Source organism: Pararge aegeria, chromosome 4 (assembly GCF_905163445.1).
Source record: "Pararge aegeria chromosome 4, ilParAegt1.1, whole genome shotgun sequence".
In the NCBI taxonomy this organism is placed as follows: domain Eukaryota; kingdom Metazoa; phylum Arthropoda; class Insecta; order Lepidoptera; family Nymphalidae; genus Pararge; species Pararge aegeria.
In genome coordinates this window covers 8,602,310-8,674,398 of record NC_053183.1, presented here as the reverse complement: position 1 = coordinate 8,674,398, position 72,089 = coordinate 8,602,310, and the positions used below count along the sequence as shown (strand labels likewise).

The window sequence follows — 72,089 nt, the reverse complement described above, 5'->3', positions numbered from 1 at the left end:
TATTTCTTAAAGAGCTTAGGCAATAGATATTCGCAGAAAAAGAATTTTACAATAAAATATCGATACTTAAAGACGGTAAATAGCGACCGCCTTTTATACACCGCCAGGGTTGATACTCGTAAGGTGCAGTCTAGGAATGAATGCTTAGTTTCAGATTTTTTTCTGGTTTAGTCTGATGGGTTGCTTCGGCCGTGGCTAGTTACCACCCTACCGACAAGGCAAGCCACTAACCATTTAGCGATCCGGTACGATACGGTATAGAAAACCGATTTTCAGGTCTGCCACCAGGTGACATTACTTGTAGAAAAATAATATATATATATATATATATATATATATTTTTTATGTGTATTATGCCATGCTGTCAGATATTCAATTTATTAATAACAACAAATTACATAATTTAAATAATGCTGTACATAAATATTACCTAAACTAACTATTTACTAACTAAATTAGTAAAACTAAATAAAATCTAAAACGTCTTCAAAACCACCGCAGCGAGGCACAGTTCCTAAGGTGCTGGCAGCATTGCCCCTTTGGATGGCCAAACGAATTCGTTGGCCAAGGTAACGGCCCGCTCAAGGATCACCGGTAGACTGGATAACTCTTTTTGATGATTCTTTAAAAAGAGCTCGTGCGTCCGGTCCCCACGGTCCCAAAATCTCTACTCCAAAAGGCACAAAAATAAAACTGCTATCCACGTTAATTTAATTAAGTGAATTTAGTGTTTTAATTTTTATACTTTTTTTTCTATATTTTATATTTTCATATATGAGAAGTATGTGGAAAAAGTCGCGGCGCACCGCGTTTTTGTATATAAAACTTTAAAAATCCATTTATAGTATTAAGAATCTATAAAGAGATTAAAATCTTTATCTGTAAACATGTTTTCGTACGTGTAAAATAACGCCCGCGTTCTTACATGCTAGTATCTAACGAGGAAGTGCGAAAGAATCTCCATTGTCAAGCTATTTGGTCCAATCACGCTGGTCTGCACTACAATGGAGCTGGATAAAAGATTATAATGGGAAAATGCAATTGGTTCAAGTTTTCTTTTGTCCAGACTAATCTACAAGGCATCATCTTTTTTTATTCGTTTAGGATCCACAAAAGTTCAATTGCACAGTCGTTTGCGTCTCGAGTGCCTATATTTACATCTATCTTCTGATAGAAATAAGTAGACCTTCATATATTTAAACTATAAGTTGCCGTGCGTGTTTCAATCAAAAACAAGAAAGGTTGAAATATTGGATAGAAGCATAAGTAACTATGCGGAATTCCATGATATATTATAAATAAATAAATAATAAATAAACATTCTACGATAATACACACATCGCTATCTAGCCCCAAAGTAAGCGAAGCTTGTGTTATGGGTGCTAAGATAGCTGATAAATATTTTTATAAATATAATACACATAAATACTTAAAATAGACAGATAAACATCCAGACACTGAAAAACACCCATGTTCATCACACAAACACTTTTCAGTAGTGGAAATCGAACCCACGGCCTTGGACTCCGAAAGCAGGGCCAGGCTGTGTTATGAAAATTAAGTTTAATTTGCTATACTCTGCGATAAGCACCAGGATCAGTATGGTCAAATTTATAATTTCTTGAATCATTATACAATACTATCATAATAATTGTTACTTAACAACTATTCATTGTAAAATCATAAACGCATCATCGTTCGCATCATTATCAACCTTTCATCGATTCTGGTCTCCTCCCAGAGCTATTAGGGTTTATGGCGTAGTCCACCACGCTGACCAAATGTCTTCCAAGCCAGGTAGACTTCACACACCTTGAGAACATTACGGAGAACTCTTAGGCATACAGGTTTCCTCAGTCTGTGTAGTAGTAGTAGGTTATTGCTTAAAACGCACCTCCTCTATAAAAGTAACAGGGGCGTGTCGGGGCTTGAACTTGCTTCCTACGAAGGTGAACCAAATTCCTAACCACTAGGCCGTTACTTCTTAACAACTACCACATAACTAAATGTATTTAAAATGTCAAACAATAAAGGCCTCGGTAATGCAAATCGCAAATGATAAAGCTGTGTGACAGAACGTATAAAAAAAGATTTCGCCATCCAATTTTCCTCATACAGATTACACGTAAAAAGCGAATGCATCAACTTTTAACGTTGCTTATAATAAAACAAAACAAATCTCATTCCCGATGACAAAACAAAAGCAAGAGTCAGGTTACGATCAGGGGGCCTACAGGCTACATTTGTTTTTGATTAAACAAATTGTCCGCGCAGTTTATTGCCCCCCAGCGTACGGTCCTGCATTCGCCTCATCTGTGACTTCTATTATTCACTTTGATAAGAATACATCAAATATTGAGAAGATTTGATAAGAATACATCAAATGTTGATTATGAATTTCTTTAGTCCGCGAATAAAATTCATACTTCATAACAATTTAACGTAGTAGTAACGCAGTGGTGAGCGCTGTGGTTTTATAAGTAGGAGTCCAGGTTCGATGGGACTGGGGACGATTTAGGAATTTATGATCTCTATATTTTTTCTTTTATGGTGGCAGGCGTTACCCGTGGCTAGTAACCACTCTTTACCGGCAAACCGTGCCGCGTCGCCGAGTATAATAGTAGCTAATATGGCATTAGCAAGAAAACTGCCTAAGTGCGATTTGCGCTCACACACAAAGGGTTCTATACTATCATGCAATGGGGTGCGCAACGGATTATTTTTATTAATTAGGATGGAGCAAAAAAAGGAAAAACACGTGTCTTTAATTTTTTATTTGGTGTTACAGCGGCATAAAAATCCCCGTAGCGGCAATAGAAATACACACTCTGTTAATATTTCAATTCTTTACCTATTACGGCTCATACAAGAGTTAGACGGACAGACAAATGGATAAATGGACGGCGGAGGCTTAGTAATAGTGTCCCGTTGGCGCCCTTCGGGTACGGAACAATTAAAAATGATTTTGCTGTTTTGGCACCTTGACCGAAGTCAGTTAGGTACAACATGGGTGACTGACTTAAGAGAATTTTGCAATTACCTCACGTCTATACCTCGGGGAGTATGTGAACCCAAATGCCATCCATTATCACGTAACGTTAAAAATGACGTCTAAAATTTTCTCATCCCAAACTACGAGAAGGGACAAAAAAATGTGTAGACATAATTATCTCGTGGCGCGCTTCCACAGGTGGCATATCTACAAGTAATATAAGTAATGATTAATTATATTATCTGTAGAGGCTAATTAATCGTTGTTGTGTTTTGTACCTAGGCCTGTGATCTAGTTTGCATACTTAGACTTAGCTCAGCCAAAGTTAGCGTTAAAGCAAGACACTTGTAACGGATACATATGTTTATCTCGTTTTAACTGAGGCAAGGCTAAGCATGCTTGCATAAGAGGCTTGTGCCCAACAGTGGGAGTGGACTTTGAGTGGACTATTAATAATTAAAAACTTATAATTTAGTGCATTATCGTCATCAGGTTTATCTTACTCTAGAGTTACAAAGTTGCTAGTTCTGATTGTGCGTTAGTTTCGTAAATTATAACATGCATAGTACTTATGGTTCGTTAACGTTAGTTAAGCTTACAATTTTACATACCGTTGACGATTTTTACCACCGTTGAAATCTAGCTCAGCATGGCCTTAATGGTCGTACTAAAACTGGTCTCTTTGTGAAACTTGTTCGTGGCAAAATAAATGCGTTGTATCCGCGAATAGCTTGTTTTGCACGCTTTTGAGTTTTCCTCTATGCTGCGGCTCTAAAAGGTTTTAAAACCTTCTGTATTTCAGGAGAACAAATAGTTATGCATTTGACATTTGTGCTTGTAACATGTGCATTTATTTCCATAATATCAAACGATAATAGATAAATTTTTATTTCATTATATTTTAGTTACATTTAATTAAGACTAAAATAAAAATATAGTACCAGAGATAAACATATTTAACTAAAACATATTAGCGGAGCCATCTCTACAGAAACTTGTATTTCAGATAGTGCTAAGATATTCATAATTTTTTTGTGATATTATTAATTTTTCGCTTGTTATGTTTGCTACATGTTTTCTTTTTGTTTATAATAATCTTACGTGTTAGCGTTCCTAATTAACCGTAAATCATTCTTCTTCTAAAATACCTGTACTCATTTAATTGATAAAACAACAACAATTAAAGTTAATTTGATAAGAGTTTGAACGTAGGTAGATTATCAGGTCGGATATATTAAATTTAAACCAATGAAATTGGTAATTGCCAAATAAAATTTGGACGTGCCTACCCTTTTCGTTAAAGCATTGTTCTAACAGACAATAAAAGTAAAGGTATAGGTTAAACGATCCCGTACAAGGACAGTCCGCTAAGTATATTTCGAAATGGTTCCCGGATCCATAAAAATAAAACGACGAAATTATTCTCAACTGTTATTACTAGTTTCTTAAAAGTTTTAGTTATTGAAAATGACCAGCCGAAAAAGATATCAATAAAAATAACTCTCAGGTGGGCACAATTACAAAAGAGTCATATACATAGTAACAAAAATAACAAAATAGGCTAAAGGTAATGGGTAAGGAACGTCAGCATCCAGGCATTTTAGCAGCGTGGTTGGTGTGTTCCCCTCGATGAAGGGTTTCAAAGCCAGTGCACGCCACTGGCTTTGAAACCCTTCATCGAGGGGAAGCCCAGCAGCTGGACACTATAACTAGTCCTACTTGTAGTAGTATTAGAGCTCTTTGTGGCAGCTCTTCCTCGAAAGTACTACTACCATGCTTATTTCTGTCGCTAAGCACTATTGTTGCATTGTTGTGGCAAATATGTTCCGTACTGAAGGGCGTAGGTGCTGGTGTAATTAAAGGCACATGAGGCTCAACAGCGACTTAGCTCAGCGAGTCGCAAAGCTGAAGTGGCAATTGATGGGGCACATAGCTCTAAGAACCGACGGACGTTGGGGTCTTAAGGTTCTGGAATGGCAACCCTGCACCGGTAAACCCGTAAACCGTTTCATTTGTTTTAGAGTTATTACTCCGCTATTATCGGCGTCACTTAACATTTTACAAATTCCCTAGCGTAGTTTTTAACCCATGATCCTAATAGCCATTTTTTTAAAGTCAGTATTTAATTTAAATAATAAAGTTTCAAGAGATAAGTTTTGGAGGGAAATTTAAACATCCTTTACTCGATGATCTGAATTTCACAGGGTCTGGTAAGTGACAGAGAGACGTCATTATTGTTACCTGAATTTACTTCAGATACAAAATGTTTCTATCACGTTATAATCCATAGGGATAATGAACTGATATGGAATTTGATTTCATTGCGTTTTACGTTTAGATAACAGTTCAAAAAACATAGTTATATACTTATATAGTTATACGTATATAAATATATAGTGTATAGTTATGCGTTTGCCTTCATTAGAACGGTGGCCTAGTTTAGTAAAGTAGCGTTTATTTATAAAAATAATATTGATGGAAGGTCCTTTAATATCTGTGATGACACCTCAAGTTAAGAAAGCACTTGAAGCTATCCAATATCGGCAAAGTCGCTATATTGGCATCGATCTAATGCGGACACGTGCCAACAGTGGCGTAAAGTGATATCTTGTTGACGTAAATGTTGCTTGAAAACTTTTAATATATGAAATTCTGTCTTTAAAACTCTTCTCAACCTATGCTTATAAGTTTTTTACATTCATTTGGAATGTTCTAGTGACTTTGGATAATAATTGGATTTAATTTTAATTTTTTTGAAAAGATTACACTATGGAATAGACAATAAAAACAATTCGACCTACTTGGGTTCATTCTAACTTTAATAAGAAATTCATAGAAACTGAAATAAATAAACATCTATGTTTCGACGCAATTGACAGTCGTAGAAATGTTGGCTTGGAACCGAGGCGACAGAAATAGTCCTTATATATTTTCAGTTTGTTTCGAAAACATGTGGGACCCGCTAAATTAAAGTGCTTAATTAACTAAGTAACAATTAGGGACGATTTACAGAGGCACTACAAAAACAACTACCCCTTTCCGAAGTTTTTGTGAACTCAGCTAGGCTTGAATGGAGGGGTGCAATAAAGTTTTCAATACAATTTATTACTCTTTCACTGTAGTAGTTCCGAGTTAAGGGATGGAAATCGTAAATGTAAATTGACATGCTACGCTTAAAAAGAGTGTTAAACATGAACAATATTCCATATTAATATATTTTTGCATTTTATGAGCTGGTCGATACCATGACCAAAATACAAGACTTTTAAATCTTCTGTCTACCGGTTTGTTGGTCGGTGCTCATCTTCAAATTAATCGTCATCATCATCACATCACCCATTACTGGCCCACTACAGAGCACGGGTCTCCTCCCACAGTGAGAAGAGGTTAAGGCCGTAGTACACAACGCTTACCCAGTGCGGATTTGATGGTATTTTCACAGGAAGTAGAATAGTTTTCATTTAAAAAACAATGTGGTAAAGTGAGGGGCAAAGTTCGCAGGTAATTTATGAAATGAAATATAAAAACAGATTAGGCTATGATTCTGATAGGAATTTCATACGATTTCGGAAATGAATATGATAAAGTTTTATAGAGATAGCGTCAAATCATCATTACTATTATCACAAGAAGCAGTATTATTTTGAAATGAAAGTTTTATATGACACCAAATAAGGAATATACTCGTAATTTGGTAACAAGACGGTCACCAACATTAAAATAATACATCTCTAAGCGCATTGGGTAGGAGCTCGACTTAACTTTCTGGGGGCCGCGTTCGAATCCCAGCACGCATCTCTAACTTTTCTAAGTTATGTGCGTTTTAAGTAATTAAAATATCACTTGCTGAAGCAATCGTGAAGCTATCACGGTGAAGGAAAACATTGTGAGGAAAATTGCATGCCTGAGAGTTCTAGATAATGTTCTCAAATGTGTGAGGAGTCCACCAATCCGCACTGGGCCAGCGTGGTGGACTACGGCCTTAACTCCTTCTCAGCCTTAACCTCTTCTTGTGGGAGGAGACCTGTCCTCTATAGTGGGCCGGTAATTGGTTGAACTCATGATGATCATGAAGCGATGGCAGTAAGTTATTGTTTTATGCTCTGTATTAATCAGTAATTTTTAAGCACTAACAGGCAATATTACTCACGTAGTTAAACTACTGCGGCATTTAACGACTCAGTGCCTTATATTTCTATAAAGAAACCCTAAAGCAAAACAACCTAAAGCCCTATTTCACAGGTCCCCAGTATTATGACATAAAACGTAATCTAAAGTTCCAAAAGTATTATAGCTATGTTACACGAGCGTTGCGAAATGCCTTCAGTCGCGTGAGGGGGTCGCATTAAGAGTCAGCCGAACGTCGGCGTCGTGCAAGGCAACCCTTTGGTGTTATTTATTGAGAGCACCCGGCCGACGTTTAGGCTACATACGAAAGCTACATGTACAGCTTTTAGCTTCAAGACGTTTGACACAAATATTGTTTCTGAACATATGGGGCATGATATATTGATATTGCTTATACTTTTCTTGTATAGCCTTACAATTTTAAAAGGTATTACGACAGTGATGGTAAACGACAAATCCGATAAAACTTATCTTGATTTATTAATAATTCTTTAGAATAAAAAACTTTTTAATCCTCTTCTGTCTAAAGGGATACCTATACTTACTCTTCATTGGGATATGAATAATGCTGGTGATAATGATGTTGATGGTAATGGTTCTAATATTAAAAATCTTTAAAAACACTTTTAAGGTTCAACAGTATTTGCATTCAACATGTTCTGTCGCTTCTCTTTTGCCTTATGTTCGTTTTAAACGTAATTACAATTTATAGCCTTAATTAATAACGGAGGGAAAGATGCTGTTATTTTTTGCAGTGCTATTTTGAGTAAGGCAATCATTTTTATTCTTCTTCCGGTACGCTTTTATTAAATCAGATTTTCCTATTTGCGTGAGTTTTTTTTTTATTCGGTACTTTATGTCTATTTAACTCGCTATAACTAACTCTTAATAGATGTGCATTCAACTATCGTAACTTTGGTAAAATAGGAAGATTTTGTAAAAAAACCTTATAGACGTCATCACTATTATAAAGTAACAAGACAAAGATGTGGTACTAAGAAGCCATTTTGGTGTTCTTTAAATAGGATAATGGCGCTGTCCACTTTCGTGCCTCGGAGAGCAAGTTTAACAGTCAGTCCCGGGTATATTACTAACGTATCATCAACACCATCAACCACTGCTGAACTAAAGACGGGCCACACTGGGCAGCCGGCGTGTAATCGCAGTAGATGGTAGAATTAGTGCAGGAGACGCTGTTGCCCTTCTCCGTTATATTGCCTTAGTCGCCTCGCACGACAATCACCGCAGAGGGGAGTGGTGATAACTTTATTCTAAGCTGCCGTCACCACGAGCAACTTACATGTCATAATAACTCCATTGGGGCATGGTAGTTTGTAATCCATTTCTCTGATGAAGTGAGTATTTACTGAGAACTTTCGCTTCTTTCGTCTCGCGTTGAAATTTTGGTATAAGGTATACCGTAACTGTTTTAATACACATTATACTAATATTAATCGCTTTAATAGCTGTCACCGGTGATAGCTTAAGGTAAAGACTGCGTGCGTAATGGTAATTAAGGTGGTGTAATTATATAGCCGATATATTTACGATGCTCAAAACGAAGGGTGACTTGTTGAGTTCTGATTTACGAGCGTCCTTGATATAACCCCGTTTTGGTTAGGATCGGTATTTTTGTAATGAATTTTCAACTAAGATTTCTGAATTTGAAACTATATAATCGCTCGATATTTCATTTATAGTCTATTTTGGCAGGTTTTAACAAAAACCCGTAACTTATATTTAGAAACAAAAAACAAAATTTACCATACCATCTCAGAAATATCCATTTAACAAAACCAGCTCGGAGCGAGGTCTTCTTTGTCTTATAGTACCTCTTCTAAGGAAGGTCTGCAATAATTTTGTTTATCTGCACATTGGGCAGTAGCTCTAAATAGTGTTCAATCAGTTTCTTCTTTTTAAACACTGGTACAGGTTAAATCACCACTTTTTTTCTTTTAGCATCGCGGTGGCTTGAGGTATTACTTCTCCTGCGAGTCAATTTACCTTTGTAATTGACTCGCAGGAGAAGTAATACGTTCTTTATTTATGTATGACTGAAAATTATATATCTGCTAAGGAGACATATCATTTCCTTTAGGTCCTGTATGAAACTTTGGTTAAATTATTAATTAAGCTAAATGGGTAAACTTCAGGTAGCACCGTAATAAATAGATCAAATTGTTAAGATAATACTGGGTTCTGATAAACTTGCATAGTTTCTTCCTAGTACCGGAACTAAATGTGTGCAAAATTTAATTATGACTTGATTGTTTGGTTCTATACCTATATTTATATTTTATACAATATATGACACTGCAAAATTTTAATTCCCCCTGGTGTTTCTCCGGCATGGAAAATCCTATTCATAGCCTACTGATTTCAAGCTATACATGTACCTACTAAATGGCATCAAGATCAATGCCGGGGTTGAGCCGAAAATAGGTAACAAATAAAAAAAAACAAATAGCATACGCACTTAATATTTTAATATGCATTACATAACCCAATCATACGTTTAAATATATAGAAGTAAAGTAATAAATGTATATTATTCCATATTAAGGGGGTTTTGGAAAAAAAAGTAATGCGCCATTTTGTGTTGGCGGTTGATTTGAAATGAATCATAAAGTGTATTCCACTTGTCAAACCCTTTCATTTAGTATCCATATTGAGGGAGTTAGGAAAAAATATGTCCCTCATCCGCCATTTTGTGGCGGCGACCATCTTACAATGATTTTCGTCTAACATAGTTAAGAAAACTCTCGACTAATTTTCCCCTTTTATACGAAAAAAAAACAAAATCAAAATCGGTTCATCCGGTCGGGAAATAAAATGCCACACACGCACACACAAACAGATATGTCAAAGTAATAACACCCCAACGTTTTTGCGTCGGTTCAACTGATTTTTACAATACTTTCACAGACAGGAATAACCTACGCTCCTGTTTACCACAGCAAAGACTGAAATGATCAATCAGGAAATGAGAATGAGATCATCAGGAAATCAAATTTTACGAATAAAATTTTGAGTATCCACTGGTATAAATAAAATTAAAGATAGCTAATGTTATAAAGATTAATTAAGTTCAAGAATCAGATTATTTGAATAGAAAAGATTTCAGGAAAGGGAAGCGATGGAATTCTTAAAGCCTCTTTAATTAGCTAGGGAGTAATACAATTTTAATGAGAGTATAGTTTTATTGGCTACAGTTTTGCTTCACGTGAACTAATGAAATAGGCCACTTTTGGTGGCTTTTGGCTTATAATGTAAATAATGACTGAGCGAAGCGTGTTTTTAAAGTTTATTGGGATGAATTTGTGCACAATTTTTATGTTTTGTTTATTTTTAAGGAACAGTCGATAAAAAAAGAAAATATTTAAAATATGTCGTAGCTATGAAAGCTTCAAAAACGTTTGTGCACCAGCAGCACCAACTAGTCAAAACTACGACGCAAAGAGCGACGTTAAAAATATATCTATTGGATTCGCTGTTCACTTAAAGATTGGGATAGTAATTGAGATCGGAAATCGTTTCAAGCAGCAGTCCTTAAATTGAGCTGGGCGGTCTACGTCTGTTTTAGAGACTTGATATGAAAAAGTTAATTGACACCAATATTTTAGGTTATATTTATTTGTTATTGTTATTGTTTTATTACTGACACATTTCATGCAGCGCACCAGCAACAAATCTTTATTTTCGGGCTGTATGTATAGTTTGATCCTTATTAGTGACAACCTACCTGAAGTAGTATTATAAGTGGGAGGTACCGAACTAAATCCCCAGAACGATCAAGTTGAATTTTCTCTGGTCTGGTTTGCTGGGTGGCTGCTTCTGTGGCTATTTACCGAGTGGTACAAAACACTTCGGCTGAGGTAACGCAGGAATGAAGGGAAATCGGACGTTCGATTAGTCTGTATTTCTCGGGACCGAGCAGAAGATAAAGGATGTTTTTATGAAGTTACCTTAGTCCAGAAGTAAACACAAGTATAGGCATTGTTTCCTTATTCGTTTTCCCAATACAATACACATCGAAAAATACCAAGATAAACAAGGCTTAATAGATTCGAGTACATAAGATGTTACGGTAATATGTTGGTACGTCTTGTACAAATAAGGTACTCAGACGTACACTCAGTTTCGGTATAATAAACACGTCTGGAACCAACCGTGATATTGATTTACCATCAAGGAGAGACCCGTTAATTTTTAACGACAGCCCAGCTCCCTAATTCCCGGCGATTATATTAACATTATCCACAAAAAGATAAATATTGTCATCGATGTGTTTTTGGAGTTATTGAATAATGTATTAATGTTTCTTTTGAAAACCTTTTGTTTTTCTTTTGTGTTTTAGTGAAATTAATTTTAATAGAGTCAACAAACCAACCCATTTCTTGAACTATTTAATATTTAATATAGTAATAAAACTGTTGTGACTGAAAGCAAAATCATTAGGTAATAGTAATATTTGTACTTTTGATCGAAATATAAATAAAATAACGAACTCTCAAAAATAACAGTGTGTGTTCTACCATTTTTATTTTTAAAAACAAATTATTGTTTAACTACAAGATTATAAAGTGGTATATAGTGCAAACTTTATTTTAACATTCATCAATCGCGCCAAATATAACGCTCTCCGAGTCCGAATAAAATGGCTGGGACAGACGTGCAGGTCGAAAATTTAAGGATTCCGTATACAAAACAAAACTCGAAATAGTTTCATCTCGTGTATTTTTACTTCAACCTGTGCTATCCATTAGGGAAATCGTTTTATCCGGTGCCGGTTAAAAGCAGTTTTCCGTAGTTCCGGTCCGGCTCGAGCGCTGCGATAATTTATGACCTGACGGACACCGGTCACTTCGGATCAGGGTTAATACCTGTTGAGTTACAACCGGGATTATAGCTACCGGCCTGAGTAATTAACTAGTTAGTCATGTTCAGTAATCTTTTGAGGATTCCAATCTTAGTAATATATCGTTATATTGCCGTAATTACTCATCCAGTAATAAGACTTTAGAAACCTGATAAGATGCCTCTAAATGTAGCATCTAATGAGTATTCATAAATCTTGTTATTTATCTACATGTTTACCTTATTGATATTAACTGATGAGTTATTATGGTTATATACACAAATAGTACCACATTTAGTAGATATTCTTACACTATCTGTGTGGCCTTTGATCAGTTGGTAAATACTGACGTCGTATAAACAGCTTTGTGACATTGTACCGGGTTGAGGAAGCACCCATACTGGTGCCAGTAGTATGGTTCTCTCGATTGCTTTTTCTCTGATAGATGCAACAGACCTTTGTATGATAACTCATACTCATTGGTATTACTAAGATTGGAATCCTCCAAAAGTTACTGTGCTAGAAATATTAATATTTTTTTTAACTATTGCACTGATTGGTTGTTTTTTGTCCGTGGAAGAGTTCTGTCATCCATCTCCAAAGATCCGTTTCAAAGTTCTCAGAGTCGCTGACACGTTTACAGTGTAGTGTATTTAACACTACACTGTAAATGTGTCAGCGATTTGCAGATGTTATGCAAAAAAATGCATTAAATAAGCCCTTTCGTTATTTTAAGAAAATATAGAAAATAAAAAGGCGTCTATAATGCTTTCGTGTGGTATTTAGTCGTAAAATATGTAAAGGAAGTTGTCCAAAAATGCTAGATGTCCAGAATGCTAGAGCCAGTTCAATAAGCTTAATAAGGCTTTGGCTGTGTGTGATATTCTTGGTTTTGGCAACGTTAACTCGTTAGGTCGTGCGTGAAATTTTTGCGTGCGTTTGTATGACAGAATGTGCAACACCCGGTTGCGTAAATTTGCCATACGCATAAATATTTCACGCAGACGTCAACGAGTAAACGTTTTGTGAAACGACGTGCAATTTCAGTTTTTCCGCGACACTAAAATATTTACCCAGCACAAAAAATATTACAGGGTATTAAACCAGTGCAGCAGAATTATTTCGCCTCGCGAAAGATAGACAAGAATTTACGAAGCTGACTGCAAACCTTCGCTAGTCGGAGATGCACCGCAAGAAGAAGAAGAAACCAGTACGTGGTCGTCTATAACTTTGAAATTTCGTTGAAAATCATTCAGCAACTTCATTGATTCTTGATTGACATATTATATAATTCACAAAAATTTTCATTTAAAATAAGAATATCTGCTTTAAATATAAACAGTCTAGTAGCTCTTAAGCTCTAAGGTTATCGTCTATTCGAAAATATATTTTTTTCCCACTATTTCGGTTTCACTTGGAAGGGGGGAACTTATGTTCATTTATCGGTCCTTCTTTGGCGTGTTGGGACTATTTATCTTGTGCAAGATGGACGACGCGACGGCGTGGCTAATGCATTTGCATATTGCTTGGTTTAGTTATATCCGACGAAGAAAAATAATGTTAACAAAATAGCTCTAATGCCTGCATTAAAAACATAATGTAACCAAATATTAAGACAATAAATGGTTGGATTTTCTGATTATTCCACGCGATGTCGAATCATACTCTACATTAGCTTTTAATTTGTTTGCTCCGCAAACACAGATGATTAAAATCTGACAGTTCAGATTTATTTTTCAACCGTTTCTGAATATAAACACGTAAGTACTTACTACCTATACAGTAAAGAAATAGGAGTCCGAAATCCATGTTTGGCATTCTGACTGAATGAACGAATAAATAGGTGGCTGAAATTCAGTTCAATATTGACTGTTATTGTCCTTCCAGTAGGTACTCTAATTGTCTGGTGTATGAAGTAAAAGTGAGTAAACACATGCAAATTATGAGCGGAGATTGGAGGCGAATGTTTCATTAAAATTTTCCAGTGCTGTTAAACTTTAACTTACATGAAGTTAAAACCCAAGATCTCCTTTAAAATAATTGTTAAACTAATCTTGCAACAGTAGCTTCCTTATCTCGTCAGACAATATTTTCATTATTTCCCCCGAAAGGTTTTCTCCCCGTTTATTATCGCTTAATTTAATCAAAATCTGCTTACGGTTGGCAATTTTCCAGGAAAATTTCCATGCACAATCTGTTATAATTATCCACTGTAATGGTTTTTTTTATATGTAATTAATTTAAGATTTATGTATTTTCGTTAAATTTCGATATTATATTTATCACAATTAAAAGTGTAAACTACAAAACCTCTAAAAGAAGAAGTCCAGAATGATATTTCCGGTTGAGTCACTTATACAAATATACCTGATATAACCTTATTCTCTAACTAGTATTTGAACACGTCTTAACTCACTGTGTGCTGCCTCCTTATGGTATAATTTTATTTTAAATCCTTTCTTAGTGGATCCCAGCGTTATGATATACATTTTTCTGCATTTTAACGAGACAAAATTATGTTATTTTCATCTCCAAGAGTTTTCTGTCTGTTTATCTATATATATCAAAATCAGTGGTTGTCGGCAAGTTAAATAACTACTTAGTCACATTCCCTAAAAAAGGCATCATATAATTTGTAAAATAACAAGTTACGCCTATCAACTTATTACAGTTCTGTGGTAACCCTTCATTGAACTGTATTCCTAAATTAAAATTCCGGCAGAATTTCCATATCACAACTAAGCAAACATAGCGCAAATGTCACTAATGTTATTAATCCGTCCAAAACCCTCCACGTTTTAATAATACAACGAGGCGCTATTAATTAATTCTGCACTGCTGATTCTACAACATTGACTTCGACACGGGCCCATGTTAGTACAAAAACGCCCTTCCGTAGTACTTTTTCCGCTATACCGTAGTCATTAAGGGAATGATCCGGTAGCTTGAACGGATAACTTATGGTCGGCCGTGGAATCTGCATATAAATAGGAATGAGGTTCATATCAGAGGGATTACGGTAGGTACTTTCCGGAGGGAAACGTGGCTCTGTGCCAGATACGCGGAGGGCTCGGGTAAAAAGTTTCTTTTCAACGACAATTTTAATAAGTTGTATAAGATCGCTTTGTCTAGGGTTAAATTTATCAAAAGATTTGTGAACTGTAAAAGCTTTTAAATCGAGTGCATCATAAGTTAAATTTTATATTTTTATTAGCATTGTTCCGTGAATTGTTGAGTTACTCTGAGAATATTAAATGACCTTTATTTCAATATTCGCAGAGTAGGTACCAATCTAGTACGCTATATTAATATCATGTCGTGTATAATGTGTAATGTCATCTTCCATTCATTTGTGTTTATAGTTATACATAAATAATGTAGTTCCATCTAGTTAGTATAAGTGGTACCGTACTAACAAGGAGTCACAAAAATAAATTAATTAACAGTATAAGTATTTCAACCTCATTTAGCCGCACTCAACTACCTTTAGAACTTATCAGTCTGAAAATACAAATGATGCTAGCACGTCTCAACCTCATCGGAAGCGATGAATGGATGCGGCTACTGTGATGCAATCGCCTGATCCTTGCAGCTCCGGCCTCTTTTGCTATAAACTATGATGAACATATTCTGTCTATCATCATATTTTTGTTGTATTCTTTCCTCTTGAGATGTAGTTAACCTTATAGCTAAGGATCTATGACGCGTTCAACGAATTATGTTTTTTGTATAGAGAATTGCGTGCTAAGGATGAGAGCTAAATATGTGAGCTAGGAATGAGTTAGATAACGCTACACAATTAAGAATTAGTTGAAACGGTAATATATCTTCATGGCGTGGCTTTCAGCTCGCTTATTGTTTAGCTACATCGCACAGCTCTAGTGAAAAGGCACCCTAAGCTCACAATTTATACTAGCTTCTGCCCGTGACTTCGTCTGCGTAGACAACAGAATTGGGTCTAAAGCTTCGCTCGTTAACAAGAGAGAGAGAGAGATCGGTATAGAAAGTACATGTCCTTTGGACCTTTTCCATAGCAAAGGTGACATACATACACACTTTAAAAGCTGTCCTCCCGCGACTTAGCTCGTAAACAACATTCCTTTGGAAACTAATTAAGGAATCGGTATAAAAGGTAGCCAATGTTCTTTTCAATGCAAATGCTACATGCGTGTAGAATTTCATCCTAACCCGTGCAGCCGTTTTTGTGTGATTGAGTAACAAACATCCACACTTTCACATTTACAATATTAGTAGAATTATGTTTGTGAAAATATCCATTATACTACTACTATAATTGAAATAAAAACAATATGGCGGCATTCGTGTATTATAATTTATTTAAAGATGTAGTTGTTATTTTTGCCACTTTGGTCAATTAATCTTGCCTATGCTCTGAAGAACTTTACTATTTTTTAACACTCACTACTGTATATGTTGACAGTGAGGAGTATACAGTATAAGTAAATCCAAATTTTATTGTTCAGGTCACGCCAAATGGCTTAAGCTAAGTACGAAATATTGTTAGGGGCGCAGTAAAACAACGCGACACATTATGGCGCAAACTTACAAGGCGAACCCGCTTTTACGACCACCAACAAACTGTGTATATTCAAGTAAAATACTGGGCTAGTTCGAGCTCAAATGCCGATGGGGTATTAAATTATTCACCGTAGTGAAAAACTTTTGTTGCTAAACTTTATCCTGGGATCAAAATTGTGGGAGAAATATGTGGTTTATAAAAACTAAACACTCTTTTATCACGTACTTAAATTATTTTTAATGATATTTCTTATTTATTCCATTACATGTTAGCCCTTACTTGCTATATCACATAATGGTGGTAACTGATGATGATGGTAGCGGGCTAACCTAATTCTTTTCGGCAGAATCTTCTTTCCGCATCAGTACACAGCATGGTTTGCCTGCACAATATGAATGTTATTTAAAAACATATTTATATTTCTGCGTTTCTAACCTCTAAATATTAGCCTGTTGTACACAGTAAGGCGCTAGCCTGGGGTCGGGGAGAAAAAATAATTACGAAGCGGTTTCGTGCAAATTTAATTTTGACACATTGCCCCTTTGCTTCTTTTTCACAAATTTTGGGCAGATGGTCGGTTGAAGAGATGCTTAACGATGTATTAATCAATCTCTTCAACCGATTGACATCCACTGCTGCACATACGTCTTTTTTAGATATTTCATAAATCCTCGGTCCTTGTTTCCAGCGACTCTCAACAGCAGGTATTATAACAGTTTCCCTGACGGTTTCGGTTACGGTGATCTCCAGAGCCTAATCATTTTCCGTTAGCGTCAAATCTCCAGATCCAACTAGGCAATAGATATAGTTCACAAGTGGGTGCAAAAAAAAGTTGTATTCTCTTTCCATGACTATAACTCTCATCGTCCGATGGGACGAACGACACTACTGGAAAGAGATCAGGCTAAGAGCAACAGTAAGTGCAGTGCAGTTACAGTGCCTTCTGCATGCCACCGTTTAAGTACTATTAATTATTTAAAACTTTAAAATAAATTTCGTAAAAATTGCCTTTATCTTCCTAAATTATTAACACAGTTTTTTTTACAAATCAAAATATATTCGGCGTCTACGTATGTTGTGCAGTACTAACCCTTTTATTGGAACAAAAGGGTTGGTGAGAGAAATTTATCACCGGGCGGTTTTACTTGCCTTGCTCTTTTTGCTGTTGCTTTTTGTCCATTAAGTACTTTAACTGTTAGTTATTATCAGATAAAAAAATTAAATAAAAAAAATCGTTATTAGAATTAATGTATCAGATAAGTCAGTATTTTTTGTCCAAAAATATTGTTTTTACGCTTTTTTGTTTGTAGGTTTGCAATTGTTTTTCGGGAAAAGCAATACTTTAACAAAGTATTGCTTTTCCCGAAGCCGGGACGTGAGTTGTTGAGGAGTTCTTCCGGCACTTTACCATCAGCTCCTTTATTGTGACAAGCAAAAATGGCTTACCATACACGATAATCCATAATTAAATCGCAACATCTGTAATACTTATAATGTGTAGTTCCGTTGGCCTTGCGTTGTCATCATCAGCTTCACTTGACCAAATGGTTTCGAAAGAAAATGCACAAGCTACTTCCTGAAATATCAAATCGCTATGGTGTGCCAATAATATTGGGCGAGTTCCGTCGATATCTTCAGGATATCTTCAATAGATCTTAGCCTGATCAAAATGTAACAACATGTAATTAGGAGCGCAATATTTTTTTTTATTCGGTTCTATAATGACAAAGTTTAGAGTTTAAACAAAAATACAACAGAATTGATATCATCGTCCTTGTTTTTATGTCGGTTAATCTGTCCCTCTTTTTTTGAAGCCGAAGATTTATTAAAGCCTCCTACCTTTAGTTTTAAGTTAACGAATGCAGTTATCACCATCACTAACATCTATACTTATAATAAAACTGTAACTGGAAGATGAAATGTATGAACATGAATAAAATATTTTGGAATTTGAATTTGAATAAAGTTATTTTAAGAAATTATTCAAAAATTAAAAATATATTTGGGCGTCTCTACGTGTGTTGTACAGCACCATCCCGAGTAATGAAACAAACGGGTCGGGGAGAAAAATAATTAGATTCCAACGCCTTGCCCTTTTGCTGTTGCTGGAGTTTTAAATTCGTTTAAGATAATGTGAATCAAATTAGATATTAAGGTGAACTAAGAAAGTAATTATCACTACTAATATTAATAAAGTAGATAGGGTGTTTGTTTGTTTGTATTACTTTCGTGCAGTAAATAACAGATTGACACTTTTATTTTACCGAAAGACACAAAAAATTTGACGGTTCCTCGGGGATAAACCAAAACGCATTTTTCTTATAACCTAATATGCTAAAATGGCAGACAGGATTTTCCCACACAAAAACGGTTGTTTTTTGTATGGTCGGAGGCTTCAGCAGAGAAGCAAGGTTTGTCGTTTTGGTCGTGAGACGAAGCCAAGCGATTTAGGGTTAAGGTACGATGTCGCGATATTGCATACAAGTAACATCCTGCTAACATCTTCAGCTACCACCAGCACGGATAGTATGGGGGGGGGGGGGAGACATTTTTCTCTCATGGAAAAGGACTAAATTTTATCTTCTCTCACAGCTTTATCAACTTTCTTAGCATTGGCACATATTATAAATAAATATACTACGTCAATACACACATCTACTACGTGTTATGGGTACTAAGATGACTGATGAATATTTTTTGAATAATATACATAAATACTTATAATGTACAGATAAACACCCAGCACTGAAAAACATTTATGTTCATCACATAAACATTTTCCAGCTGTGGGAATCAAACCCACGGCCTTGGACTCAGAAAGCAGGGTTATTATGATTCAAATAAAGAAATAAATAAGCCATTCATTTCTCAATTAACACTGATTTTAAATTATATTTTATACAAAATATACAGATAAGCCACAGTTATATATATATATTTTGGTCGTAATATTTTCTTATTACTTTGGTCATTTGATTTTATTATTATTATAACTTATTATTTATTGATATTATTATTTTATTTTTTTTATTTCATTTATTGTGTCATGTGTGGATGAGAACCCCTTAAGGGTACAGGCCTCCTGATTCAAATAATATCTCGTAATAAACGGCGGTACATTACAGATGATGGCGATAACCATATTCGTAAACTTAAAACGAAAGCTACGAGGGTTCCAAAGTGTCCTGGTCGTAACTTAGCCGGGTGTTTTTTTTTCTGATCACTATCTCACATTGTCATTACAAATTATTAGAAAAGCAACCTGGTTACAGCAATAATTCACATCCAAGCTTTTACATCGATTACGTAGTCCTTTATACTATAATAGGATATTTCTATAAGTTTACGTTTAATATAAAGTTTGAACTTAAAAGGGCACTTCCTAATCTTATGTTACTAAAAAAATACACCATCCATCTCTATTCAAATCCTGGGCGTAGAGTTACACCGTTTTCTTATTACATTATCATATCAAAGGATTATCAAATCTTCGAGGTCTTCACTTTCATCACAGTGAAAGCGTGAACCCCTCCACAATTAGACATGATAAATGGATCAGGAAAAATCTCATCTAAATATTTAATCGAAAATTCCCCTACATGCACCGGGCACCCACTTGCATAGGGCAGATGCAGGGGGGATAGTGCAATGGCGAAAAACAACGCATTATGCGAGTTAAGTGATGATGATTGAAGTTGACAAAGATCGCCCGATAGTGTGGTGAAGTTTTAATAAAGTACTTGATTAGGTTGTGTTACAAATTAATTAAAAATGGTCGTGTCAAAACATTGGTAGATATTAGAAGTGACCTTACATTAGAAGTGACCCTTAGGAATAGATTAATGTATTTCCCGTCAACTCTTTCCAATTTAACGAAAAAATCTCGGTATGGTGGAAATCCCGAACCAATGCTAAACAATGTTGATTTCCCTCTTTAGATATATATCTGAAAATGATCGTCCATTATATAACGACTTTTTAACGAGTAGAGGCTATTTTATATATAGTATATTTATTATATTCAAGTGTATCGCTAAGCCTGGAGACACATTGGCGAATATTTGCCACTTCTGGCGAAATTCCAAAGTCTCGAACATTGTCGTAAGGTCACCAGTTGGCATTTTATCGGAGATATTTCGGAGTGTCCTTTCCAGGACCTATTAGAATTTTTCCCCTTTAACCATTTTACTTTCGCACAGCAACCGAACGTGCTATGCCGCTGTATACCGCTGTATCCCATCAACTCATAAGAAGGCTTTTGCGATCTGTGTTTTTACCAGATTCTTTCTAAATATGCATATTATCTTAGACCACATATGCGATTTCCATTTGCTGTAGCAAAACGAGTAAATAGGCGCATTGTAAAAAAAAAATTTACAAATATGCTCTTTTTTATAAAAACGTTAAAACATAAATACCTTGTCTAAAACTGTAGCGCAAAGGGGTCATTTTATTTCACACTAACTCCAATTTATTATGCAATTTCTCCACTCCGAAGTAACTTTGGTCCTGAATAATTTTCTAATTCAGCCTCTAAACCGTGGATTTTATTGCCTTTCGGTTTCCCTAATGCCAAACTGCGTAAACTTCGCCTTCCTGACCTATTTAGGTGGATATAGCCGTTTTAAACTCGGTTTTCTTAAAATATTGTCCCTTTCTAACTCTGAATTTGGGAGAGAGACAAAAGGTATTTTGCAAGAAACACTGTAAGCTAGTAAAGGGTTTATCCACATTGACTGGATTAAATCAAAATATTTTTTTTTTACAAATCATCAGAAAGTTCAATAAAACATTATTTATGCTATTGATTTAGCAGAACTTGAGAAATTTCAAAAACATAATTATAAACTTGGCGGCGAGTTGCAGGGGGCTTTTCTCAGAATTGGGTTTAACTGATGCGGAATGGTAGACTTCACACGTCTTCGCCTCTACAAACACTAGGTATGGAGATCTCTAATGTATCCAGATTGTCTCCAGAACATTTAATTCACCGATAAAGTGTTAATTGTTAGTAATGCACATACGAGTAACTCTGAAAAGTAAGAGATGCGTGCCTGCGATCGAAACTTCGAATCTACTTGTACTTTTGGGCAAGGTAAAGTTTATATGAAACGTCCCCTACTCTGGTTCCTTTAAGGGCGTATTCGCAATGGGTCGCAGGGCGCCAGTAAATCACTTAAGAACGCGGGAGACGCAGTTACAGTTTCTGTTTTTGCTCACCGGGGCACTGGGGCGTGACGATAAGGTATATTCTGCTATTTTACAAATAATTATTTCAAGAGTAGCTAACTCTATATTAACTAAACAAAGTTAATGTAATAAAACTGGAGTTTGTTTTTTATTTATTTTTCGATATAAAAAACAAACTATACTATAACTAACAATAAAAATTCTTGTGGAAAGTTATAAGAAAAGTTTGCAAAAATCCATGATATATTATGAAAATTAAGCTGTTCTCCGCGAAAAGCAGGAGAATCTGCATGGTGTAATTTATAATTTCTTCAATTCCTATACTCCACACCAAACAGATCTTCGGCAATGTACCCTCTACGCGCGCGAAACCGGAGCATCCTCAGGAGATGTTGACTTTACAATGACTTATAAGTCATTTTCGCGGAGTATAGCAAATTAAGCTTAATTTCCATAATTTAGTTAACTATTATGTTACACAAATTAAAATATTTTCTTTATATTGCATTATAAACGTTTATCCATGCATTTAGTGACCCAAGAACTGGCGCTTGTTTAGCCCAATGGATGAGCCTAGCATCCTAGAGGTGAAACAGTGCCAGTGTCCTGGGCACCTTGCCGCTAAGTGACCATTTGGATGGTGTATATTTTTGAAGTCTTTTCCTTTTTATCAAACTTATTATGCATACGATCAAAATACTTTAAGTCAATAACGGAACAAGAACTTTAGATCTATCATAGCCATGTTTCCAGGATAAAAAGTAACCTTCGTTACTCTACTGTCCGTATACAAACAATTTGTCCACAACACTCCACCTGCCATTTGTATTCTGTAAGTCATGATGCAGTCTAAGATGTTAGTAGGGTAATTCCTATGCGGCACTGTTACGTAACGCATAATGGTTTGGCGGTAAGGTGGTAACTAGCCACAGCCGTAGCCTCCCACCTAACCCATAACCATAGAAAAATCTGATTTTTTTATTATAACCATTTTGCCTCTGTAGTTGATCGAAACCAGGAGCTCGTATATAAAAGATCACCACTGCGCCCTGGTGGTTTATATTATAAGAATGCATATATTTTGTCAAACTACAGCTATAAATATAGGAGTTCAAGTGTTTGAACAAACATAGAGCTCAGAATAAATCACACGTTATTTTTGTTCGTCGTGCAAACTTCTTAACTCTACGAAGAGCTATATGCAGCGAACTACAAATCCCCTGGTTCAACAGTCAAAGAGCTAACTACAATATAAACTTTAATCGAAAAGTTGAACGTTGTGAGATCGAACACGTACAGTTGATTAGAAATACGTTTATTTTATTTATAAATTCTTTTATTTTATCTAAGTTTACTGTGTACAAATAAATACAATTTAATTGTCTGCCTGTGATTCCGAAATAACTATCCTATAATAATAAGGTGCTAAGCTAGGACGCCAATCCCCATTTTGCCTGCGTGGTGGACTACAGCCTTACCCCTCCTCATTGTGGAAGGAGACCCGTGCCGTGTTGTGGGCCGGTAATGGACCGTGCCCTGTAGGGATGATCATGATTATGACGGAGGTACCTATAATAATCTTCCAGGTTTAAAATGTGCTCCCCGAAGCACGGGAGTGTAGACCAAGCTAAGTAACTAACCGTAAACCCAACTGGGTCTTAAGTAAGCAATTGATTAAATAATCATATAAACTTAGGGACGCGTCGCGACTGGATTCGATTTTTATATACAACGTTGTGATTTTTATTGAGAGAAATAAATATACAGATATATAAGTTCCTTCAACGTTATTTAGAAGCGATAAGATATTAAATTAAAGTTCATTTTGCAAATGTATATAAAAAGAAGTAATTCATGGTATTGGTTACTTACTTCGATATAATATAACGCAACCCTTTGTACAAAATTGCAAGTAAAGCTAAGGCCCTCCATCGCTGAAGTTATTTATTGTCCCTACTTTTCGGGTAATTAGGTTACCCACTGCGAGGACACCCGGGACTAATTTGTCAAAATCTCTTACCAACTTCGTCTGAAGGCCACTTAGTTGCTTATTAGTTTTGCTAGTTAGTTTAAGAAGTGGTTTGTTAGCGAGTTATTAAATTTAATTACATACATTATGTTTTATTTTGTACCTGTGGAAGTAAGTTATATATATACGCACTTCAAAAAAAATCAATCTTTCTTAAAAGTCTTTATAGTCTTTTTAATTCATTTATTTAATTTTTATCCTATCCTATCCTATCCTATCCTACTAATATTTTAAATGTCAATGTAAGTTTGTTTGTTACGTTTAAACGCAAAAACTACTTAACGGATCCACATGTAACTTTGTACACATATTCTTGAAAATGTTAGAAGTATTATAGGATACTTTTTATCCCGACATTAAGCTCGGTTCCTTTGGGAGAGGTTAGATTTAATACCATAGCTCCGACATATTATAGCCGATTTGAATAATTATTTTTGTAATTAGTATATTTTTTTTTTAGAACTACAACAAAATTGAATGCTACATCAAAAAACAAAATCAAACGCAGACTAAGTCGCGGGTAACAGCTAGTTGTTTATATTTATGACATGTCATTTTAATAAATTTATATTGTTTTTTTATTATTTGTATTCGATGTTGTATATTGTCAATTAATATATTTCACTCTTTATTTGTACATCACTATGAAGTTAGGAAAATAAAATAACTATAGAAATACAAAGACGGAAGTAAAATACAAAAGGCCTTATCGCTTAGTAGCGAAAAATTATTTCTTTTTATATTCCCTTGGTCGCCGCGGAAAACCCGCGGGAAGATGTGGGGTGGTTACAACTGTATTCTGATCTGCCGTCGACACATAGCAATATTATATTCATTGGTAGAATTTAACCCAATGCAAAACTATAATTTGAATACTTGAAATTGAAAAAAATATATATTTTTACTAATAATATATAAGTAGAACGTATGTGTAACTGCGTAGAACTACACTGCACTGTTGGACACATGCCTTGTCTCCACAAAGACCCATTACGCTGATCCAATACGGGTTGGTGGGCTGTAAGGATTTTTATCACGTTTGGGATAATAACCGTGAAAGAAAACTTAACCTCCTTTATATATTTTTACACAATAAAGTTGTATTATTGGTACCATAGTTTAAGGCATTTTATGTTAAATCCGAGACCGTACTATTTCAAAGTGTTACGTTTATGTAATCTTTGTGGCCTTAGATTTAAATGAAACTATTTATAAATATGTTTTTATTGTAACGCTGTTGATTACGAATAAATAAATAAATATATTATCAACAAAATATTCCATCAATCAATCTATCAAAAATACTTTATTGCACACAAGAACAAAACAGAAATAAATAAAAAAGAACAAAGGTACAAGTCGTTTAAATTTGTGTAACAAATATTCTAACGTAACACATTTGTACAGAAGTAAATATGTAAACGGCATCGTTTAGCCGGGAAGTCTGCTGATTGCGACGTACGGTACGTGTGTCTGCAATGTAAAACTGCCTTCCGGTCTCGGCGCTGTCTTCTGTTCCTGTTTAGGTCCCTTTTGTGTCTGCGAAAACATAAGTTAGCTTCCGCCGTCGCTGTTAATATAATAAATGCTAAAGTGAGTTCGTCGGTTTGTTCTTTATTCACTTAGCAACAGAGCAGAGGACTTTTTTCTAAGATCCGGTTTTTAATTAATAGAATTTAGTAGCAGTAGTAGAGCTTTTTGTGAACGAGCTCGTTTGGGGGAAATACTATCGCCATGCTTATTTCTGCTGCTAAAAAGCATTGTTGCGATGCTGTGTTCTGGTCTGAAGGGCGAGGTTGCCGGTGTGATTACATGAGGCTTAGCACCTACGCCTTAAATTGATGCGCCCGGGGTGGTATGTTGTGGACGTGCTCCTTGCATGCCCTGCTGGGTCTTCAATTATTTATGTTCTTTTCCTTAAAGATGGTGTGCCCAATTCATCATAATAGATCTAGCGGTAAAGCGAACTTAGGTTATAAAAAAACCCACTTTCTCATTTATGATATACTAGCGTACCCAGCCCGCTTCGCCGGGCTAGATTTTGCATTATTTTATTTAAACAATAAACTTACATCATTAAATTTTTAATTTAGGTCTAATAATATATTAAATCATTTATTTCTCTCCGTATTCATTCTCTTCTATTCTACTATACATACTTACCTATATAAGGCACAAGCCCCATGTTGCATTTACGTCAAGTTCGTAATTAGATAACAATCGAGTCCGTCGACGTGTTCGTGTTCGATTGCACTAATAACCACTGTATATCTAAACCGCTATATCTGACCCATCTAGTATTGCTAGCACCGTACGCTGTTTCTACGTTACAACACCATGTAGGTTATTAAAACTAGTTATATAACTATGTAAGAGGCCAATGATGACTAGCCCGAGACGTTCTAAAAAGAGTGGCCAGTGTGTTCTGCAGCACTTAGACTGGGATTCTCCATCCGCTGCGACGGGGACAGTTAAGAGAAGATCTTCTTGCCCTGAAAATTCGTCGAAGAAATCACTAAAAAAGAATGAAGGAATATTTGAAGTGCAGACACCATCGGACTCTGGTTGTGGCACTTCGAGGAGTCTTGATGAATACGATAAGTCTGATTCCCTTATAGAAGTAGAAGAAAGAATATCTTGTATTATAAATGAAAATAGATCATCCCAAAGTAATTCTGAGGCAAGTGATGTGGACATCAATATTGATAATATTTTGGAAAATCCAATAACAGAGAACGTGTTGGTCCACAATGATTTTTTTGTTTGTGATCGAAGTAAAACTTTTATAAAGCCAGCTAATACTTTATTAGATAGTAAAAATTTACATACTAACGATGGAATAAAAAAAGTGAAAGAAAAAAGGCTAAGTACCCCCGTACCAATTAAAAAGCTCAATAAGCCTTTTGAATTTGTAAAAAGTACGAAACCCGCGAAAGTAGATAAATTAAATGATAAATCAAGCGTTCTGCCAGTTTACAAAAGCACTGTACAGGAATGCGCCGTAGATTTAAGTGGAAACAGTCAAAAGAAAAAGAACTCTAAATTAAAATCCCCGTTTTCGCCTGCAAAGGCCATGGACAAGCCAAAGACATTTTTCCAAAGCAAAAATAGTTTACAAGAAATCAAACCGTCGCCTTTGTTGTCTTCACCAGTAAGAAGAACAATTTCTAATGAGTATGTGCGTTTAAAGTTTACAAACGACACAGTTGTACGGCGAACCATTGACGGAAAATCCGTACAAAAGATTACTCCTAAGATACAATCCATTATACCTGAAAGTCCAATAGACAATGAAGACCCTTTTCTTAATCTTAGCCCAAACAAAAAGTACACTGTAACGGTAAATAATAGAGTAAGATGCGATAAAGATAACTACGTAATATTTGATCCAAAGACTGGATTTAAGTCCGACGAAGCATCTAAACAATCGCGAATTCCTTCGAAATTAGGTGAAAAATCAAAAATCCCTCTGAAATCACCAGTCAGTGAAAAGTGTTTAGTTCCGAAAAAATCGGCGAGTGTTAGTGACACGGATAGTGGCATTTTATCCCCTAATTCCCCAGGTGAAACCAGTGACAAAGTATCTACGTATTACGTAAACGCTGCTGTGTTCAGTGAAACGGCAAAAAAATGTGCGTCGGATTTGGACATCAAAATCGTCGACCCAGCCATCGCTAAAAAAGCAACCGAGCAAATCAAGGTCAGTACTCTATCACATAATTCATTATCCTATTACAATGTATGACGCTGGGTATCCATACTCATTTAAGAGTGATTCATCTTAGACCAAACCCAAAAACTTGCTTCACAACATATATTAGAGCAAGATATGTTGAAAATTAAGCTTAATTTGCTATACTCCGCGAACAGCAAATTAAGCTTAATTTTCATAATATATTATGGATTTCCAAAAAGTAACTCCTGCTTCAATCCAATATTTAATCCAAAATCTAGGAATTTGAAAAGCGCAATTTTATAACATGTTAAGTATTTTGTAATTTTTTTTAACTGTTTTTTATTTATATCATAATATGCAAGTTTACTAACGCCATCTATCAGTAAGTAGAGTAATATTCTTAGTGTACCTGGGAACGGCAAAGTCGTCAGCTCGTCCGCGTCAGCTAGGCGACATAGTTTAGCTATTCGTTACTAGATGGCGTTATTTGCGTGTTTGTGTGAATTATTTCAGATTCTGACTTGACCGTCGTACCCTGGTGCTTTACCAATTCCCTTTCGTTTTGTTTAACGTTTCCCGTTTCACATATCGCTGTATGGTCTACACTAGCACATTATTCGGGAGCAATCGTGCAGTTAATTTCCAAATGGGCCCATTTAACGCAAATAACGAACGAACGGTAGGCGCGTGCGGTAGACTCTCTTTTGTAATTATCGTGGTTGCGTACCTACGTTATTCTAGCAATTACAGCTGCACCAAGCATTATCAATTTAAAAAAACCTTTTTTTTGTTATCTACTATCAGTAATCTTTTTTATTTGTAATTCTTAGGCGATATAGTCGTTTCAATATTGTTTTAGGGTAAAAAATATTTGTTTATATGCGTTAAATTAATAACTCTCTTTAGGAAGCTCTCATAAAATTTATTTTACATTCACTTACGTCCTTATTATTTGTGCAGTTAGTTGTTTTGATATACTCTTACCACGTCAAGCACCTTACTTGATTGTTGCTTTATTATAAGTAGCTTTGTAAAGGTACGGTTAGCAATTTATTAAAAACATAGGCATTATGGCTGTATCCACCTTTGCCTGTATGTGAGATGATTATAAAAGTATGTAGTGTTAATTTTTTCTTGCTATTGGTATTGCGGGTCGAGTTCAAATCTCAGCACGCACCTCTAACTTTTCTGTTATGTGCGATTTAAGTAATCAAAATATCACTTTCTTCAACCGTGAAGGAAAACATCGTGAGCATACCTACATAGCTCAGAGTTCAACATAATGTTCTCAAAGGTGTGTGGAGTCCACCAATCCGCACTGGACCAGCGTGGTGGACAAAGGCCTTAGGGGGCCGATAATAGGTTGATGTGATGATGATGATGATAGGTATTGTAAGGCTAAAAACCTTATTATGTTGTATATATATATATATTTATTGTTGGCCGCTTTGATGTGTATATAAATAAAACTAAGTGTAATTTGTTTATCGAATGAATAGTGTTAATTGAAAAGGTTTGTTATTTCGGGTGCTTAAATCGATCCTAGTTCAATTTCAAATTCAAATTCAAAATTTCTTTATTCATATAGGCCTATCACAGGCACTTATGAAGCGTTCATACATATTTATTTACATAATTGTAAGGGGATGGTGATAACTTCGTTCGCCAACTTAAATCTAAAGCGAGGGTTCCAAACGCGCCCTGGTCTAAGAAGAACCCACAACAAACTTAGCCGGGTAAATTTTTTTTGTTATCACCATCTTCCAGTAAATTTATATTAAGCTATGAAGCTAGAGCAATTCACACCCAAGCTTTTTTATCCTTTAAATAATCCTTAATATTATAATAGGATTTTTCTGTAAGCTTACGTTTTATTTACACTTTGAACTTTGTTCATGTATTTATATTTTCGTAGTAACTATAGACTAAAAACAGCAGCACGCGGAATATTCCTGGGCGTTCACGACGCAAATCAAATTCAGTGCAAGGCGATGAGAATCTTCCACCTTGATTACTGGAGGTGCACGTCTGGAATACTTGATGTACCTTCACGTGGTATTCTGCTAATGCATTGGTATTCTGATTCAATACGTTGTATGCATGATCGGTACAAAATAATGTTGGTGGAACATTTACGGTATAACCATTAATATTATACAATACTGATATTCTTGAATTGATTTCATCATCTAATAATCATTAAAATACCATTGACTTCCAAAAAAGTTAAATAGAAGCATTTCAATTTACAGATGAATACCCAATCAAGGAAAAACATTATATCATTACAAAAATATTGTCCAGTTGTGGGAATCGCACCCAAGGCCTTGGACTGAGAAAGCAGGGTCGCTGCCCACTACGACCCTGCCTCTGCATTTTCTTTATTTTGTGCAAGGTGTGAGGGTGGGTTAATATTTAATATTGAATATTGTACAATGCCTCTGGAGGAGGCCTTTACCTTTCATGGAGAGGGTTCTTGCTAAAAAAACATTAAATTGATTACTGTGAAGATGTTATGCAAATTATAACACTAACTTAAATCGACAACTAATGAATTTACTTATACATTTTTAAATGAAACTACAAAAATAAAATGGATTTGAATATATTATTATTACATTGTAATTATTTGCTAATCATAATCACATTAATTTTAATTTATTTATTTCTAATCTATTCTATATGCACACTGTAAATGAAATTGTACTATGGAATGCAAGAAATAAAAGGCTTTTTATTTTTATTTATTTATTATTGTATGTTAATAAGATTTCCGTACTGCCTTAATACGCCAGGATTCATTTTTATGAGATGAAAGATCGCCTGTTATTTTTTTAATTAGGTAAAATAAGTAAGATGATGAAGAATGGAAGATGTCATGTAACATCCGCTCTGAGGACATCCTTGTATTGGGCTCCCACTTCCATTATTAAATGTTCTATTTAAATTACGATACCAATTTAGAGAACTAAAATGATTCGCATCACAATTCAAAGGTTGAAGTGTTAGCTTTGGGGGCAAAACACTCGACATGCAGAGTCGGGAAGGATCTCCTGAGAACCCTTCATGTAAATGGGTAAACGTTTTCAGTCACTTTCCAACAAATTGAAAACTGATTTACTAGAAAAATACGTAATAACAGTTACAGTTATTGCAGCAGATGTCTGTGGGCGAATTTTGATAGCGTTAGTCAATCGTTTGCGCTAATTAAACTACGCTAACCTGAGTTGGTAACAGAAGACAACTTAAGAGGTTCTTTGGTGTGGAACTTACCTCCACGCTTTGGAATGCAAAAGTGGAGTATCGGATAATAAAGTAGATTAGTAGCAAACTTTTTTTTGTGACAGAGCTCATCCGGAAAATTACTTGCCATCTTTATTTTTATTATATTCTGAAGGGCGTGGTTCCTGGTGTAGGCTTAACACCTTACGTTAATGGTCTCATGTTTATAAGCGATGGTTTTCCAATTTATGGATAAAAAAGTGAGTCGGTTTGCTTCTGTGTTACTCATATTCGGCTCACCTACTAAACCAATCGAAACCAAATTTGGTACAGGAGGTTAGGATTTTTTTTTAATTCCCAAAAAGCATTAGGGTACTTCACTACAATCATACATATGATTCCATAGAGATTAAAAAAAAAATGTTACCTAGTTACGTCTTTACATCCAAAGCGATGTTGACAAAATTTTCTCAGAAAGCTCGCATCTTGGAGACAGACATTTATGATACTACAAGATGTGCCCTGCTGTTTCGCTTGCATAAATTACGGGACCCTGCGTACTGCTACATAGTCTACACCTACGGAAAGTAAATTAGATACCAAACGTTAAGTTTTTTCAATCGCACTCAAATATAAAAACGTATGATATTAAGTACATATAGTATTATAAAATATTTAAACAGACGACTGAGGAGTGTCGGCGCATAATATAGTTATGTTCTTGCTCTTGGAGCTTTAATTCAATTGCTTAACATTTCCAACAGCAAATGACCGTCCCGAGGACCTACTCAAGTTTTTGCTTATTTAAAATACTTTGAATTCCCGATAATAAATTACTGCATTAATAATGTGTGGCTCAACAGCACCACAACATACTAGTCGAAAGCGGATGGGTGCCCGTCTTTGGAAAATTGAAAGATAATTTGGTATCAACAAGTCTCAGCTACTATCACTAACGAAGAATAGTAATTGTTAAAAGAAGAATCGTAATCGTATTGTTTATTGATTCGTATGATAAAGGTTAACTAAGAAAATTTCTAACATTAACATTTAGTCCTAGCACTGAAGTCCTCTTAAAGCCTTAAGTGAGGTTTGCTGCTGTCCGCCGAGGATTCCTGCCCTGCATCTTCTATCATATTCATCAGATATACATAAAATTTGTAAAAAACTAAACTGACAGTATAACCTATACCGTAAAACGTAATTATTTAAATCGATTAATATTTGACGGAGTTACGGTGTAAAAGTGTCAAACAACTTCATCCCCTCTCCCAAAGGAGCTGAGCTGAATTTCGGGACAAATCTTGCAAAGTTTTTCTTGAATGAATTCAGTAGTTTCACCGTGATGCGCGGCCCAGACACACAGACATACAGACACGAGTGAAAAAAATTACAGTTTTGGGTTCCATATCGATTTTACATCAAAAAAATATATATAAAATATGTTAAATATTCAGAATTTCACCCGTTATAGCTTTTTTTAAAATATGCCTGAGAAAATTAATAGTTCCCGCAAAATATTTAAAACCGAAATAAATGCAAGTGGACGCTTTGTAAGAACGAATAGCTAGTAATACGCTCTGTGTACCAATATTCACTGTTTTTTATCGAGGATATAGAGAGAACTATACGAAGATCTTTAGCGAATCGGCGCAAGACTTATGTAATATTTTGATAAAGAAAGCATAAATAAACAGAAGAAAAATAATACACGATCCAATAAAAAAGAAACAGATATTTGTAATTTCGATGAAAGTACATAGGTGTTTGCTATAAATATCGTAAACTTAGATAGAAATGTTCGTACTATCCGATGGGGTAGAACCCCTTCATCTTCAGATTCTGAAGCACCGCTTAGGGATTCTCAAGAACGGAATACGTATTTCTACAATTTCAAGGGGTTAAAGTGTGAAACGTTTACATAAATGTGACTGTACAGTGATGTTCTTCTCTACTGTTTGTACCCGTCACTGAAACACCACTTATTCAAAAGAACAAAAAGATTTTTTTAGGCAAACATTCACATATCTGTCTGTCTGATTTTTCTAGGTTTAAGTCCTGTCAGGTGATTTATTACGATACGTTATAATATTTTGTTGGTTTGCAACATTGCAAAACTACTACAGCAGTGTCACTAGTTAGCGATCTTGCTAAGAAAAGATACCATAAGCTGTTGCAAAGACTGTGAAAAAATAATTCGCTAGTGGTATAAGTGGTATAGCCCTCGTGTTGTTGCCCTAGGATTATAAAAATATCGAAGTCGGTTAAAAATGATTTAATGGCGAAAGCCTAGTAAAAAAACAATTTTGTCTATGGGTCGTACCTGTTTGATTGTTCCGCTAATTCTGAAATCCCTAAACCTATTTTGAAGATACTTTCACAAGCAGGTGGTTTATGATACATAGATTTCTTAAAGGCTACTTTTGTTCTGAAAGTCAAGAGCAAGTGCTGCGTTTCTTCTTGGTAGAATCTGTTTTGAGAACTGGTGGCACAACTTTGATTCAAATAGATAGACGACGTATCCTTTATAGTAGGCTAATATAAACGAATTTGAATTTGTTGTATTACACTGCACCCCACAAATTTGAATAAGATGTTGATCATTGGTAAATTTAATTATACATTTTGGATTCGATTCACTTCCTTGCAAAACCAATATTAAAATTCTTAACCTGCAACTGCGCAACCTTTATTTCATCATCATCATATCAACCCTTTATCGTCCCACGACAGAATACATATAGCAAACGGTAGTTTTAACACTTTAGGTACATTTACCGTAAGCTTTTATAGTTTGCTTATAAGAATAATAATAATTTTTTTTCGTCGCTTTTAAATTTATAATGTCAGGAGAAGTTGAGACACAATGTGAAGCGCATTTTTAGAAGAATGTAATTCTTAAAAATGTCATGTTGTTAACCATTTAACATTTAAAAATTAAAATTGTGTCGTGAAAAGTCTTACATAGCGATAAAAAAAATATTTTTTTATAAATTCTACAATCTATAACGCACACAATGAAAAAGTGTTAGAGTCCTCATTTGAAATAAAACAAAAGCAAAAAAACTAAGGGAGGGAATATAAGCGCGGTGATTAGGTATGGGCAAACCCTACTGGAGAGGAGATGCCTCTAGTCTAGCAGTCGACTGTTATAGGCTATTGATGTTGATCTAAATCAAAGAGCATACATAAACACTAAGTCTTAAGCTTGACTTTTACATTTTTTGTTACATAATTCTGATTTAATAACGACATGATTCTTTGTTTACATACATCTCTCAACCACGTTACTATAAAATATGCATTTTATAAAAAAGGATTTTAGGAATGAGAAAATATATTTTAACATATTCCACTCAAATGCGTTTGAAGTTAAACCGGAGGGCCTGAGGCCTGTTCGTACGCTGCTCACGCGTGGCATCCGTAACTGAATTACACCGTTGCAGGCTTGTTAGTGAGCGCTGATTAGCTATGTCTACTTCCGTGCGTTTCCATCTTCAATTTGCGTTTTTTTAACGCATGCGTCACCTTTTATGGCTTTAGCGCAGCTACCAATCCGCCACTTGAGACTTCACGCTGGCCCAATGTGTACACCGTGGACAAGTGGACTCCAAACCCCTTTGAGAACATTGTGAACACTCAGGTTTCCTCACGATGTTTTCCTTCACCGTTGAAGGAAGTGATATTTTAATTGCATAAAACGCATATAACTTAAAAAAGTTAGAGATGCATGTGACCATATCAATAGGTACTCCTTTTATTTACGAAATAATATTTTGAGGGTAACAAAATACCTAATAACCTATTTCAGAATCTTTTTATTACATTAATTTTGAAGCCCTTTTATATGTGTAATCCAACTTGACATAAGATTTATGACAGACAGAAAAAGTCACACCGAGTTTGTGTTTGGTACAAAACCCGAAACACAAATTAATTTCTTGTAGTTTTTACAACTATTAGACACAAGGCCTTGGTAAGTTTATTGCAGTTTTTTATAAAAACTTAATTTAAGTAGCTTTTACTAAAAAACACTTAGTTTGAAAATCGAAGAGGACCGAAGAGAACCGGTAAAGAATTGCTACGCTGATCACGTGACCGGTAACTAGCTCCTAGAACGTGCTATATATTTTTTGTTACCGATGTACATATTTATTCAATTACTTTTAAGGGTTTATTAAGAGATAATATTATGTTGTTATAAAAACTAAGAATTAAAGATGGTAACGGGCCAACGAGTTGGTTGGGGTATGGTATATTAAACCCAAACAATTAATCGTGTTCTACGCGACATCGTAGCTGCACGCTAAATCGCTTAGCGGCACGTCTTTGTCGGCAGGGTCGGTGGTAGCTAGCCACAACCAGACCAGACCAGAGAAAATTCAGAAATATTAATTAATAATTTCTCAAATTGCCCTCGCCGCGTTCACTGAAGCGCCTAGTTTTCATTGAAATAATTAATATCATAGTATGCGGTTTGTAGACTAGTTACTAATTCAGATTAGTAAATGAGTCTTTATATTAGAGAAAATGGTTGCAATGTAACATTCGTTACGTCTACCATCAATGACTAGGGCTACATGAAACGAAGTGATACCAAAAGACACCGCGGGGTTCGTCCTCCATCACTCACGCACAGGGTCTGTAATCAAATTACGGCGATGTAGAGTTCCTACCAAATGAGACCAGGCAAATGATAAGCGTGTTGGTTATATCCAGTCAAGTAACAGACAGACTGATTTGTCAATTTCGACATCAAATTTGACCCGAAACTTCATCTATTTATTTTCACTCAACAATGTAGTCGTATGCCTTTATCCGGTTTTCTATCTCATTGTCTCCTTGCTTATAAATTCAGTTGATCCAATGCTACGTTTCTGGTTGAAAGAAGCATGACACATCAAACATACCGACGCTGGTTTTTTTTTATAAGGCTATAATAATGGGGGTTATGTTCCGACAGAACCAATGTGAATACAGTAATCGCTAGAAGGAAAGATTTTTTTTAAAGTGTCAAGAACAAATTATTAGTGAGCAAATCTTTTTAAAATACAGATTATGATAGTAGGGAGAAATTAATTTATCTTTACTGGCGAGAAAACTATAATCGTAATAGCTTGGGAATGATTATGTTAATACTTGCTACGAGCGAATCTCATGCAGACTGTCGCTGGACGGTGTTCGAAACGGAAGCTTTTTATAAAGCGCAGCGTTAGTGTTTTCTACTCCGTACACGTACAAGGAAAGTATAACTGGAAATTTAGATTATTTTTACCATCGGTATTAATATTTTATATAATTTTCTTCCACAACCTCCGAAAAATAATTAATTAATAAAACATAAAAAACCATTTAATAATATGACTCCAATCTCCAGTAATATGCATTGGTGGGCCGTTTTATATGCTAGTTAATTTTGATTACTTCCTGACATCGAGCAGGTATATTTAGGCTAACGAAAATATGTAAAGGTTGTACGATTGTTTGATCATTTTTTCAAAATTTTAAATGAAGAAAATCGTTAATGGAAGTGTGGACTTTTTCGTAATTATTATTATAATTTGAATCAAACCTTTGTTTCATGAATTGACTATTATTTATCATTTCCTCTCAAATTAGTGTAACTACACCAGGTTTGAAAAAACTTTAAAATGCAGGTCTCGTTTTGAATAAAAAGGGACTCAGATGGCTACTTCGTTTTATAATCACTTAGGTAGTTTTCAGCTTGTTCGCGTGCTTCACGTGATTCATATCTTTACACAACACGGGGATAACAAGTAGTACAAGTTCATACATCTTTAAAAACGAAAATAGTCGCCAACAAAATATAAAACCCTATCGGATCGGCGGCTGCCTGCGGATTTGGCGTTGCTGAACTGATTACGTGTCGTGGGTATAAACTCACTCGCTAGTCACTACTGTCGTGTGTTGGACGAGACTGAAAAAATCTAATTAGTGCTTTGCTTTATTTGGATTTAGTTATGTAATAAAACTAACAGTCTGTATAGGTTGCGTTGCTGTATTAGATCCACGTCGCGTCGTAACAAATCGTAGAACTTGGGCTACGTGTTTTAGCAACACGCGTTCTTTCTCAACTGCACGTTGCAACTTCGTTTAGAAGTAGTGGAGCTTTTGGAGTTTACTCCTTAAGAATCGATTTTCATATATAAGACGCCCGGTATGAGAAAAATGTGAGGAGTAAAATCTACTAATGAATGACCTCGTTACGTTTTCGCTTTGCGACGTTGCATGCCCGGCAACCTTGATGCGCAAACATGCAACGTCGATTTGTTTTAATTAACTTATTTTTCTTATTTAAGTTACTAAGGAAACCGAATAATATCTTGATAAAGAAACAAACACATAAATGTATAGGACAGAGTGAGATAGAAAATTACTACTCTTGTAACTATTCTAGTTACCATGGAAACTAAATAATAAACATTACATTTATCCTCATAGTTCAGATACTCTACATCCACCTCAATCTCTCGTACGCTACTTTTAAGTTATTATACTTCCGCCGTGTGTGAATAAATTGCACAGGATTTTTAATTTCATATGGTATTAATCTTTATTCAGTTAAATACTCAACTCAACTCTTTTTGTGTATGTTTCGACAATCGTACTTAAGGAGTAAAAGTCAGTCGTGCGTCGGAGCACACACTTTCTTTGTGACAGAGTGGAACTTCTTGAAATCTTTGCTGTCAAACGTCACTTTTGAATTTTTTTTGTACGCAACAGTGACGTCAGACAGAAATGATTGCGAGATCACCTTGCCGGTGGGAATGGCGTGGTTGTCTGTGTAATTACAGGCACATGAGCCTTAACCCCTATGTCTCAGTGAAAAGGGCGGCCATTTATTTGACAAGGACGTACGGCTTAGCGATTTGAAACTGATTATCGGTATGGCTACCATACTCCCTAAGAGGTTAGCCGCTTCCATCTTAGACTGGATCATCACTTACCACCAGGTGGTATTGCAGCTGAGGACTAACTTGTAGTGGTAAAAAAAACAAAAGTCACAGGAATTTTGATGTAAAATACCTAGTCAAACTACGCTTTCATATTGCAGTCTATATCAATGGGCCTTTTGCCAAATTTTATGATATAATTTGTGGTTCCCATAATAGTTTGGCAACAAAACTAAGTGATAAGTAGGTACGTACCATCAATTTGAATGCCTCGGGTACCTAATAAAGATATTACATTTAGTGATATTTAATGAATGATAATGCACTCAACCAAAACGTTACGTTTTTCCCGAAATTATTCTTTCTGTCATCATTCACAATCACATTAGCATAAACAGAGGCAAGAAAGAAAAAGATTTCTCGATTTAATTGTAACCAACTCAATGGTTACTCTGCGTGGTTAGCATAGTCGGGAGAAACAAGTGATAAAATTTACTTGTCCACCTGCCGAAGTGTGGCAACAGGGTAAAGGAGGAGGGTGTAGGCGTTTAATATTACCCGTATATTATATGGCTATTATTTCCACCACATGCTCGGACAGTGGATAAAACTGTAAGAGAAGATAAACATTTTGTGCATTCCCCGTGGAAAAATGTCCATGCTAGCCGAGCTGATGATGCATATAAACATCTTTGCTCTTTAAATTCGGTGAGCTTTCAAGATTATTAGGTTGCATATGTTTGTAGTAACCGACCGGCATAGATGGATTAACGTGCTCTCTTAGTCACGTTCGGAAAACAAGTAACAACGCCAGATTTTTAACCCTAGCACTGATATATTTTTTAAACATAACCCGAGATCTGTATTATTTCTATCTGTTGCCCACGTTTTTTACGGTTAAATACTTAAGCGTTAATTACGGTTTTTTACAAATCCCTTGGGAACTGTTTGTTTCCCTGGGATAGCCTTGAAAAGACGGTCAGTAACATAGGCAGTAACATATTACTGCCTATGTTACTGACCGTCCTTTAAACTAACTTTATGTCAAAAACAAAATCTATGTTTGGATTAGTTAGGGCGTAAAGTAAGGCCAAACAAACAAGCACATTCCTACTAATATGCCTAATTTTATTTTTTTATTTTTTATATATGTATGCATATATATACAAAAACAAGGTTTACTATGACCCACAAATATTTAAATAGATTCAGGTGAAAAATCCTAATTTGGCCATGGTGTAGGTGAGTATCTGACTCCTAACTATTATATATTAATTATTGACAAAACAATGTTTCATTGAATTGATGCCAGTACAATTTCTTCTTCGTTCTATGGTATCATCAAGGCGCTTCCGGCCAAATCTTGGACCCTAAGAGCTTATTTCTCAATGAAGCAAGGGTGCATCCGCTTTGTAGACCCCCACCGAGTTACCTCAATTATTTTACTTCCAATGTGTATTTAACCTAAAAAGAAATTGTGACAGTCAATCCATTTTATTCACAAATTTTCAAAAAATAGAAAGATTAGCCTGATACTTTGCCAATGTGTACTCGTGAGAGGCCTGTTAGAATATCACTAACGTAATTCTTAAATTTAATATTTCCTCTATTAAAAACTATACTAACGTTATACTGACGTAAAGACAAGAATATTTGAGAATTACCTAAGGATTACACCGGTGGACTTGCAGCCTTAAGTCGTAAGATCTGACTAACTGATAAGAAATGGCGATGGCGGAATTGTAAAGAATAGATATATCAGTATATAAACACAATGTCACTTTTCGTCTAACTTTCCAAAGATATTTAAGAAACTTTTGATTCAGTTATAGATGATCACACGTCCTAGAACTCCATTTCCATAGCAGAACTGAAAAATTGAAAAGTTTCATTACAGACTGTTATGATATTTTCATTATTACACCAGTGCTGCCATCTCTAGAATAAATCACAAAAATGTTAATTTTTTAATATTTTGTGACTTAAATGAAGAGGTTTTATTCCAGTAGATATCCGAGTAGACATTCTTTCTTAATAACAACTGACAATGACTAATAAAGATGATTAACTAGGGAGAAATAATAAAAAAAAATGTGCGAAGTAAACAGTCAACACGGATTTGTGACGCGGAACCAAAATAAATCTAAGCTTGTGGTGAATACAGAAGATCTTTGGGGTGGTAGTTAATAATGTATTGGGGTTACTTTACGTATTTGTAAAGGGAGAGAGCAGAGACACCTCATACTTTATTAAACTTAGGAAAAAATGTGTTCAGTTCAATCCATTACATCTCTTCTCTCTCTCTCTCTCTCTCTCTCTCTCTACGTCGTGTTCCTCATTGCTGAGGGTCGTGACCCCTACAACTAACAACTTTTTGGACGATTTTGTGCCATTTGACTCGGCTTTGAGCAACGTTTAAAGCCGTATGCACTTTGGTGTCGAGAACAGTGCGGATTTGATCCGACCAACGAATCGGGCTACGTCCTCGAGGTCTCTTTCCTTCCACTTTGCCAGTGACCACTATCTTTTCAAGATTGTCTCCATCTCTTCTGGCAATGTGACCGAAGTACTCGAGAATCCTCTTAAGACAGGTGGTTGATAGCCTTCTTGTAATTTTAAGCTGTCTCAAAATCGATGCGTTGGTCCTGCGTGCCGTCCACGGGATTCGCAACATTCTCCTCCAGCACCACATCTCAAAAGCGTCAATTACATCTCTTAGCTACCTATGTTTTTAAGTTAATGTATATTTAATACATTACGTTTTGTACAGTTGTAAATAGAGCAGTGCCTTTTAAAGACACTGAGAGGGAAAAGTGGAAGATATATAGGGAAAAGATATATAAAAGATCCAAGCATACATACTACGGCCACAGACATTAAGGATTTCTGTCTAGAAATTCAAGGTACCATTCCGGAGTTAGGAAATCGGTGTAGTGGATCCTCTTGACAGCCGGTCTAAAGTTAAAGTCAAATATTTATTCATTCAAATTGGCCCATAGATGTTAATGCGAATGTTACATAAAATATGTGTACATTGCAGTAAGATGATGACAATAACTAAATGTGTTAACTTATAACTATAGCTAAGAGGGTTCCAAAAGCGCCTTAGAGAAATAGAAGATAACATCGGTAAAGGGCGTCAATCCGTACTGGGCAGGAGTGGTGGGTCAAAGCTTTGATTCCCTGTCTATGAGGGAGTAGGCATTGGTTTACCTATGGTATAATATGATCAGGATGCTGAGGAGAGTGATTAAAGAAAGAATCAAAGTAAACAGTTTAACCATGTTTACTGTGATAAACAATCCATAGTATTATATTATCCCACTACATGTCCACGAGTCTCCTCCCAGAATAAGAAGGGCTTAGGCTGTAATCCACCGCGCTGGCCAATAACTTCAAATGTTATTGAGAACGTAATGGAGAGTTCCTAGGTATGCAGGTTTCATCAAGAAGTTTTCATTCACTTTACTTCCTTCACATTCAAAACATGTGATATTTAAGTGCTTAAAACGCTCTTAATTTCTAAAACTTTGACGTAGCCAGCGATCGAACTCAGTCTCCCTGAAAGTCTTAAGGATCAAAATAGGACAGCACGAGAGTTAAAATGACTAGTTACGTCCTGATTGTTACGGCGTTATAGATGCCTTCATTGGCATTGATATTTGCCTTTCCTTAATTTGCCTCAGTTTATGAAGTTACACATGTCGATACAGGTGCTATATCGATATGCGTGTTGCGTGCCGTGAGATGATGGCAGTTTAGAATACTAAGGAAATATAATATAAAACGGGTTGCAGCGTTCTCTGTGCTGCTGCGATCGCCAACTTGTCTACCCAGCGTGGTTATTATGCTCTATGGACTGTTATATATAGGCTTCTGATGAGTATCTGTATCAAGATGGCCGCCATTTCATTCCTGTCATATTCATTACTCGAAACGATTATTTTCAGCTGAGACCTAAAGCGTTTTTAAACTGTCCAAGCGGTTTGTCATCCTTATATAAAACGTGGTAGCAATAATATTTGTATAATTTTATTCTAGTTCACTTTTAACTTTACAACTTAACTCATAGCGACTGTAAAATGTCCATTTCCGGTTAGGTTAATTTTAGTTGTTTATACGAGTAGCTATAAAATATTTTCATCCTTGCGTTAGAGTTGTCTGTAGCGACAGTTGGGATAGTGCAGACATACGTTAATACCAATATTTCCTTATTGTTATTGAGTTCGGTAGCTTAAATATCTTCAATGTACATTGAAGAAAAGGCTATCAAGTATGACTTGCTTTCTAAGACCTCATCCTATTATTATAAGACAGAATAAAACAAAAGGTAAATATAATTTTTAAGACAAGAAAATTTTAAACTAAACAAAATATACAGGTCACAAAACATTTTTATCCTTAACTAAGGGCGTTTCATTGGGCACTACTTTTAGGGCGGCAAATTTGTTTATTCAGAGACTAGTCTTAAGTTAGCACCAATGTATGACGTAAAATTGCGAATGTCTGCCGCGCCTTTAAGACATGATACATTTTGTCAATATTGTTGCTACCGTGTTCAGTATTATCTAATTATCCATTTGTAGACTAAAAATAAGGATGAAGAGTTTGTTTTTTGTTTGTTTTTTTAACCAGTAGATTTGAAAAATCTCTTTTTCTTTTGAGAGCCTTTCCTGAGGAAGCTTACTGACTATTAACATAAAGCTGCAGTCCTTAGGAGCCGAAGAAAAGAAGTAAGAGGACAGGCGGGCGATGCGACGCGCTCGGTCAGGGTATATTGTGTACAACAGTGGATGAAAGTTTGTATGGAAAATATTTATCATGTGTGAAGTCGCGGGGAACCGCTAGTCCTTTTATTAATATGGCAAAGTTATTGAAGTTGATTTTCTCTTGTAAGATCGATTAATTTTAAAGATCGCGCTAGAGAAACAAATCATTTAATTCCACTCGTATTTTAAAGCCCTCTCATATCCCATCGTTTCAATCGCTAATTGGACGAATCCCAGTCTATTGAACTTCAAATATTGACGAGCATTTAAACATTTTCACGTAAAATTTCATTTACCGTATGTTGTATTATAATCCAATATTCGGCAAACTCCTCTCCTATGATAGAGAAGTCTGTGACAAGTAATAGGAAAAATTGTGTGGAGTGAATTGAAATAAATAACTGTTAGATGAGAATCTGCGCCTTTTTTGGAAATCAGTGAGTTAGATTATAAAATATACCTAGCAATATAGGCGTTAATGGTGTAAATTTTTCAAATAAATCACTAAGGAATTTATCTAGATCCCTTCACCGGCGGATGACGGGGGCGATAATTAGTATCATCGTGCTATTCTGAGCTTCCCTTCCGAGCTAAAAATGGCTCAATCACTCAAATGATGCGTCCGCTTCAATTTGAAGGAAAGTGCTTTACTCGAGTGTCTCTTATTATTGCATTCAAGTTTTTAATGGCATTGTTAGTGTAATGCGTATAACATTTGATGTTATACATTTTTATATATTGTTGAGCGCAACTGTGCCCGCGTTTTTTTCCTTTTATAAATATCTAGCGGTGCTAAGAATCTCTGGCGTCGCACGAAATCGTGGTATTTGGAACTCCCTACAAAACAGTTGTACATTATCAGGACGTCAACTGTCGTCGTTACGCCAGGGAGGTCGTCGTCATCAAGTAGGTTCGATTCCCGGCAGAAGCAATCTGGAAATTTATCATTTCTTAATTTTCTCTAGTCTGATCTTGTGCCTTGTGGTAAGGCTTCGGCCGAGGCTACCACTCTACCGACAAAGACGTGCCGCTAAGAGATTTAATATTCCGGTGCGATGTCGCGTAGAAACCGATTAGCGGTATGACTACCATAATCCCTAACAGGTTAGCCTGCTACCATCTTAGACTGCATCATCACCAGGCGAGATTGCAGTCAAGGGCTAACTTGATGTGGAATATAAAAAATAGGATTTTTATAGGGAGCTCTAATAACCACGGTCCAGTGCTTTGATGATAATGACAATTCTCAGATTTAATGCTACCCATAAATAACCAAAATAGGCATCTGCTAAAACATACAAAAGAGTCAGAACACCTGTTATAACACATTGAAAGCACGAATATCAGACTAAAATCTCACGTAACACTAAAGTGAACAATCCTTTGAGGCTTTATTCAGGTACGATGGGGGCTCTTAAGAAATACGCTACACTTGTTACCCTTTTTTTTTTTTTTTTTTTTTTTTTTTATATTTATAGACGAGCGCTTGACTGCAATCACACCTGATGGTAAGCGATGATGCAGCCTAAGGTGGAGCGCGCTTGCCTAGAAGATGCCTATTCACTCTTGATTTGAAGGTACTAATGTTGTAAGAACTGGGGAAAATGGAAGCTGGAAGAGCATTCCAGATCCTAGCGGTGCGAATTAGAAACGAAGATGCGAAGCGCTTCGTACGCGTCCGCGGTATATCGACCACGTAGGGATGCAGATCCTTCCGGTGCCTCGCGGTTCGATGGTAAAAAGGCGAGGGGGGAACTAGATCAAATAGTTCTTGAGCACACTCTCCGAAATATATCCTATAGAATACCGAAAGGCAGGCAACCTTGCGACGATGTTCCAAACTCTTAAGTTTTTTATTGGCTAGGTCACCGATGAGCCTTCTAGCACGGCGATCAACCGAATCCAGGGCATCAAGCTGATACTTGGCAGAGCCGTCCCATAAATGGGAACAGTACTCCATGCACGATCGAACTTGAGCTTGGTACAAGGTAAGAAGCTGTTCAGGCGTGAAGTACCGCTTGACCTTATTGAGGATGCCAAGTTTCTTGCCAGCTGTTTTTGCCCTGGATTCGATGTATTGTCCAAAGTTGAGGTTGGATGAAATATTGACACCTAGAAGCTCTAAACTGTCGGTAATAGGCAAAGATATACCTCGGAAAGTCGGAGTCAGGGGAAATGGACTCCGTTTGGTAGTAAATAAACACGCTTGCGTTTTGGTAGCATTAAATTTGGCCAAATTGGCGTCTCCCCAATCAGACACCTCATTTAAGGTCAGATTAATGCGTTCCACCAAAGCCTCTCTGTGTCCTAAAATTTCAGCACCACTAGCACGGGGACCGGGAATATATCTCTCCGTTACAGTGCTATCATCTGCGTACCCAAAGATACCGGGTTTCAACAGATCATTAATGTGAAGCAGAAAAAGTGTAGCGGAGAGAACAGACCCCTGAGGGACACCGGCATTGATTGCCATTTGATCTGACGAGGAGCCATCTAAGACAACTCGAAAAGATCGTCCACTCAGGAAATCAGATATCCAGTTGATGAGACTAGTGGGTATCCCGTAGCTAGGTAACCTTTTTAAAAGGCCTTCATGCCAGACCCGGTCAAAAGCCTTTGACACGTCAAGGGTCACCCGAACAAATATGAGACGCGTGTAGAGAGTTTGAATGAAATTGTTCAAGCACAAAGGGATTGAATTTTAAATTGAGTTTGCGGTTAACCGTGTCCGTGGAATTAATTAGTAGATAGGTATGTTAGTGTATTGTACGCTTTGATTAATATTCTGTTTGCTTTGTGTTATTGGCGTTTGATTATCTAAAATGTTTAGGCTGGCTTTCCACTAATGATTTGCGTGGGAGTATTATCGTTTCATTTTCAAAGCTTCACATAGCTTAGCTTATTAGTGTTTAAAAGGGTAAGCTGAACAAAATATCTATATATAATCTATGCATCCTTGCACAAAATTGTTGGAAAGGCAGCCTAAATATTAAGTTTACGTTATGAGCGTCAGTTGTGCGAGTTTACGTTGTACATAAAGCTTATTGGGTTTTTGGTAAAGTAAATAAACAAAAGGTTGAGTAAGATTAGTTCATAATAAATTTGAAATCTCCTGCACGAAGTTTCTTTGGTTGTTTTTTCTATTTAATTGCTTTATTACACATAGATTCAAATACATGTATTTAAATATGCAAAACTGCCTATAAGTCTTTAATTCCAGTATTATATTTGGAACCTTGGAATAGAAATGCATATTTCAGGCGAGTTTTAATTAAATAATTACTCAATAACTTAATCTTCTTTAAGAACATTTTCATCGCAATAAAATAGTCAAAAATATAATAATATTTTTATAGTGAAAATTTTTTTATAATAGTTACAGATGACTCTCTCTTTCTGATGATTAAAATAAAGATTTTGACGGAGTTTTCGGAATGTTATTACTAAATATAATATTCTAGTTTACAGTCAACCAAGTCTAACGCGTAAAAAATAATCATTTTATATCAAAGACCTTATCCAAAAAAAGATATATTTATTTTAATGTCGGAATTTCATGAGGTGCATAAATAAATATAGGTACATACATGTATACATGTAGTAATCATACGGGCCCTATCGACATTTAGGTTTTCTTAAACGCTGTGTTTGAAACAGTCTTGGATAAACTGCGCATCCATCTATCACCCTATTCACCGTTTCCACGTCGGGAAAACAAATTGAATAACTCACGGAAGATTCACGTATTCGAATTCTAGGAACGACAGCCCATCTCTCCGCGGTGACTGTCCCTTTGAAAAGTATATTGAGTTACCCAAACTTGAGATAGGGGGTACCAACTAATGTTTTCTACGAATGGCGAATAGCTTTATAGTACCGATTTATTCCATTAAGATGTTATCTAGCAACAATAAATTGCTATACACAATAAAAAATATGTTCCGAACTTTACTTTATTGTGATATTCGCCGTTTTGATATCCACAGATAATTTTGTTGGAATTTTTACGCTAAATGTAACGTACATTATTGCTTGGGTCTATGTATGATGAACAAGGATTTTATTAAATTGAATATTAGGCTCCAAGAAATATTCTTAAACATTCTATACAAAACTGTGTCTGTTTATTTGTTACTTATATTCGGTTCAGCCATTCAGCGATCTTGACTTAATTTGGCATAAAGATAACTGGCATTCTGAACTTTGGTATCGCCCATAATTTTTGCACCACTGTTGATGGGCACGCGAGTGGCGTGCACTTCATACAAAAGCACTGTCTACCCCAAAATTTATATATTACTCGTATAAGAGGAGGATTTTGCAGTTTTATACAATTTTTTTGCTGTATGCATACCCTGGTAAGAAACCTAGTGCACGCCTTTGCTAATACCTAAACCAAATTGGACCAAATTTTGCTTGAATATATTTTGTATCCTGGAATTGTACATTCTATAGGATACATCTTCTTTTGTACCCCGGAAAAACAAACGATTTATAAGAACAATCGCAAACGAGTAGGTGAAGAAAATTCGGTTTGGACTACAAATTTATCCTAATTTCTAAATTTAAGAACAACAGTGATTTACTTCATGACTGATTTTATGTGACTTTGAAATCTTAACGACAATTACTGTGACACCTCTTTAAAAAGACAAGGAAATTTTAAGTTAAAAAAATTGTGATTAAGAGATAATTTAAATGTTCATTATTTACCAATTTTTGTATAAATTAAGGCCTGCTCAGATGCAATAGTTAGGAGCTGCGATGATAACGTAATAGGGAATCAGGACACAGTAGGGCTTATCTAATAAAAAAAAACATCAAACGTAACGATATTCTCAAAAGTGACTTATCACACAGACCAATAATATCCCAATTTGGTAGTCACATCCAGTTCTGCCCCATGCATCTGCATCCCCGCGGGAGCGAGCAGGGCGGAATCGATCCGCCCCGTGCAGTTACCGTTTGTACGTTCTCCGCGCCGCCCGCCCGCGAAGCCTCCGCGTTTACGCGCCAAAGCTACGTTTTGTTTACGTCGACGTTTATACTCGTAAAACCGCGTACTTGAGCGTGCACATTCACGTTTTCAAACATGACTTAAAACAATATTCTTCAATATTGAGTTAGTATAAAAGCTAAACTTACTGTTACAACGTTTGTTCTTCTAAAAAATATACTATTAACATAACATAAGATTGATATATAAAAAAACCAATGTGATTGTGTCTTTTCGAGAAATTTGTGTGTGAATTTTGTGTTTTTGGAGGGTAATTTATATGGCGATTTTTACTTTTATGTATTTTGTTAAAAATTATTGTGTATTAAATAAGTATGATGCTATTTATTATCAATATTTTATTTATGTATTTATCAAGCTAAATAAAGGTTTATAGTATATGTAGTTTTCCGTAATTGTGTATTTTATATGTTACATACAATAAATGATATTTTTTTGATAATAAACTTTTATTTTAAATTAATGTTATATTCATATACGTATTTTATAAAGTGGGTGCTGATTTTCTTGTACACATATCTCTTAACTTAAATAGATTGACGGATCAAATACCAGTAGTGTCCTATTGACAATGTTTGTCTTGGAATAGGCACTTAGTTTAGTGATAGGATTTAGTTTAGGATTCAACAAAATTGGCATAATTGTATCTTCTTTGGTTTCTGTTATTGTCTACTATTGGTGAAAAACAAATTATTCGAAGCAACTTATTGAATCTAAAGGTGTATTATGATTTCCATAAACGAAACGAAGTTGGAAATCTCTCCCCTTAAATTTACAGGTCTCGTTTGTTATGAAGTTCGTTGGAAAATGACTAATTTTGCGGGTAAATTTCGTTCTTTCCCTGAAGGGAGGAAATGGTTTATACGGCTGAAGTTTTCACCCTGAGGCTTCTTGTTTTACTTTATTGTATTTGTTTCGTTTCTGCGATTGTTTCAATTGCAAAACCAACGTATTTATGGTTATATCAAGTGAGACTAGCAATACAACCCCTGAAAAGTAAAGTTTAGGTATTCATTTTTATTAAAGGATGATCTCTGTGTGCAAGAAACATTCTTTAAATCAGTAAAAAACACACACTACTTATAGTATTTAAAACATACATGCATATACATATATTCTTTTTTAATAATTTCATACTACACGTATTTGACATATATATAAGCTCTTTATATTATTTTTGGATTATAATTTGTTTAAAAAAAATAACTGGTAAATTGACAGTATCGCCCTGGCGAAATCTGTGATTAAAAAAGTATAGTCTTTGACAGTAGAATCTTAATAATGTTGAAACTTAAAATTTAAAAATTGATTGTGGTTGCATATCGACCAGTATTAGGCGACCATTATATATTATATTAAATATGACATCATGCTATTGAACTGCGTAGTATATTTTGACATTTACCAAAGGCGCAATACAGTAAATAGTTCTAGGGTAGAGTTTGTTGCCATGATAAATGCATGTTAAGTCATATAAATGATAAATTAATTTGCACTGCTGCATCAAAATGCTTTGAATAGAGTCTCTATTTGAGATTCCAAATAGTTACTTAATCTACGTTTCATTATACATAAAACAATTACTCAACATAATGTGACGTCTTTAGGCAAATGCGTACGTATCAGAAAAGGCATTTCTCCATCAGGAACACGTCAGTGCGATTAATCCCCTCCCGGCTGCTCTAATCCCCAGAACACGCAAGCCCGCACCAAATTACGATACAATAATTTATTTATTAATTTAGTTTAATAGAATTACAGTCTTGTCATTGTTATTACGTTTATCAGACAACTGTTTAACTTTGGCAGAGAAAGTCTTATTTTATTTAACAAAACATAGTTTGGTAGTTTTAAGAGTTCGTTCTGTCCACTGGTCACAGATTCCTAGCTTTTGATTATATATAAATAAATAGCTAGAATTATTGGTTTTGGTTTAGTTTTTTTCCATAAATGAAGAAGTTTACCACTGATGTCTACTTATTGAGTATAGTAAAAAAAACTTTAACTACTTGTATTGTTCTTTATTTCAAGAAAGAAAGAAATATTCAATTGTGTAGTTTGTAAGCTCTGTCTAAAATCAACAAGTGGTTATTTTTTGACTAGGTACTTTTCCTATTAAATAAGTACAAGTTTCTTTGCAAATTAAGAATCCTTGTGTACTTGAGTCAGTCTCGTTTGCCGGAAACTATCACTACTTCAAGCGAAGCTCACGCAGTCATAGTATTAATATAAATATGTTTTTAAGAAGAAGTAAACGTATTGCAGTAACAGTAAAAGTAATTATAAACTAAGCCCGGAAGCCGGACAGGAGATGGGTCGTTTCAACGAAAAAGGCCCTTCAAATCATTAAGCCCATAAATTGTAACAATTGGGCTGATAGAATTTTTTTTTTTTTTTAAGATTTTGAGCCCTTATACATTTAAACACGTTTTTATGTATTCGAATTCGAACTCTATTAACTTTTTCATTCGAAAAACAGATCAATGTAAAGAAACATAAAAAAAACTTTTTTATACCCTGGGATTTTAATGCAGTTAAGAACTATATTTAGTACTAATATCAAATGATATTTAACTACATGCGATGTAAATTAAAAACCCTTAGTTCGTAATTTGCATATAATTATATTTTACGTCTTGGGCATCATGAGCGTTACGCCAAATAAATTTGATCCGGTTCAGTAACTAATGCTAAGCTAAATAGGTACTGAGCATCAGAGCTATGTCCAATATAAAAAGATCACCGGGATTTATTAACACAAAAAAAAAAAAAACATACATTACGGCTAAACTTATAATAAATAAGTAAATACACTATGACAATACACACATCGCCTTCTAGCCCCAAAGTAAGCGTAGCTTGTGTTATGGGTGCTAAGATGACTGATGAATATGTTTATGAATAATTTACAAAAATACTTATTAAATTCAGATAAACACCCGGACACTGAAAAATATTCATGTTCATCACACAAACATTTTCGTTGCCCACGGCGCAAATCGGCTGTCGAGCAAACTAACTAACGGTAATTAAAATTATTTCTACTTGTAAACCTATATTGGACATAAATAAGGAAATATAATGATATATATGGCAAATGGCAATAGTAATATAATTCACAAAAAATACACAAAAACTAACGGCGCACTGACGGTAAAACACTTAACGATCTTGTGTAAAAAAAAAAAAAACTATAAGAGTCAAATAAAAATACATTATGTTGCTAAACATGTGCTTACCAGAGAAAACATGGTTGATGGTTTCATAGATATCGTAATTCATGCACTCGCGTTGAGCATTACTTCAAATCAGCACGTCGTTAAAATGCAAATAGGTGCCCCTGATGGACGCAGGGCAATTTTGTAATTATTTAGCACGAAGTAGGCATTTACACTCTCCTAACACACAGTATATGTAGATAGAGAATCACGAGATCGATGCTCACTATTACAATCACTAATTAATGCAATATTATTTTTATATTGTTGACATCGTATTTGCCGAACGGAGGAACCGATTTTGATTTAGTTTTTTTGTTTGAAAGATGAATTAGTAGTGCTCTTAGCTATGTTAGACGAAAATCACACACAAAATGGCGGATTACGTATTTTTCCCAACATCTACAATATGGGTATAAAATGAAAGGACTTGACTAGGAGAAAAATTTACACGTTTTTAAATATCGTCCGCGGTTTTTTAATTTAAAATAATTACTTTATTATATAATAACAATTTTTACTTCAGAAGTGATTGTGAACCCGATGGACTTATATAAGAAAGTGGGATCCTATAATACACTTAATAATTGTATTCCTATCTCTGTTTCCCTGTCGGCCTCTGTTATGAGTTCTTAAGGAACATAATTGCAGTTGCACCACTTTTAGATTCAACATTCCCGTATTTTTTTAATTCAACGGGGTAAAATTATGCATGCTTCTAAATGAATATTGAAATATTTAGCACTTACAAATATTAATTTACTTATATATCATAAATATAAATTTATTTAAAACAAAGGTTCTTCTTGAAGTAACTTCTGATTTCTGATTGATAACTATAAAAACGTTGTCGTGTAGGTATAGACGCAAGAGGTAATAAGGATAAAAAAATCAAAAAAAGGCAATAAGACTATTTCTGTTTTTTTTTTTTAATATAAGTTACCTATCAGTTTATTTACGGATGAATTATATTAATAAATCCAACTTAAGTTATGTTGATCCTACTCACCCAGTGAGCTACGACAATAACTCACACTGTACCAAACCTACCGCATAGCTTCGAGCTACAAATAAATGCACAGCATTATAAATTATGGCTCTTATGCAGTGGTATTAGAGAGCAGAATATGCTGGTTTATTGTCGACTGAATGAGTTATTCCATACCAGAAGGGGTTCCCCTGGGTACCATGGAGCATAATTCGGTTCTTGACGCGACATCTTAATTAAAGTTGCCTTGTCACCACGCGGGCTATCGTTATTTCATATGATTCACTAGTCTTGTATACAAACTTGGTATAGGTTTACTTATGACGTTTGTATTTTTGCTACTAATGCTATCAATCAGTTATTTCTTTAAGTGTACACTAACACGTTCAACTTTTCACACGTTCGGGCACCGTGAAGTAGTTTCTTTAGAGATAAGTTGCCGTTTTGCACGTTTTATCCTTTTACATGTTTGTTGAAACTTATGATACTTACTTAATAAAGAAATTAACACAACCATTCATCGTCGACATATTTTTTTAAATCTAGTAATTTTTTTAACAAAGATTTCGTTGTACCCTGCTTTGAGACATTAATTGGATGAAAATGGTGATCATATCTAAAGTTCATTATATTTGGTTATTAATATATTTTGTTTACCCGTGTAAACGTACGTAATTCCGATATGTTTTTTATTTTTATGTACCAAGTATATGCACGATGAGTACATGAGTTTTTTCCGTCCTAACTCAATGACAGTGAGTGGCTTAATCTGTCCAATGTTAAAAGAATTATTAAGCAAATGTAATTCTTAGTTTGGTGTGTAAGAATTAATTTATATCAACAGTAAGCGGCGCGGTGCGGCGGCGGTATCAATTCAATCATAATTCGCTGCCAAATTACTGAATGCAGTAATTAATGTTTTAATTTGTCATCACTTCAATTGAATAGATTAGATAGATTAGATTAGAGCTACTTACTGTACTTCGGAGACTAAAGGGACTGTCAATTTTCGCATAAAAAAAAACTGTATACATTGTTATTTTTGTCACCTTTACACAATATTTTTTAACACATTTATACATGAATATGCCAAATATTGATAGTATAAAAATTTACATAGGTCAAGAGAGGTATTTCATCGTTAACATATTATTATGACCTAGTTAACGAAAACAAATAAAGTTAACGAAGTGGTATTAGAACGAACGAAGTGCTTTATTGTAGTCTGCATTACCAATAACAGAAAAATAATAGAAAAGTCAAACCAGTAAACAGAAATAAAAAATATACCTACATGTATCTAACACAGCTAACCCATAATTCTTCCTGTTTTGCCTCCCTACCCGGTTCAAGGCGACTAGTTTTAGTCTCGTTATTATTTCAAATATTTAGAATACCGTTTAAATCTACGAAGCCATCAAAGGGAATCAAGCAGCGAGTATTTCCTGTTTATTTCCGTATACAATGAGATAGTGGTAAAACCCAAAAATACCACGTGGGTAGATTGTCAAGTTCGCACCCGAATGGGGTGTCAGTCTATTTCTAAAGCATAGTTATAGCGCCATTACGACTATGTTTTTTTATATCTTCTCGTACCAACCTTACAAACGGGTTCGTTGAACCGCATTGACAGAGAAATATTACTAGTTCCTGAACTGTGAATGCTCGATTGATTGTGAAATACGAATGGAAATACTTTAAAAGGTAAACCTGTCAAATAGTAATGGTAAAAAGCGCATTACGCATTTAATTCTATAACCATTTTAACTTTATATTATGAAATATTTCCGGTTTGAAGATAAAGTTGGAAAACTGGATACCCAACGAATATTCTTAGAAGCTCAATCAGCGGTGAACAGTTAGCTAGGTTCTTGTTTTCTATATTTTCTGAATTTGGACCCCCTTAAAGTTAATTACGTAATTGAGCTACTACGATTAAACATCGCATCGTGTAATGTTGAATACCCCTTTTGTATGTTTCTTTATAATAGATGAGCCATTTTAAGTAATAATAATAACTGGTCTAAGTGCATTGCTCTCTATTCTATCTACTGGGATCGAACGATTATCACTGACAGGTATATTACAGCTAATAGACCTGATATAGTGCTAGTCGATCGATCAGTGCGCCGTGCAATAATTGTTGACATTACTATTCCACATGACGATAATCTGGTGAAAGCTGAAAAGGAAAAAGTATCTAAATACTTGGACCTTGCTCACGAGATGACCGCCATGTGGAATGTTGAGTCGACCGTTATTGTTCCGATCGTCGTTTCAGTCAATGGTCTTCTCGCGAAAAGCTTCGACCAACATCTTAAGAAGCTTTCGCTTGGTTGTTGGACTAAGGGTCGGATACAGAAGGCAGTAGTCCTTGAAACGGCGCGTATTGTGAGTGAATTTTTAATAGTGTTTTTTATTTTATTTTAGCATTGTTGAAAAAAAAAAAGAATAAATGATAGAAAAATTAAATAACTGGTCGAATATAAAAATAAGTTATTGTTATCAGTAGTAAGTAGTGCGAAGCTTAGTACGAAAATAGTAGTAACTTCGAACCCCTTTGAATTTCTATTCACTGAATCATATATGCGAACCATATCTCGTTAGACTATCTTTAATATTAGAAAATATTAGATAAATATATAAAAAAAAACGTATCAATTTAAAAACAGTTCACGGACTAACAGGCAATGCACAGCCAAATGGTAGCCCGAAGGAATTGAAATTTGAGCAACGTTTTTCCTAATTGGCGCTATGATGCAATAATATAAAAAGAGTCCCCATTTCCTATTCTGTTTCTTCTGTATTATATGTGTTAACTTTGTATTAAATGTGTGTGTGCAATAAAGTTTTCAAACAAACAAACAAGCGCCCTGAAAAATACACCGAGTGGAAATTATTGGTCAAGTTATGGAGGTTGCATTTTCACTGCCTATAGTTCACGAGGTCGTTACTGGATTCCCGGGTCAAACCCAAATATTGCTTAGATACTTGGCTTAGAAATAATAACAACCAACAAAAAATTTAAAATGCACGCGGAATTGTCGCTGCCATTGTAATGAATCAAGGCAGGCTACTGTGTTAAGTAAGTACATTTTTCTTTTCCCGTTGCTCCGTGGTCAATTGTACAGGATCCCTATATGTCATCTCCAATTCGTCATGTCATCGAAATGTAATAAGTCCCCCTTCGGATCGGAAAGCTATTTACAAAGGCGGGGGAAGTCGACTGGGAATAACGGATCAAATGACTTCGTGGATATTACCTACCTGAAGTTGTTTCTATTTTGGCTACGGAGATAAATCCACGCCGCGACTAACGCTTCTGATGAGTTTTATATTTTTATTTTGTATGCTTTTAACTTCATTTATTTTGTTTAAAACTCGAAAGAAGTAGTTCTACAAAAATATGGTAAAGAAAACTGCTAGATATGTTTAAAATGAAAATGGAATTATTTTAGGTTTTAGTTTAAAAGTAAATTTATATTTTTTTCTGTCAGACAGAGATTGCTTGCTTATATTTACCAAAAACCCGACACTATATTGGTCCTCTGGTGCTGCAGATTCATGGGCGTCACAGATCACTTAACATCACTTGCTCGCAGTGGCCTGCATACAGGGTATGCTTAGGGTATGCACAGGGTATGTACGACATATAAAACCTTAAGGGTATTTCTATCTCGTACAATACCAACTATTAAGTTTTTAATAAATCTTTGCCACAGATTTTCTCATCTGCATACCACGCCACTGATTGCTTGCATGCCCGCTTTTAATATATAATAAAACATGAAACAACAAAAACAAGTTTTTTTCTGTAAGGAATATATTTTATTCTATTATGTAACTATAAGTAAAGAATTAAATCTCCCGCTCTTAATAAGTAAAATGTCATAGTTTCAGCACGATAGTCTTTATAGTTTACAGCATGTAATAAGAACACCAAAATTGTACCCAACATAAAGCAGTCCCAAAAGTTTGAAATGGCCTATCCGCTTTGTTATTGCTACAATCACACTGGGGTCAGTGTGAATTGACCGCCTGCACCCTTGCAGATAATCGGCTGTCCGATTTAGAAATCAAACGATTGAAATGAATTTCGTGTTGATATTTAAGAACTAAATAGGGTTCCAAATGAGTTAAAAGGGGTTTAATTTGTTCTAGTTCTACTGCCTGGTATATAAAATTATTAAGTTTGTAAGTATGTAATGGATATAATGAATATTTGGATGAATGGATGTTCAAAAAGTACTTTACGGATTTGACAGAAATTCGGAATTGAGATACATATTTTAAATCGTGAATTAATTGCAATAAAAAACTTACGTGTAAATACCACAAGTAATAAATACTACGGGATTGATGCATTGGGGTAGGGATTCGATTTCCAGGTCGGTGACCCTATGGCTCTTCTGTCTTCTGGGCCTGTCTCCGTACTTGATTGGCCAGAACCGTCCGTTGTACGTGCTCCTCTATAGATTGAAGTAGCATGGAAGGTCTACGCTCTTAATCCCTTTCTTCATTAAAAGAGGGTTGTGCCACGAGCAATTTTTTCTTTTTTATGCTAAAAGTAAAGCTCATAGCTTTAAGAACAGAATAGAATAGAATAGAATTTGTTTATTTACCAGAAGAACACAAACAGACTTACATACGAAGTAACTTAAAATTTAGTACATAAAAAATTATTAAGAGCTTAAGTCTATGATGTGTCGTGCGAATAAAAAGGTTCTGACTCAGCTATGTTCCTGATACTTATGTACCCACAACGCTGGTATTCTGTCAGTACCTATTGAGTTGAGCGAAGTAGTTTTTTTAAAGTAGTAGTTTTATTTGCCTCCGTACCGAAAGGTTCTTATGAATCTTTTAATATTTTAAGATTGTTTATTGGTAATTTAAGTAATTAAGGTTAGTTATTATTCCAATTTCTTTTTTTTTTTAAAGACGATTTTTCCCGTTTGTAACTTTTAAAATGAATTGAATGAAATTTAGTTCAAAGAAAATTTTCGTAGCTATCACCCTGTAAGATGACAGCTTAATTGCTGTGAACTTCGGTGCGTGTTAATAACTACGAGGGGGAGACTTGACTTCCAAAGCATGCCTACTCCTTAATAATACATTTCAGATTCTTGTAAAACGTAGTGATTTCTTAGTTACGAGTTTTATTTGAAATAGTTCACCAAATTATTTGGTACATTTATCACCAAAGTTGGCTAAGTTTACCTTTTCGTAGCGAAATTACAAAAGAAGAGTTATTAAAAAAAAAAATCAAAATTCATTTATTTAAAGTCTAATAATGTTAATTTAAGCACTTTTGATACGTAAAGTCTGTCTTTGTGTAATGAATCCACCACCGGTTTGGAAGGCAGATTCTACCGAGAAGAAGCCGGCAAGAAACTCAGCAGTTAACTTTTCCAATATCAACAATTTACATATTACATTTTAAAATTCATTTTTCTATCCTGTGAGAGATGAAGGCGGAGCCGGATGCTTCCAATCAACCTTGTCATTAAGAAATTCATCAATAGTATAATAACCTCGCTGTAATAAATGTATTTTAACACATTCTTTAAACTTACGCATTGGTAGGTCCAAAATTACCTTAGGAATCACATTATAAAAGCGTATACTCAATGGCACAAATGACTTCTGCACCTTTCGCAGACGATATGCAGATGTCACAATTTATGAACATTTCTTGTAAGTCGACTGTTTATATCCACTTTATTATGACTTTATAACAGGCTTTAGGGAAGTAGTACCGCCATGCTTATTTCTGCCTTAAAGCAGCATTGCTGTCGCCAAGCAGTATTGTTGTGATACAGTGTGATGGCGTGGCGGCTGGTGTAATTACAAGTACATGAAGCTTTCTTTGCAGGACATATCTGCTGCATACCCTAAGAAGTGTTTGTGTGCCAGTTACGTACCTAATACTGTGTAGCTATCTAGTTTTTTTCCTTAAATGATCGAACATGTTAAAATATTTACATATATATAATTTATTTATATGTAACGTTAAGCTAGTGTTAAACAGTATGTGTAACAAATCTAAAAAAAAATTGTCGCAGCATTTCCAATAATTCTATTTGAACAGTTTTATTTTGTATCCAAGACATGATACGCCTACTGCAACTTACTGAAACTGTACCTCAAATTTATAGCGGGACCACGAATTATTAAAATCAACTCTTTGTCACGGTGATAAGGCTTTAGTGGATGTTTTTGATAATTTGCACGCACAAGGTTAGGGTACAGTGTTTACCCACGCAGCGATCGATCGGAGCCTCAGTGTGAAAATTGCAAACCGTAAGGATTTTCAGCTGAAATAAATTAACTGGATGTGTTCTTATTTAAGAACTACAGAATGCTTTATAACAACCGAAATATAGCTGATAATATTATGTGCATTTATTACCATCTTCTTGAATCTCTGGCTTGATTAACTGAAGTTATGTAGGTATTTGTACTTTCTTTTCCTTTTGTAATTATATCAAATCAAATCATTTTACCAAGTATTGTCTATAAAACATTGCAAAAAATTGCATAGTTTTGTTTATATTATTATTTATTATTTGCCTATATTATATGTATTAAAATATTTAAGTAAAAATTGAAATGCAACGTTTATTTACATTCACATACCTACTATTTATTTTCCTATCATTATTTCGTTAGTAGTCTTAGTAACAACAGGAGTAATAAAAAAACGGCAAGCAATTTTTATATATATGAATAACCACCAGATAAACTACCCTCACTATAATTCAAGTAAAAAATGTTGTTTGTAGAAAATTAAACACAGTGAAAATCTCTTAAGATAAGTGCATGGTATGGCAAGAAAATACATGGAGCGAAGATTTTCAAAATCGCAACGCACAACAATACCATCGAGTTTCAAAATACCCGAACCGTACGAATTCTACAACAAAGCAACACCATTTGTGCAAAGGACTCTACTATTTGTCGCTGACGAGAGCACCGCACCTAAACCAAGTTGTAGCACACCAAGTGAAATCGCAACTGTTACTCAAGACATTCCGGAAGAACCGAGCGCGTCTAAGTCAAGCGACGAGCAAGAAAAATCGCCTAAAAAGAGCTCATTTTTCTTTTCCCCCTCGAAAAGTTGTAAGATTCATGGGCGCAGCTTTTTCCGGCTTCAGACGAGCCCAAAGAAGAAAAGCGAGAGCGACGTAACTACGGGTAACAAGGCCGGCACGCCGGGGGGACTGATAAGCTATGCCCCCGGCTGGTCCCTCAAGGGTGAGCATCTTATGAAATGGCAAGACTCCGGGAAAACGACAATCGAGGTAAACTATTTTTTTAACTTTACAAATGGTATATGAGTCTAGTTAAGTATTTTTTTCTATCCGTTTCCAACAGGATTTAATGTGTTTTTTTTTATCAAAATTTGAATACAAACGTTATAAATCCTACGTTAGTAAATACTAGTGACTCAACTCACATCGATTCTTAGAGCTGCCTGGTTAATACAAGCTTTTAAATCATAAAACACGAAAGCCGTTTATAAATTTGATTGATAAAAATTGAAATCAAGGCAATTTAACTCTAAAATTTTAAATTTTTTATTTTTTGCTATAGCTGTTTTGTGTTTTTATTTTTTGCTGAATTTTCTAAAGAAATATCGTATGATATCCTCTAAAAGGCGAACTACCTACCACATAAGCTGATTAAATGCATGCTACATTTCATGTCTTTCAAGCGGAAAACGTTTATCTTTAAATAGCGTTTCAGGCCATAGAAAAATGGGAATTTCGAATGGAAATCTGTTTTGACGGTGAGAGGGGCGTAAAGCGGGTGTGTTTTTTTAAAAAGAAAATTAAAATTTCAATTTAAATTCGCCCCCAGGTAGCTTCGCTGCAAAGGAATAAATAGCCTTGTGAGCTAAAGAGAACTTCTTGAAATTGAATTCGAGTAAATATTTGATTACAGAAATACCTAACTATCTTGAAATACTACAGAGATGAATAAAGTTATTGCTGAAATCCAATTCATTTATTGTCCTAACTCTTCGGCGATAAAACGAATTGGATTTCTGTTTTTAACTGAGACAATTTATATTTTTTTCTATAAAAAGAAATAATTTCAGCTATATAAAAACCCTTAGTTTGTCTATTCAGGGACATTATTATAATACAAAAAGTAATTTATATAGGTATAAAAATATTCACAAAAAAATCTATTATACAAATAAACCCTGAAACATAATTATGTCATCAAAAATAACTCATCATCATCATCAACCCATTAATGGCCGACATTCACAATGAGAAGGGTTTAGGTCGTAGTCAACCACTGTGGCCGAATGCGGATTCGAGGTGCGTGCCGGAGATCGAACCCAGTCCCTCCGGGTGTGAGGCTGAAGCTCTAACCACGAAGCTATCACCGCTTGCAACAGTTTTAATTCAGGGTTGCCAATACTACATTCATTTATTTATTGATATATCTCACAAAACGTGTATTTTATTTACTATACAAAGCGTTGTCGCTAGCTTTGCATTTAAAATTGAGCAACAATTCACTTTCAACAATAGAGAACAGTGTGATGCGGTAATATCCCATGCAACACCGCAATGCAATGACGCGTGAAGCGCTATTTTCCGCGTATTACCAAACAATTTGTCTCGTTGACTGATACGAAATAGATTAAGCCCGAATTGAACAGCAATTTCAGTGGGAACAATGTAGGCTTTATTGAAATGCGATAAATAAAAGCTTTTTATTTAAATGTGAAATTCGTATGCAGAAGTTATTTTCCGAAGTAGAGAAAGTAAACTACCATACTCAAACAAAAAAAAAACTTCAATTCATTTGCGACCATAATAAATAGACAGGCAATTTAATTTATATATTTTCTTGGGTTTCGCTGGTATAATAATAATTAAGCTGTAAGCAATGCTGAAATATTCTTCTTCAATTTAAATATTTGTGTAGATATAAATGGGTACTTCCATTTTGTGTCCTGATCTGTCAAATTAGTCTGGAATATGACGATGCAAGCTTTGTGTTTGTATTCTCATTGTACGCAAGATGAAGATGAAATCGCGCGAATGTTGGCGCAATCAATATGTATATTTTATAAATCAAATAACATAAAAGGTTTCCTCCTTATTTTTTTTTTAAATTTCTGAAGTGCCATAGTCTCGGGCACTTAAGAGACGGAACTTTACCAAACTTATAAAAAATAAATTTCGTAAATACAAGATAAATGGGTAATAGTAGCAACGAATACAAAGTTATAAATATTCGGGTATTAAATTTCTTCTGTCAGCGAATGTTACAAGATTCGTTCCGTCGTTTTGGCCACAATAATAATATCGAATTAGCCGGCTCGCCACCCCCCGCCTTCTTTTTGCCCACGAGGCGGAAAAGTGAGGTAAGATTAGCAATGTAGATAGAATTTTATATAAGTAATAGGGGTTGTAATTTTCCGTTTATTGTTGGATCCCGCCGTGACTTTGTTCGCTCCGTTTGAGCACTTTTAGCAACAATTCGTTGCTAACAGCTAAATTTTACTTTTATTTTACTTGTGTGTTTAGATATACCTGAATATTATTATACCTGAATATTATTATTACCTTATAAGTCTGATCAACATATGGAATGTAAAAGCTTAGCTACTGATGAGCTCAAATGCTTTAATATCCTTTCATTGGAAAAGAACAATACCGATAGAGTACGAAATTTGACGAATAATATCCTACATTATAGTAGTTGGTGGGTGCAAGCTCTAAATCTACCTATCCTGTAAGAGCTGGCCTTGAGAAGTTGAAAAGGGTTGTTTTAATATGTCTACGGAGATTTATTAAAATGCAGCGTTGCTATGACTTTTCACTTTATTGCACCGGGCAACGCGTTATTTAGCCAATTAGGTGTACCTTTCACTCGCTCGCTCGGTACAAACTTTTGAGTTTAGTTTCTATTCTGAACATACGTTATTAGCAAAGCTGCTCATGCAAACAAAGCGGACCGTAGAAATGGTTAACATCTCTCTTACTAAGATACATTATAAGTTATAAAATACAATTATTTGGGTTTGTAAAAAGGCGCACTGTTAGCGAGTAAAACACAGCTAAATTGAAGTCCCATAATATTCTAAAACAAATGTCGAGTTATCAAGTTAGCCCAGCTTTGTTTTATTCTATTAAAACATTGTAGACGGAAATACCGCATGGTGAAAGTTTACCATTGTAAACCGAACGGGCCAAAGTACATTCTGCAAAATTAACTCAAAGTGAATCCAATCCGGGAATACTGCGAAGGTACGTGAAGCTTTTGCTCGCCAGAATACCGTAAATTTAACGTTAATCTTTTATAGTACTTATGACCGTGTATTTAAGGGTCATATCGCTGAGAAATTAAGCAATTCAGTTTGTTTGTCCTCAAACAATTTTGAATATGTATGAGCAATTGAACCGGCATGTGTGTGACGCCCGCCATGAGCCGGGATATCATGGTGAAATGAAATCTTTGGTAACAACCGATGTAGGTACAAACAAGTTGTGTTTGTAACAGGCCTACCGGTACAGCTAATGTAACACAAATTTAATTTATTTAAGCTGGGGAAGCTTTTTACATCTACACACTATTATAAAGGTTAAAACTACGTTAAAGCGTACAAATGGCATACCTAAGTACCTATCCTGAATACGATCCTATAAGCACATACATGGCGTTTAATTTTACTAACTCTTCATTTTTTTTACGGCCGAGTGGCTTAGTGGTCAGCGAATCTTATTTGTGAGGCCATGGGTTCGATTCCCACAGCTGGAAAATGTTTGTGTGATGAACATGAATGTTTTCCAGTGTCTGGGTGTTCTGTATATTATATGTATTTATTTAAATTACTCATAAAAATTTTCAACAGTCATCTTTATACCCATAATACAAGCTACTCTTACTTTGGGGCTAGATGGCGATGTGTGCATTGTCGTGATATATTTATTTATTTATTATTTCATAAATCAGCATACTCAGCTTCGTAATATTTTTATATGTACAACAGTAGGTGGGGCTAGATGGTGATGTGTGTATTGTCGTAGTATATTTATTTATTATTTATATTTAGTAATAACCTCACGTATTTCGAACAGTGCGTCTGTACTGTTTATAAATGGACTATCATTTATTCACCCCATTCTGCAAATACTCCGCTATATTTTTTCAAGATATGTTCATGGGGTGATAGATGAGTAATACAGATATTAGTCTTGAATTGAGATTTATTTGCGACTATTTTTATAGTTTATCTCTTTGCAGCACAATAAATGGCGGACTGAAGTACTTACTCACATAGCAACAAAGATATTTAAGGCGTTCTCAATTTAACAAAATATCCTTTTTGGGGTGGATAAACTTTCTTGCAGCATTTCTAGATATTTTACATGCATTCAATACACAGTCGTTTAGTATTTTAAAAATAAATTGCAGATGAAGTGAAAGTGAGAAGTTTCAAGCGTTATTAAAAGCCGAATGTGCACCTACTTGTAAGATACTGAAACGAAAGATACCGAGGCCAATTACCGTTTTTACACGTAATCACATTTTTTTAACAAAAGTATGCAAAATGGACAGTTCGTAGTAGGATTTTTTATTAAGAAGAGCCACATATGTAACAACAACATTACCTCAAAATAAATATACTTCTTCTTCTGCTTTTTTTTGGCTTTTAGGTGTGCAAGTCGGCACGTTGTATTTCGCCAATGTCACGTATACTTGGAGTATCCACAAAGGTGATTGCCAAAAAGTAAACATTATATAAATATATTGAATATATTATATTATATACATAGCGACTAAAAACTAGTTTAAGGAAACTTTGGACATTTAATGGATGGGAATTATTAGGACGTCGTAAAATTATAAAGGAGTTTCGGGCAGGAAAACAAAATATGAGCAACCGATCCTTCGTCAAAAACACATTCACACATGGAGTGGTCCCTTATTCTCAATTTACTGAGATGATATGTACGTAAGACTCATAGATGCCTGTGAATAAAGAATTTTTGATTCTGTTACGGTAAATTAATTATTAAACGTACAAGCACTATTAACAAGCTGGAGTAAACCGACACGCCTTTGTGAATCCACCTCAAAACTCAAAGATCGTAGGTACTGTCACTAACAGAAGGCGAATAGCGTCCCCTCCTTCCGTAGCACCCTAACTACTTCCTTTGTATAATTAGCGGATACTAATAAGTTCTCTCTGAAATATTTACTGAACAGCAAAAAGTGGTGTGCATGTACTTATTGTTTTCTCCGCGAGGCCGTACGCAAGGGGGGAGTTTTGGGGGTAACCAACACACTGTTACTACTACTTTCGAAAATATTTGGACTGTTTTTTTTGCAAGAGAAAAATCGAAAATTAGTGTTCACATAAAAAATAAAATAAAATTTTAATTACTTTTTTTAATACTTTAAACTACGTACCTACTGCATTTAACTCGTTAATGAATATATCTGGATCTAAACTCATCCTAAATTACTTAATAGCTGCCTGCCTGCGCCCTTGATTCTCGTTAGTTTTGACTACCATAAAGTATCGTGTTTTATGTTCTGTGGAAGACAAAGAAGTATGTTATGTGCGTCTTTGGACATCTCAGTATCCTCGAGTTGATGCGTTGCGTTTGTATCCAGTACGAAAGAAAAGAATTCCTAAATGAACAAATCACTTATGACTCGAAATTATATGAACAAAACAATCTTTACAATTTATTTAACCATTCAATTGAAGTGTTATTCATGTAGGTTTAACCAGACAATCATATATAACTACCTATTCCTAAAAATAATAAGTAAATGTTAATCTAACTGGACACCTTAAGTTTGTTTTATAATTCAATGGGAATTTCCTGTCCAAGGTTATGTTTATACAGTTCAATGTATGAATTTACTTAGCTGTCGGTCACGAAAAAGAATATTAATGAAACAATAAAATATCGATTCGAGCGAAAATGCACGTTGTCTTTCCGTCTGCCTATAAGAACACTATCGAAACTACATAAGAATGTTGTTGTAAAATTGTGCTACCATTTTAAACCGATTTTGATCAACCTTAGAACACCTCGAACTGATTCACCTTTCTAACAAAAAAAAACAAAATCAAAATCTGTTCATCGTTTCGGGAACTACACAGTTTGGTGTGTCTGTACATACTACAGACACACCAAACTTATAACACCCGTTGTTTTTGAGTCGCGGTTTACAAACAACTTTAGTTTCTAACATTTTAGATTTATTAGGATTCTTGCGAGTCGTATTCTAATTGTATTTACAATTACTGCGTTGACCGACATATTATGTAAATCTATGGACCTAAGCCGAAAATAAAATCATAAGCCATAAGAATTCTAAGACAATTCTTATGGCTTATGATTTATTTTCGGGAGGCAACATGCATATATTTTTATGAACCTTAAATTTGCTTACAGGTGTTTTGAAAGGCCCGTAAACTTCGATAATTGACGATTGGGAGGACTATTAAAACTTCTAACAGGGATTTATGTCAAAAGCAAAATTAAAGTAAAACAATTTATGTCAAGAACAGATTTACTTAAAACATAAAGGATACTTTGACGACCTCCGGTGAACGCTCTGGATTTAAGTAGGGGGTCCGTGTTTGGTTCGAAACCCGGCAGGGGTATTTTGGGAATACCTGAATATTCTCTGGTCTGGTGGGAAGCTTCGGCAATGGCTAGTTACCACCCTACCAACAAATACGTGCCGCTAAGCGGTTTAGGCTACCAGTACGATAATGCCATCTTAGAATGCATCTGCACTTTCCATCGGGTGAGATTTTGTCAGGGGCTAACTTGTAGTGGAATAAATAGATAAAAGAAAAGGATATGTTTAATTGTGTAAAATGTTAAATAATCCCTGATAAATATTTGAGTTCCACGGAAAAACCAATTCTTTGCGGAACGAAACAAAGGCATAATCTGATAAATATTCTTTGCATCTTTGCTACAAATAATATATTAACGTTTAGTTTATACACAAGCAATGTAGTGTGACAAGCTTTGTCACTGACGTCACCATATCCACTGTGTGCGGTCATCGAATAGCAGACATCGAATAAATTGCAGGCATGTTCGGATTGCCGACAGGTGAGCTTGTGGTCCTCCCAAAATTGCATTGGAATGCATCGCCATGAAACTTCTAAAGGTTCCACAGACGTGCAGCGTATCAAACGACTAAACCGAACAGCTTGATGGAATCAAAAAATGATTAAAAACAAGTATATATGCGCGTGTGTGTCAAATACGTGGTAGATGTTGAATAGTTGTTTCTTAACAATTATTCATTATATAGTCAATATCTCCTGAGGATGCTCCGGTTTCGGAGTAACACGTGGGTAGAGAAAGCAAATTAAGCTTATTTTTCATAATCTTATTTTTAATAAATTAAGCTTATATTTCAAAGTAACGCCTGCTACTACCAATACATTTCGTGCATTGTAAAAGTAGCACTAAAAAACAATTGGCTAACAAAAAAGTGCGTAGTATCGTGGAATTTATTATTTACTAGCTGTCCCGGCGAACTTCGTACCGCGGATATTTTTTTTTATAATGAATGTTATATTTTAATACTTATTATCCTGTTCCGGTCCAAGGTCTAAAAAATCAAATATCATAAAAATGTCTAGCCGTTCTTGAGTTATAAATGGTGTAACTAACACAACTTTTTTAAATATAGATATGCAACCTTTTTTATTCCTCTACAAGTTAGCCCTTGACTACAATCTCATCTGGTGATAAGTGATAATGCAGTCTACATCGTACCGGATCGCTTAACTGCTTGGTGGCACATCTTTCTCGGCAGGGTGGTAACTAGACATGGCCGAAGCCAGATCAGACCAGAGACAATTCAGAAATTATAAATTCAAAAATCACCCCAGAGATCGAACCCGGGACCTACCGCTTATAAGACCGAAGCGCTTACCTTTGTGTCAAGGAGTAAGACAACTAGGATCGCTTTATTTCCAAAACTACTTCTTTCCAGTCCTTGTGAAATGCTTGGTTTGTATGGTGCTGTATTCGACGTTTAATTTATGTCTAAGTACAATAAATAAGAACACAGTAAAATTTATAAAAAGCTAAGAAAATAAATTGAATTAAATGACTTTCTGTGATTTCGTAATACTTAATAAACTCTTAATAATATTTGATACTATATATATATATATATATTAGGATACAAACACAAGTTTATAAAACGTTTGTCGGACTCTTTGAAAGTTTGTCGGATTATCTCTGAAATAAGTTTAATAAATATATTCATGGGATTTCAAAAGCAGAGGACATTGCAAATAGTGTGCCAGCTTTCAGTGGCAAATAGGGATACAACAAATAAAGGGAAGGCAACTTAAAATTACATAAATATTCATACCAAGAAATGATCAGTTCAAGTTAAACTTGAAGATGTGAACCGCTGTAAACCGCCATCTGTGTGGTAGAGCCTTTAGGGCTGGTTCCATTTTATTGCGGGAATGAACATCTTTTGTACACGCATTGAATTAATTTGAACTGACGTGTGCGCGTAATTTTATCGAGGTATTTTAAACAGGGAATTAATCTTATAGTTAAGTTCCAACCCCTATGTTATTCGAACACGAACTTTTATTTAAGACACACTCCGACACAACACACACACAAACATAGACACATACAGACACAGAGAGATATTATAATGATTTTTTTTTTGTGTACAAGGGTAAAGTTATTTTACGGGGTAAGTATGTCTAGGATGGAACCGGAAAGAAGTATGGCAGTTTATTAAACCCATTATCCCTAACAGTTTCTACGCGCCACTTGTTGTACCTGAACGCTTTTTCACTTTCTGTCACCTGTTACTAGCCAAGAGCAAATTATAATTTCCTAAGTGCACCCACTTTGAGAACACATCTTATGGTTTTTGCATTGCGCTTAAGAACTTATGAATAGAACAGTTTTTATATTCGTACAATATAGGGAATTTGGCCAAAACGTTCATATAAAATATGAGAAAAATGTATCCCCTTTGTCATAAAAAGAATAGCGAGTTTTAATGGATGCGCCAATTCGATATGAAAAAGTCCGTCCTTTCAACCAAACGTTTACGAGGGGAAACCGCGAAAAATCCCTTGTTATTCTTGCATTATGAAGAACAAAACGTATGTACAAGGTTTTTATTTTCCCATTGTTTGAGAGCAATGAGATGACTGGAAAAAAGGACGTTGATTTTTAGTTTTACGGTTCACAATTTTATTTTGTGGAGCAACTTTGGAATATGGACTTAGCTTTTTTTAGTGATGTAACATTAATCTAAAAATAAAACGACAAACATATTTTTTTTAATGTCTTACATATCCGATGACGTAACCGATAAATGAACCCTCGCATATTAAAGGAAAAAGTAGGGTAGCAAAGTCTCGTTTTATGAATATCCTGGTGTGTTTTAAATGTATGAGAACTCTTTTGCTCTTCATTAAAACCTATCACCTAGACGTAACACCACAGTGTCACGACCGCAAGAATGAACATTGTTCAATTCACATGAATGGCATTTAATTGCAGCGACAAATGAATATTAACTAGTCTCATTCACGAGCATGCAATCAGCATGTCTCGGTGTAATTATTATGGTATGGAGTATGTTAGATGCATTGGTATTAATCGCTCAATAAAACCATAAATATGTTTTAATGGTCTATCTAACATTAGATTTTTGTTTGATAACTTCTCATGGGAGGGTAAACCGCTTCGTTACGTATCGCGTTACGGCGTCAGGCTGTCTGGCTTCCCTTTCTCTCACGTATACGGCAGCGGCAAGCAGGCTTCTCCTCTCTCAGTCTAACCCACAGTGTAAATAAGAATAAAATAATTTTTTAATAAGTAACCTTCCTTGCATTATAACCTAAGCTTTTCCCAAGTTATCACTTCTGTCGGGCGTCTCGAGACACACATGGTTTTTTTTTTTTATATTTTCTTCTTTTTATTATACTCAAAAGCGCCAAGGTGGTAAGCGAAGGAGGTAGAAGGACAATGGATATGGTAGTTATATTAAACTGGTTTCTTTGCGACATTGTACTGAAACTCTTATTCGCTTTGCTGCTCGTCTTCCGCTAGTCAGAGAAAATTAAGAAATAAATTATTGCTTAAATTGCACCTGCTGGCGAACGCACCTGATACCTTGCAAACAACACCAATAAACAAAAAGGTGGTAACTAGGTGGAAGGTACCTCGGAACTGAGGATTTCTCTCTCTCTCTCTCTCTCTCTCTAAACTTGTAAAGTCAAGTGCTCTCAACTGCATCAGAGAGATCTTCATGAAAAATCATCCTCATTTATCATCATTGTCGACCACAGGTTTCTTCTTGGAGTGTAAGGGTTCAGGCAGAAGTCCATTCGATGGCCAAGTGAGGATTCGTGGACTTCACACGCCTCTGAGAACATAATAGAGAACTTTTAGGCGTGCAGGTTTGTTCACGATGTTTTCCGTCACAGTTAAAACAAAATTCACGGTTAAATAAAAACGCCGAAAAGTGAAGCCGCAAACCCGTATTATCACCACTTCTGAAAGAATAGACATATTATAGAGGAAACGTTATTGTTTTTCAAGGAGTCTACAAAGAATAGATAAGAGGAATAAACAAAGGTTTTATTTAATAATAATAACAAAACGCAAACTCTTTTTATATAAACATAAGGGATCGCGTTTCAGGCGGTCCAGTAACCCGTGTCAATTAGGCGGCGAGTCCGTGTTCATATAGATTTATGTCAGCTGCTAACTAAATTATTATTGTTAATCGCGATGCGTGTTTTTAGCTGATGATTTGTGTGCCATATCTTTTGAAACATATACCGAGATAATTATCAAAGTCGAGTTTATTATTCGACGCAGTTAAATGACATCTTAAAGTGTATAGCTCTGAGAGCGCTCTCGTAAATCATTTGACAAATTTTGAAATATTATTTTCTTATTGAAATTACTTTTTTATTGCGTTCGTAAACAAGTCAATGGATTGGCGTTAAGCGTACAATAATGGTACTAATAATCATTTTGAAATATTATGTAATTATAGTTTATGACGACCTCTCTGGTGCAATGGTGAGCGCTGCAATTTTATGAGTGGAGGTGCCGGGTTCGAGCATTTCTAGGGCTGGGCCAATTTGGAGAATTTTATTAATTTTTAATTTGCTCTGTACTGGTCCGCTGGGAGGCTTCGGTCGTAACTAGTTACCACACTACCGATAAAGACATAGTAGTAGCGTACCGGTACTATACCGCGTAAAAACCGATTAGCCTTACTCCCTGGCAGGTCAGTGCACTACCATCTTAGACAGCATCCTCACTTACCATTACCACTAGGTGAGGGCCCAGTAGGACTAACTTGTACTGGAATTTAAAAAAATGTTTACTTCAAAATTACATTTGTTAATGTGCAAGCAGTCAAAAACGTATTCAACGTGTCCGGTACAGACTTTGTATTTTGGGAATACTTTTGATCCCCAACGCAAAAATTATAAGATTGACATGTCGGTGTCTGCCTTTGGCATCGTATTTCCCAAACAGATTTTGATTTCAATTTTTATTTTGTTTATTTTATTTCAAATGTGTGTCCGGATTTTTCGGGAATTTCCCTCAGTAAAGGTCCTGTTAGAAAATCCTGATAAACGTTTTTTAAATTGCATATTTTCTGACTTGTACCTATTCTGTTTCTGTAACACTTAATATATAAGAACAACCTAGAGACCAAACTTAAGAACCTTTTGTGAGCCCAATGTTGGTTTACTAATACGGACCTTAGACTTCTATATAGTTGGTAGTCGATGAAGATTTTATCACCATTCGACATGTACGACATCTACATGAGTCAAGAAAGTGACCTTTTCTTTTTTTCTAGTTATTAAAGTTCTTTAAATTTTTTATCTACTTATTTTACTAGCGTTTGTCTAAGTAGTGATCCAGCGCCACATTCAGCGATCCTCTTATACAAATGCGTATCACTAAGAGATTCGCTGTGTGGAAAAGATTGATGATTTGTGGCGGATATATTAGCGAAGAGCATCAAACATAAATAGAAATGCACGGAACTAAAAACCAAAGTTAGTATTCGGCACGCGTCATTAACGGTCCATTACGATTTGCGGCAGTTAATTGACTTACCGTTGAGTACCGTGCTTCGAATTAAAACTGGTCATCAATCTTTATATGAGTGCAAAATGACTGTAATGTATCTTTCCCTTTTTTTATCTATTGGCATTCATTTACGGTGGTAAAGAGATTTATAATGTTAATGTAACGGATTTTATACAAATTAATGGGTTCATCACATAAATCCATTACTGGCCCACTACAGAGCACGGGTCTCCTCCCACAATGAGAAAGGGTTAAGCCGTAATCCACCACGCAGGCCTAGTGCGGATTGGTGGACTACACACATATTTAAGAACATTATGTAGAACTCTCCGGCATACAGGTTTGCTCACGATGTTTTCCTTCACCGTTGAAGCAAGTGATATTTGAATAACTTATAACGCACTATAACTTAGAAAAGTTAGAGGTGCGTGCTGGGATTCGAACTTGGCCCCCCGAAAGTGAGATCGAGCTCCTACGTAATGCACTATTACCGCTCAATATTTACCGCTATGAATATGTTTCAAAATGTAAAATCGACGTAAAGTGCGAGACAAATTGAAAAAAATCAATGTTTTAACACGTATTTTAATGCAGCGGGTCAACAACTTCACTGGCTTTAATCTTTTGAAGTCAGCTATTCTTCAATAAAAGATTTTTACATATTTAGTTATGATTATTACATACCTACTGAGCTTACATAAAACTAGCCTTGTATTCGATTCGAGAACTTTCCTTAACCAATAAAAATATATAAGTATATGTTCCATCCGTGTTAGCTAAAATGTAGTAACCCAAATTACTGGTTATTGGGCACGCGTATATCTTACTAAATAGACTTTAACCCATCCCGTACTTAATGGACATTAATTTTTCATTATCTCATAAACTATGCGACCAAGATTTACGTTTATGGTTATGAGAACCTTATGTAAAATATATAGACTAGTATTTTATAGAACACAGTATTTATGAACTTACCATTTTGACAACGCACGCGGTAAACACAGATAATAAGGGTTTTCATTCCTGGTTTTTGTTTTCAAATGCCATTACTTAGGTCTGAAATCATTTTACAGTGGAAGTTAAATATGGCCTATGTTACTACTGGATAAAATAGGTCTCTAAAGTTGAAAGAATTATTAAAATCGGTACAGTATTTTTAAAGTATTTTACATTTTTTTTTTGTATTATTAGATTAGAAATTAAATAGGCAAATCTGCCAAGATTAAGAATATCCTTTTTTAATAAAATAGTAGGTACCCAGGGCTTGTGTAGCATCTAGATTGACTGTTACTTGAGAACCTGTTTTTAACTCAATCTCAATTTATGAAGATAGTATGACCAGGCCCGCTATTCAGTAGCTGTTTATATTCTGACTAAGAGTATATATATATATATATATATACAGAAATAGCTGT

The 72,089-nt window shown here is 35.2% G+C and overlaps 2 protein-coding genes across 2 annotated transcripts; both read left to right on the top strand.

The window, feature by feature from the left end:
* The first annotated feature begins 26,120 nt into the window (after positions 1 to 26,120).
* On the top strand, positions 26,121 to 27,482 carry LOC120623512. Its single transcript, XM_039889562.1, has one exon. The coding sequence runs from the start codon at positions 26,121 to 26,123 to the stop codon at positions 27,480 to 27,482; it is 1,362 nt and encodes a 453-aa protein (XP_039745496.1).
* Positions 27,483 to 58,365: 30,883 nt separating this feature from the next.
* LOC120623511 lies at positions 58,366 to 59,428 on the top strand. The gene is made up of 2 exons (XM_039889561.1): positions 58,366 to 58,842; positions 59,402 to 59,428. Exons 1-2 carry the CDS (start codon positions 58,366 to 58,368, stop codon positions 59,426 to 59,428), a joined length of 504 nt encoding a protein of 167 aa, XP_039745495.1.
* The last annotated feature ends 12,661 nt before the right edge of the window (positions 59,429 to 72,089 follow it).

Bases quoted from the DNA above. Each gene is read 5' to 3' on its own strand.
- LOC120623512 (XM_039889562.1), top strand. From the start codon at position 26,121: ATGACTAGCCCGAGACGTTCTAAAAAGAGTGGCCAGTGTGTTCTGCAG.
- LOC120623511 (XM_039889561.1), top strand. From the start codon at position 58,366: ATGGCAAGAAAATACATGGAGCGAAGATTTTCAAAATCGCAACGCACA. The intron at 58,843-59,401 runs GTAAACTATTTT...ATTCGCCCCCAG, and splicing joins CCGGGAAAACGACAATCGAG to GTAGCTTCGCTGCAAAGGAA.